Below are 57501 nucleotides of genomic sequence, written 5' to 3'. Positions count from 1 at the left end.
ATATTCTTTGTATACTCTATTAATTGCAACCCCTTTATCTTATGCTTTAACTGTGTATACTCTATTTTAAACATGATTCAAAGTTGAGCTTCATATATGTTTGTACTCGTAAAAACGTTTTTGCAATATCTTCTGTTTTTCATTTTGAGTGCAGTTCTGCTGTGGCTTCTGACGGCTGCTTGCATCAAAACCGGGCGTCCACAGATTGCAAGGAGAGCTATTGAGCTTGCTGAGAGCCGCTTACTAAAGGATGGCTGGCCAGAATATTATGACGGGAAGCTTGGTAGATATGTTGGTAAACAAGCGAGGAAACACCAAACATGGTCAATTGCTGGATATTTGGTGGCAAAGATGATGTTAGAGGATCCTTCTCACTTGGGGATGATCTCCTTAGAAGAGGACAAGCAGATGAAGCCTCTTATTAAGCGATCAAATTCTTGGAGTTTCTGAAAAACTCGAGGAAAGTTGAACAAATGGGGAAAAATGGAAGGTGAGCAATGTTTTTTTTCAATACAAAAAAGAGACTATTCTTTTGTGGCTTGTTCTTGTAGTAGATTTGGGATTTTGGTTTTGTGTACAACATCTGCTCAGACTACGTTTTTGCTCTAAAAATAAAAAGATACATTTGAGATACAACTTTCTTTACCCCCTGTTTAAAACTGTGGCTACAATCTGCAAGTGGGCATATTTTGCCTAATAAGTAATGGTTTTAGTCGAGCTTGTTTTGCTTGCTTTTGATACCAAAGACACTGATTTTATTTAATGATTTTTCGTACCAACTTTTCAATTACTCTACCTCAAATTCTTCTTTCAGCTTCTCATTTTTAACACTTTTTATATGACTCGATAATCATTTTTTGGTATGGTAATATTCAATTATTGATAAAAGGCTAATTAGTAATTTTTTTTCCCGAACTTTGACATGTACTTAATTATGTTCCCTGAACTTTTTTGGCCGTCAGAAAAACTAATCAGAAAAACTAATAATTAACAATTTTTAAAAAGCATTATTATTATGAGTTCTGTAATACATCCTTATGTGGGGTCGTTAACTTTTTTTTTCTCCTTTCAATAATAATTTTTATTGTAGTTATAGGGAATTCTTACAAATTCCCAATTTTAATAACAGATTATCGTGTCAAAAATAAAACTCAAAATTTATTTTTACGTGCATATAGAAATTAAGCCAAGAACAAGCTATTTAAACTCTATTTTCGATTTTATAAATTATTTAAAAGTTTTAAAAACCTTACCATCATCATTTCCTTTTTAAACGCCCCACGTTCAATCTATTTATCTATACATCAAAAAAAAATTATTATTATTAGGATGAATGGTGGGCAAGATAGGGGATTGGTTTTCAACTTATTAACTCATTATTTTTCCCTTAATTTTTAAGAATGGTATAATGCATATGTACATCATGTAAAAATGTTATACCTGTGTTGATGTCCTATTGATGTTCTACTGGTACCTCACGCCACTTTTATGCGCAGAAATATTATGGTGATCGTTTTTTGTAGCGCTTAATATAGTTATAGCAAACATTTTATACGATTTGGAAATGAATACTTTATAGCGTAAAAGATAGTCTTAAACAATTTGTTAGACGAAGTAGTTGTTTTAACACTAAATTATTTAGAATTTTTTAAAATATATATAGTTATATATGTTATAACTATAATAAATATCGTTATCAGAAAGAAAAAAACTATGTTATGTGATTTAAGCGCTCTTATAATCATTTTGTTGGTTTCTTTTAATTATTGAACATTTATATAGCCTACTTTTTATCCTTCTTTCTTTAACGTTTAAATTTTCAAAGCAAAAAATGTATTTATTTCTGTTTACTTTGTATGTGAATATATTTTCAATACTTTTGCAATCTCATTAATGTTAATTTTCGTAGAATACTATTTTTATTTCTGTTAACTTTGACGTATTTTGATGTATATTTAACAAGTTTTGACGTATTTTGACATATATTTAACAAGTTTTGACGTATTTTAGCCATTTGAGATGGGATACAGTGTCAACGACTGACTAAAATAGGGTAACTTTTGACGTAATTTTTGACTTAAAAACCGTCGAGATAGGGTAATTCATTATGTATGCTTAACTAATCTTGACATTTTAACTCCTGAGATAACTTATACTTAGTGGTTAATTACGACGACGCGCTTAAGCAAGAGAAATAATAATATATATATATTTTAATTTTACTTTAAATATGCTTGTATTTACGGTATTTACAAATACAAATTACAATGTAATATTATCTAATAAAATCCTATTAATTAAACAAAAGCTCATAATATATTATGTTAGAAAATAGTTGAAGTATGACAAACATTATATTTTCCAGCAAACAAAAAAACAAAAATATCCTAAGATTATATTGGCATATACTCAGTTAAGTAGTTGATTTATTATTCACGCACAATATTAACCTCATTTATTATATTTTCAATCTTACAATGACATTTACAATATCAAAATTAATATCAAATTTTATGTTAGTTTTTTGGTTATTCAAAATTGATCCAATTCGAATGCACAATAATAGGTTAAGTACTCACATATTTCAGAAGATATTTTTTGTAGTTTTCTGCCATAATTAAGTCTCTCATTAGCTCCCTTATGAAAAATCTCACAGGATGCTATCAAGTTGCCTAGCACCTTTCATATACATATATTAAATATCAATCTTTAATCTATAAAAGAAATGTTGAAATAAAATAATTTTCAATTTCAGCCTTATTACCTTAATTGGAAACAAAAGTTATGCTCTATACCTTTTCTCTCATACTATTCAAAGTATTATGTATGCCAAAATGCACTTAACAACAAAATGAGTTTTCAATTAAAAATTTTAATTCATGATTTATTAACTTTATAAGGTTTGTATATTAGATAAAGTTAAAATAAAATTAAGGCTAATTAGTAATTTTTTCCCCTGAACTTTGACATGTAGTAAATCGTGCCCCTTAAACTTTTTTGGCCGTTAAAAATTCTCCCGAACTATTGAGATGGTCTCCTCTCAGCCACCACCATTACAGGATCAGTTTCCGACCCACTACACCGCCCAGCACAAAGGCAGGGGAAGTAGTTGTTGGACAATAAATCCAACCCCCGCGTCAACACTAGCACCGGAGTCTCAAGCTAGATTGAGTCGATATACCTAACAACCTTTCCTGAGTTAGTCATCGTAACCACATCAGGTCGTAGCTTCTTTGCCAGGCCCAAACACCTCTTGCATCTCGTCATGTCTGTGTAGTTATGTCCAGTGGACGGCGAGGAGCACGATCTTAAGGATACCAATGGCCGGTCATCTTGCCAAGGAGTTGGCTAGCTAGATTTGGGTTTTAGGGGTGAGCGTTTCTAGGCTGCGTACGTTCATCTTTTGCACTTTCTTTGAGCGCCTAAGGATGTAGACCCTTGATCTGAACAATATCTCAGGCCAAGACCCTCTTGACTTTTGGCCAGACCCTATCAAGCAGTCAGGTGGCCTTCCTTCTTCTTTCTTCACATGGACTCTTCCTTTTACAGGGTTGCGCCGGCAGTCAGCATGCATGTTTTTTTTCCTTAGCTCTCAATGAAAGTACCAAAATGTTTTATCGAGTTTTTCGGCAACCAAATAATTTTAGAGCTTAAGAAAGTAGTTATAGAGTAAATAACAAAATAACAAATAAGAGATTTTTACGTGATTCATGCGTTAACTATCCTTAGTCCATGAGTCCATTTTATTAGGCTCATCGGCCGATAACTGTTTATACAAATAGAGATACAATGGACTAGAACTCATTTCCACTGTGTTCCTCTTGAAGAAGAGGAAGCTTAGTAGATATATTTTGGAGTTGATTGTAGGGTTACAAAATGTGTTTGCTTTTGATCATGAAGAATCGGTCTTCTCTCCCCAAAGAAGGTCCTCCTCTCTTGTGCTTTGTTTGGGGTATTTATAGGCCGGCTCTTTTGCATGGGATGCCTTGGACGGATCATCGTTGGGGAAAATTCCCACCGTCAGATTGGTAGGTGGCGTATTTCCCATATGGCATTTAAGGGTGTCAGACCGTACGAGTTGGGCCCTAGATGCGTGTCATCTTAGGGCTACTCCCTTTTAAATTTCCCTTATCCCTAGCCATTGGATCATTTGGGTCAGGTACATAAGGACACACATGCTCTGTATGATAGCGTGTCATGGGAGACAACCATTAACACCGTACCTACGAAAGCCTAGCTAGTCCAACGGGTCCATAGTTTGACACATATGGGTGAAACTTCCGCAGGTAAAGAGCATAACCCGGTTCACCGTGTTTCAGAATGCCTAGGGCCCTCTGAACAATCCATGCTCCTCGTGGGGGTTGATAACTTTAGCTCCTAGAATGGATGGAGACTTTATTTCACGGATGCTCTTCGCATGGCCAGCAGTCAGGGAACTTCCCTTCACGGAAACTCTTGCCGCGAAGTTGGTGTCTTTGTCTTCCCAAAACATCATTCGCGGAGATAGGGCAGTTGATGACTTCTTAACTTTTCTTGAATAAAATCCATGTCGCATGCTTACAAAAACGCATATAACACTGATGTTATCGAGTTCAAAATTGGCTCACAATGCAAACTTGTATATTATACTAGAGAATTGAGAAATGTAGTTAAGTGTGGGATGTTGGAGAACAATGCTACAACCCTTGTGGCATTATGTGCGAGTAATGGCATCCCAAAATACATGTTTTCAACACTTCTCATTAATATCATAAATTCTAAGCCGAGAGGTGACATCCGTTGTCACTCCATTTCAAATTGCTGCATCTTTAGCCGAAAATAACCATTTTCACAATGTTTGCGGGATTTTATCCTACAAACAAGGGGAATTATGTAGATATTTATATATTTGTAATTTTTTATTTATTATTCAAGATGATATACAGGATTTGTTAGTGAGACACCCCGACATGTGGGGGATCACTAACAAATCTTATTGCCTATATAATGAAAGTAAGAGGCTGAAGTAAAGAGGACCTTCTTTTTAACTTACTTGACAACTGCAAAGAACACCATATCCTTTCCTTCACCTTTTACTTGAGTCTTCCATAATTTGTCGACACCAAGTCTCCTTGACCCAAACACCATCGCTCTACACAGTTATCAAGAACCTATACCATTCTCTTAATTTTCTCACTATTATTGGTTTAATTTTCCTAGAACCTTACAACCACCAACTTTGGTCAAATTTATGAATATTGAGTCTCCCATGAGTCTTGTGTTCACGGGTCTCAATTGAGATTTTACCAAGAAATCTATTGTTGTATTATTGTCCACACACTCTTGAGAATATAACTCTAGTGTGTCGGATCAAATTAATAAAAATAAAAGTAGACATAGCCCCATTACCATCGTGACATCGAGGATGAACTACTATAAATCTCTAGTGTCCATTTTATTTATTGCGATTTTATTTAGTTAAATTAATTTATCACATTCCTCTTTATTTTTAAGATCTTCTTATATCAGTTGACGACAAACTGCGTCAACAATAGCTAAAATTACTTTGTACAAAACAACCTAAACATTATAGCTCAACATTATATGGTTGCGGTGGTGCAATGGTGGCAGTGCATGGTGGTGGTGCAGTAGTGGTGGTGCACTAGCTTGAATATGTATATTTTAGATTTAAATGGTTGTTTAAATTTGTGTATATGTGAATTGGACAATTTATTGTAGTGTGGTGGTGGTGGTGGTGGTGGTACAGTGGTTTAGATTTTTTTTTGCTTCGGTTACAAAAAACCTATTAGCGTCTGTTCAAAACTGAAGCAAAAAATATATCACTATTTGCGTCTGTGACTATGGCGTCGGTTATACCAATCGAAGCAAATTCTTTTTATCACTTGAAAATCAAAGCAAAAAGCTCTTTTTGTAGTAGTGATATAAAATGTCTAACAATAGGGCCATGGCAAATGCAGCATGTGAATTTGTATGGCTATTATCAGCTCTTAAAGAGCTCAACATTGAACACAAAGGTCCTACCTTGCTGTATTGTGATAACAAAGCTGCTCAACACATAGCAACAAATTATATCTTTCATGAAAGAACTAAACATATCAAGATAGATTGTCATTTGGTTCGAGAAAAAGTTCAGCAAGGTGTGATCAAAACCAGTCATGCCTCATCAATGGATCGGGTAGCTAATATTTTTACTAAGGTTCTCTTATTTCCTACTCAATTCAATAATTTTAAAGACAAGATAGATTTGATGAGTATTAGTTTTTCATCTTGAGAGGGAGTGTGGTGAATTAGTTAGTTGTTAGTTTAAACAGTTAGATGAGAGTTGAGTTAGTTACATTGGCAAGTGTTGATCTGTTGTAATTACTTTATAGCTTGTTTTCATCAATTGCTTGTATCCTGAGCTTGAGCTACATAAGACTCACTCCTTGTAACTCTAATTCATTCAATACAAATTCACTTTGATTGATTCATATTCTCTCCGTTTTGTAATAGTACTACACTAAACACTATTTTTAGTAAATATTTTCTAACTTTTGTTCGTACTTGATGATCAACCTCGTCAATGATTTTTGAGCGTGAACAAAAAATTATAGCACACTAAGGTTTGAGATTTTAAATTTACACCTCCACCAGCTTATCTCTTTTACACATATTTCACTCACTAGTTTTAATAATAGAAAAAAAAAATTAATCACGAGCATGCATAATTATTAAACAATTAATAAAAGGAAATTTAATCTTACGTATCCCACTCACATAAATATATTAATAACTTCATAACATAAACGTATATTACACATCGTTATCATTAATGTGAGCGACTCCTCTCATTATCAATTGATTTTGAGATGGAACCATTCAACTTATCCCAAATTCTAACCAAATGTAAGTTATTGTAGAGAGATCGATATAGCTGATAAATTAAACACAACAATATATATATATATATAGTTGTGCTTTAATAATTTATTATTTATATAAATATGATCATCAAGATCTGGCTTATAGAAGGTAGGTAGTGAGAGAAATTAAATAAGAATAATTTTAATAATTATTAGATATAATTAATTAAGGGCACTTGAGCTTGTTTCCATGGGTTCGGAGGCGAGCATAACATGGACAGAGGTTCTTATGGCCATAAGTGCCCGGAGGAACGCAGTGGCATCTCACGCAACAAGTTTTGCAAGCTCTCTTGCATCTCTTCCTCTTTGAAGCCTTCTTGCATCTATTCCCACATGCATCATTGCAATCTATTTATATAACATGTATTAATTAAACACTATTACACTCACAATTTTATAAAAAAAATTAAGCAAACCAAAGGAAATATATATATCATTAATTCTTTAAATACTCATATATAAATAACTACATATATATATATATATTTTATACTTATATGCACACCCAATTAATCAAGGACAACAACATACTGATTTTTGGAAGATGTTTTCTGTGATAAGCTACCACACTGCTTCCTTCATCAACCTGAAACCAACATAGTAAGAATATATCCATATTATATATAAATGGGACACTTTTCAATCGCAATGACTTAGTATATAGCAGGTTGTTAATAATAATAATATAAATATATATATATTTATATATTTTGTAAGTGGCTAATAATATTTTTTAAAAATTATATTATTTTTTTATACACTTGGGAACAATAATTTCAACTAATAATATTTGAAAAATTAGAAGTTATTTTTAAAAACCAACTTATTTTGGTGAAATTACTACTTTATCTTTACACATATTTATTAAATTATCAAGTCATTATCATCTTTTACTGTTAATTAGGATGGAATTAAAGAATTAATAGGTCCTAAAAAAATATGTAATTAGTTTATATATAGTTGAAGAGAAAGGCTTTAAATTTAGATTTTCACTCATGTTCATATTTTATATTACTTTAAAATTGGCATCATCAATTATATGCCATATACTTTAATGTCAGCTACATTTCTTTATTTTTATTTTTTTGAAGATTTCTTCTGTAATTTTAATAAACATTGATTAAGATTATATGAACTTTTCGAGTGAAATTGGATCTTTTTTATTTGGGATTTTTTTTTTTTGGTTTTTATCTTTTGCTCAATAATACGACAATGAAATTCTTTGAGCAAATTTCATAAAATTAGAATTGTACATTTTTTTTTTCTTCTTTTAATCTTTTAAAAGGTTTTTAAAAAACTGTTTTTTAGATACTATATGGTTTTTTTAATTTATAACACTTTCATACATAAAATAATTTTTTTCTCTAATAATTTTATTTATTTTAGGAATGAGAAAGGAATAGAAAGAATGAAAGAAAAAAGGAAAAAAAAAATTAATTGCTATGTCATCAAGTAATAGCTTAAAACAAACAAACATTAATTTTTAAATTTACTTAATAAGCACAAATATCATTTAGATTTAATCTAATGGTCAATAATAAAATCCCATGAACAGTGACGGACGCAGAATTTTTACTTTGTGGGGGCTTATTTATCATTAAAAAATATTTATACTTATATTATAATTACTCTTACTAGATTTATTTAATTTTGTGGGGGCTTTTTTATTATTTTGGTCTATAATTATCAAATTAAAAAAATTACATTTAATTTTTTAAATGACAATATTTTTATTAGTGGGGGCTATAACCCCACATTGATAAGAGTAGGTCTGTCCCTGCCCATGAATAATATCAATTAAGAGCGTGTTCATATATATAAAAATATTGTTATTATGTACTAGTGGTGCCCAACATTTTTTATAGGTGTCGTTCCACAATTGGTTAGTAATATTTTTTAAAAGTAATTCTTTTAAATTTATATTGAACTCGATATTTAATTACACTAATATATAGACACTAGTAATACTTTTATAGAATTTTCTATATAAAATATACTAGGAGATGTATGTGTGCCTATATATGGCACCCATCTTTATTGTTCTAAAGAAAATATTTCCTACTTATTCTTGTTTTTAATGTAAATTGTTAATTTCTTCCTTAATCTAATACACTTCTTTCTAATAATAATAATAATAAAAAAAAGAAAGTGTAATATTTACGAGAAATATTTGAGAATTGTATGCATGGTTTTTGGAAGCACTTAACACACTTTAAACTACAAACATATATACATTATGTATATATATATGTCCTTAGCTAGTTAATAATTCAACAATTTAAATAAATATCGATATCAGTAACTTACAGTACGACTAATAGAATTTCCAGCACTAATATTGATCGACGAAGCCTCTGCTAAAGCCTGTCAAAGAAAAGTTCATTTCAAAGTAGTGAGCATATATATATATATATATATTCATATATCAAATCTGGATAAAAATTTGCTTATGCAGTACCTGAGTCAAAAGAATGGTGGCTAAAATAAAAACCAAGAAGAGCTTCTTCATCTTAATTACTTTATTATACTCGTATACTCGGATATAAGGTTGAAGTATATATATATAGTTCTTGCTGTAATAATATATATATAATTATATATTGAAGCCAAATATGTAGTTTTTATATATTTTTACTTTGGGATCATGACATTGACACGTACGTACTCACATTTACATATTTAACCATATATAATAATTACTCTGTTTTTATCTTTCTTCACATGCATGCAATGCAAAAAGATAAGAGAGAGAGAAATAAGAGATCACATGCAAAGAGAGATCGATTAAGATTTGAGCACAGGCATCGAGTTGAGTGTTGTGGTCTGTTATAGGAAAAAGTTAGGAGCAAATTGGGAAGGAGGGACAAGTTCACTTTTGGAAGCTACGTATATATATATTTATATAATTATTTTCTTATTATCTTTACAGGTTTTGCTCGTGCATGGGAAACTAATTACAGCTATGCATTGTTTGGCTTGTTTGAAAAGTATTAAGAGAGTTATGGTCCTGTACTGTATCATATATATCCACATCCACTACTGATGACATTTTAATATGTATATAATAAAGATATATTGTCTTTTGGCCTAAGTATGAGGAAACAAATATATAGTTGACTCTATCTGAGTATTAATTAAGTTGTCCACAGCTCAGCTGGCTTGGTTGTTGGCATATATTCATTTATTGCATATATATATATATATATATATGTGCTATAGCTACGTACAATATTTCCCATTAATTCAATCTCCTAACCTCCATTTTATTGATGACTGACTGTTACGGCTAACCGATTCGAAACAAGTGATGAAATTATGATTGGATTAGAATGTTAATTATTTTAGAGGTATGTAATTGGTGGAAATAAACTTTTCTAGAGTTTTTAAACATGGTTTTGGTATAAAATGGATATGGAAAAAATTAATCCAAAACAACAATATCAAAAAACTAAATAAAAAAGCTGACAAAGCAACTTTTAATATTTTTCTTTAACAATATATTCTTAAAACCGTCTCTATTTGATGGCCTAAAATTTGACCTAAATTTTACTCAAAATAAGTAATAATATATTTAGCTTAACTTTTATACTTTGCTCTAATACTATATGTTGCAAATTAACTATAAACTCAACAAAAATATTTTATTTCACGCTATATATACGTATTTTTAACTTTCTTTTTTATTTTTATAATATCTCTTTTCTTGTTTTTATTTACTTATATATTTTTTTTTAATAATTCTTTACTTATATTTAAATCTAAGTTATTATTCATTTTTACAGGTTCTCTCTCTCCCTTTCAAAAAGTTTCTTCTCCTAATCTATTGATCACGCTTTCGGCCAACGATACTAAATCTTAAAAATGATATAAAATCAATTCGTATTAAGTTAAAATATATTTAATATCATGCATAAACTAAAAACACAAGATTTTATAAAAATTTAGCTCCATTTTTTAGTAATAGCTTACTCCCCTTCTAGTTGTATTTAACTTGGTAGTAGAACAGTAAGAAGAACTTGTTCTCTCTCGAAAGTTTTTACAAGAATTTGAGCAGCATAATAGCCTTCATGAAAATATGATTTAGATCCCTTCATAATTGAATTGCTCCACTATTTATAGGGGATAATTACAATAAAAATTAGTTTTTCAAAAGCTGTAGAACCATAAAAATAAGAAATAAATGACTTTCTTAAACTGTGAGAAATATATAAGAAAATCCTCTAAAATTGGGATTCGATTACATGTATAAAAGGAAATTATCTTTAATGAATCTACCTCATGTGTTTTTCCTTGGTCTTGTCGCATGATGTGCTGACTACATCTCTCCGAGCAAGTCAACTTCGTCCATCTTGTACGACGAGCTTTACCTTATTTATTATTGCATCTGAAAAGTTGAATGTCTTGGGCAGACACTCGAAAGAACGTTTCCCCCTCCCAGGTCTCAGTGACATGACACATGTCACCCAAAGAAACATGCCACGTCACTTGGACAAGATTCGGGATAATATTTGCCCCCAAGTCCGCGTGAGAACTTTGGTTGGTGTGTGGACTTTCCTGGCCCACGTACTACGTGAATGTGGTGACACGTGTTGTATGGGTAATCATGGCAAACAAGGTTGTCGCTTTAAATTTTTTAAAGCATCTTTTCAAATATTTGATGCATTTGATGCTCTGATATGGATTATCGTGTCTTAGGGGCATGCACAGACGATTGTACTTATGTAGAGTACTCATTACAAATTGTTTTGGGGGAAACAATCATTTTGTTTGGGCGCCCAAATTACGGTTATATCCCCTGAAACTTTTATATAAAAAAAGGCTCATTTGGCACTTTTACATCTTTTAAATCTCTTAAGAACTAGAGAGCATTCCCATTCCCTTAGATTTTCAAGAGTACATTTGGACATTTCAACCAGCATCTCTAACAGTGAGTATGTTAATTTATGTACATTTTTACTTTATTTTCTTGCATTTGATATTATACATTTTTCTGCAAAAAATCTGGATTTATGCCATTGTTGTTCTTCACTACTGTTTGAATTTATTTTGATTATTGTTGCTGAATATGCTTGTGTGGGGCTTAATTGTTGAATTATTGAACATATACATGTTTTTCTTAAGAAAATTCATTGAAATGAGGCTCATCCAGTACTTTGGCAATTTTTGGATGTTTACCCAATCTTTGAATCAAGTTCTTCGTCATTTGGATGGAGTTCTTCCATCGATCTAGGCATTTGTCTGGTCAGAATAAACAAGTTGTTTCCATTTGAACTCTTCATTTCTGTTCAGTACTTACCTTCCCTTCTTCTTTTGTAGATTAATTCAGGCGAATATTGGGGAGGTAATAATTGTATTGATAAAGACCATTTACAATTACTTTTTGAGGACTAACCAAAAGCATATGCAAAGTCTATTATTTCAAACGATAATTCTTCCTCTTGCTTCAAAAAGTGGGAAGTATTAAGTGACGATTCTATGCCTACGATACCTCTCGTCCAACATCATTTTTATCCAGACCAGATTGGAGGCAGTGTGTACGGGAGGTATGTTTGAGAGTACAATAGAGGCTTAAGGAGGTTTTTACCCTCTATAACTAGACGTACGTTGTTCACGTAAGCCTCCCAAATACTTTGCTAGAGGCGGATACTAAACCTTCACTCTGATCCAGGGTCAAGGCAGAAACTGCCAGTACTGTCGTAGAGCATCCTTCATCGAGCTATCCATTCTGCTCAAGAAAAGTGACTCGTACCAAGAAAATTGTCCAAAAAATTAGCACAAGAGACTTGGAGTACATCCAGCTAATGGCCAGGCAACATAAACTGGGTGTTGAAAACTCTGAAAGAGAAGACGCCTTGCTCGTAGGGGACCCAGAGGTTCAAGAAGTTGAAGAGTAGGTTGAAAATGATAGGTTTGCCTTCATGCCTTTTGAAGGTGCCGGTTGGGGGTTGGAGGATGAGTGACCTTTTGACTTTTGAGGTTGTCTGTTTACCATAGACAATGACTATACAAATGAAGAGTTTGACGAGGCCGAACCATCCAAACATCAGGAGGCTGAAGCCCCAATGTGGGTTTCCTCGCCATCTGAATTGACTAAGAGGCACCTTCAAAACTTGGACAAGAAGGGCCTTCTTGGTGACGTACATGTCTTCCTTCCCTTTGAGGGACAACTCCTCAATGATCCGGGCAAAGGGATGTGCACATGGTCCTACACGCATGCCAAGCATGGTGTCCTCCTGCCACTTCACTCATACTTTGTGAAGTTTGTTGACTACTAAAAAATCTCCCAACGCAGTTCATGCTGAAGAGAATAAATATTTAGCTATAATGTTTGTCCTCTATGCGCAACGAGAATGGGGAGAACCTTTTGTGCACGACATAAATTGGTTCTTTGAAATTAAGCCCTCCCCACATCATGAGCGCTTAGGATCTTCTACTTTTCACAGCTGGAGTGTTCATGGCTGATCGGCATAAATGAGAAATGTGTCAATAAAATTAGTGGTTTCATTTGAAACTACTATATAATCACCAAGATGATGATCAAATTTTTAGCTTTTTTAGCAGACAAAAACATACATCCGATTCGCTTTCACACTTGGCCTTTGGGACAGGGCCCAAGCCATTTTAAATTTATCTAATTCTACTTGGCATATTGTATTATTGACATCCCCCAAGAATTTATCCAAGAATGGACTCTATCCGAGCCCAGACAATTTGTTCTTCGAGAAGCCATCTGTGTTGGTCAAGCCATCCTCTCCCAAGAAGAAAAAGACCAAAGCCAACAGGGTTAAGGCTTTGCCTGTGGAATAACCCATTCGCCTCAGGGATCTTGAGGAAGAACCTATTCGCAGGGTTGTGCAAAATGTTGAAGGGAAAGGAAAGGCCATCCTCGAAGAAATTGAAGAAGAATCCTCACATGATGATGCTCCTTCAATTCTTGTCCGGGAGAGTACTCCTGCAGAAGTTCAGGGTATATATTATTAACAAGTTGTGCCATTTTATTATCCTGACCATCATTCTGATAGTTTTTTCTATTTTTATGTAGAATATCGAGAAAACTAAAGTCCTCGTTCAAAAGGAAGTTGGGCGGTACCTCAAGCAAGGAAAACCCACGAAAAGTGCAGAAAATTGATCCTAAGGTCTCTTCTAGAGATGGGGTGGTCGTCATCAACATTGATCAGGAGATGGCCAAAACCAAATCCTTAGCAACCAAGAACTTAAAGGGCTCGCCCTTAGCTCTTGCCCCACTGACTCAAAAACCAAAGGACAAAGCTATAGCCACTGTGTCTGCAGAGCTAAAGCATGTCGAGGACATCTACAATAACTACCAGGAAATGTTCCGTGTGATGGCCGAGGAGCTACTAAGAGGAACAGACATTCTTCCGACTGACTTCCCAATGGGGAATCTACTTAAGGATTGCACGAAGGTATTGCCTTCTACTGTTCATATTTTATGTCTGCCCAATCCATTTCATGTATTTTAACTTGGCTTTGTTTACTTCTAGCTAAACTTACAGGCGGGCTATATCTATTCTCGGACAAAAGCCATGGCCAAGGAGTCCGTGACTATAAAGTAGAAATTGGGAAGGTTCAAAAGGAATTGGCTAAGAAGGAGAAGGCCCTGAAGCAAGCCAACCAAGATTTGACTGAGCAAAAGAAGAAGGTCAAGGAGCTGACCCAACAGATAGCCAACACTCTGTCAACTGCCTAGTTGGAGAAAGACCTCGAGGAGCTTAATCGGGACAACAATGGGTTGAAGACTGAAAAGGAAGGGTTCTAGACTCTGCTCAAAAAGAATAAAGAGTGAATCTCTGAGCTAGAGACTGCTCAAGCTAAAGCTGACAAAGAAATCAAGACCCTTATGAACATCAGCACAGAGATCTTCTATGAGTTTTGGATAGTTAATCATGCGGCCAGCTTTGACTATTTAAAGGATGACAAGGCCTTCATGTTTGCTTGAGCAGAGGAGATAAAGGCCAAACACATCAAAGAGGCAGCCAAGTTGAAACTTCTACCATGCCAGCGATTTCATATCCTAACTTATCGGTGGCCGACCAAGATGATACCCATAACTCTCTCAACCCGGCAACTCCAATGGATTTTTAAACTATTTTACTTTTGAATAGTTGTACAGCCTTCAAGCCTTTATTTTTAGAAAAATTTCGGCCAAATTACATTTATCCTTGGTTTCTCTTTTTAAGACAAATGGATAACCAGACAGCTTTCAAACTCAAACTTAATTCGTGCTTTTTTTCCTTGGTTTTTAATTTGAACTTATTAATTTTTCTTCAAATTTTTATTGTTTGTTATTTACTTATTTCAATTTTGTATGGATATAGGTGCCCTCAAAGTGATCAAGCAAACTTTTGACTCTCGGTCACTTACAATTCATTCTTCCTTTTTTTTATTTATCTGATCCCTTTACTTTGGGCGGACCTTCCTGTGCATATTAAGTAATTTTTTATTTGTTGAAATTCATCAAAATACATGTGTTAAGTAAAACAGACACAATTTGAACGATAAAAATTGTTTTATTTGATTTACTGGTCGATATGTGTGGTTACTTAAAAGTAACTTACATTTATTAAAGTTGTTACATGATTTGAACGGATCTTTAGCTTTAATTAAAAATGAACATAAAAATAAAAGGTACTTTGAAATTAGTCAACAGACCTTAGTACAGAAATTTCAATCAACCTTTGCACGGTAACTGCACACAAGGCCATCACTTAGAAGTGATGTTTCATTGGTAGTATTTTCTTAAATATTCACCGTTCCAGTACCTTGGTACCAAAATTATTGTATCGACCAATCTTATGGGTCTTGACTCTGTGACTTCGGTTACCTGATATGGACCTTTCCAATTGGGCCCAAGCACGCCAGCCGCATTGTCTTTGGAGTTTAAGAATACTCGCCTGAGCAGCATATATCCTACAAAGAATTTCCTCTCTCTCACTTGTTTGTTGAAGTACCAAACTACATTTTTTTGATTGACTTTTAACTTCAAGTTTGTCAGGTCTCTTCATTCTTCAATTTTATCAAGTGCTTCTGTTAAAAGAGCATGGTTCATTTCTTGGTCGTATGTCAACCTTCTGTGGGACGAAGGATCCAACTCCACGAGCAACAATGCCTCATAGTCTTAGGCCATGGAAAATGGGGTTTTCCCGGTAGCAGTTTTTTCTATGGTTCTATACAACAAAAGTACTTCAGGTAATTCTTCAAACTAATTACCCTTAGCTTCTTTAGCCTTTTCTTTAAGGTGTCCTTCCGAGTTTTATTATCTACTTCGAACTGACCATTAGCTTGAGGGTGTGTGACTGGCAAGAAGCTTTAGATGATTCCCTACTTGAGGTAGAAGTCTGTGAACATTTGGATATCTAACTGCTTTCCATCGTCTGAAACAATTTTTTAAAGAAGTCTGAACCGCCATATTATATTTTTCACTGCAAAATCTAACACTTTTCTGGAAGTGAATTGTTTTCAATGGTTCGTCCTTCGCCCACTTTTTAAAGTAATCAACAACCACTACTGCATACTACACTCCACCTTTTCCTTTAGGTAGTTGCCTGATCAGATCTATTCCCTAAACTACAAATGGCCATGGACTTTGCATCTGTCATCTCAATTTTTGTCCTCGTGACGTGGCATACCTACGTGGACAGAACTAGTGCCACATGGTAGTAAAACTCACTAAAAGGAAAGCCAAATCAGCATCCAAGCAAACAAAGACCCCGGTACCCAAACGGAGATCAAGTTACAGACCAGCTCCCTCTTAAGAGCTAGCCAGCCCTATGGCCGGCCAGCTTAGGGACAACACCATGGCTAGCCAGCCTTGCCACCACAGGGTCCTGGCCGACCAAGGAGTGCTCTGTAGGCCTTGATGGACACTTCTACACGTAGACAACATAATGGGTTGTGAATTGGGCCCTAAAAGCCCAGTTGAATGGCTGAATAATATCTGGAATCAAGGGCACTTTGGTCTTTTATAAATATCTAACTAACTAAACAATTGCTAAGGGATTTGAGTTGTAAACCTAGGGTTTAAGGCCTCCTATATAAGGGCATTAACCTTTAACTGAAAACCTAAGTTACCTCTAAGTTGGAAACCTGATCTCAAACCCTAAGTGTCTGACAAACTCTCTCTTTCTCCCTCATCCTCTCTCTCACACGCCTACCTTAGGCTGTCCAACACTTTTCTTCCAAGCATTAATTCATACATTGTAATCCTAAGGGTACTATAGCAGATCTCACCTATAGCGATATGGATAGTAATTCCCTCAGTATAATACAACTAAAGGGGAAGTATGTCATTCTTATTTGTACACACACGTGGCAAGCATCAAATCTACACGACCCTAGTGTCTGTTGATCATTTTTTGAGGTCAACAGTTTGGTGCTTTCATTGAGAGCATGAATATCGTGATCTAATCAAATGCCATGGTGAACACAAGAAGAACTCCTATTGCACCATCTGCATCTTCGGGTCTCCCTCAAGACCCACAGATCGTAGATTTAGATACCCAAGTTCTAGTCACAAATTGAATCCCCATGAATACTGTAGATGTGGTGAATCCAGTCACCACAACATGCGCAACAAGTCTGGCCAACCCGATGTGAGCATCTCGGTGGATCCAAGTAGCAGGCCCACGCCTCCAAGAGTAGATCCACCATTGGCGCCTCCCACTAAATGAAGGACCCAGGAGCGGCAGCCCCTTGGGACAACAACTGGACCTCAACTGTAGATTTAACTGTAAAACCACGTAAAAATATCTGGAATTATTTAATCATTTATTATTATTTTTGTGATATATCTATTACGTAAAGGCTCATTATTTTTAGTTAACGAAAATTTGCGTTAACAAATACTATATAAGGATACCATCTTTATAAGTCTACTGCAAAAAAAAGTTTAAAATAATTAAAACAAAAACATTATTAATTAATAAAATATATCAAAACATATAAAAATAAATACACAAAACAATCAAGTGTTACAGATTAAACAACAAAAAAAACTACTAAAAATATAATTAAAATATATCTTATTTATTTTTTTAATATTTTTTATTATATTTAAATAAAAATAAATAATTTTTTAGTATATATAAATATAATTAAATTTGATCGATTTTTAATTTGATTTTGAGATTAACATCCAATAACTGATCCAATTTAATTAAAAGCCAACTTTTAACATCCAATTCAATACAATTGTAATTAAATATCTAATTTTTTATAATTAGATTAAATTGAATCGATTCAATTTAATTGGATTGAATTTTACCTACTCTAAACCATACATGGGTTAAAATTGAAAATTTAGCACTTAACATTTATTGACATATATTAATCAGATATTTAATTTGCACAGGGAGGAAAGTCAGGTTCGAGGAGACCAATTCACAATGTTTAGTAAACATGGTAAAGGAAAGTATTGAAAACTGGCAATAATATTTTTTAACGCATTAAATTGTTTGAGTGGCAATTACAAAGCAATTCAACTTGTATTATGGTGGAACCATTAAAATACAATGTTGAATAGAATAAATCGGTATAAATATATTAATCCATATACCAGCTAAGTAGGATTTGAACATGTGAGTCACTTTTACATAAATATACATATGTTGATGCTTTATTATTGGTTGCAAAAACTTCCCTCAACAAAAGAGATTTAGATTTAGCTTAAAAACGAGCCCAGCATCGCGTGCATTGTGCTGCACAATCTCCCTTGCAGTCAATGTTGTAACCCAATAGTCTTGGATTTCGAAGAAGAAGGTTTCGAAGAGTTTTTCCTTTGATTTCCCATTCCTTCTCCAAAACCTGCACATTGACTTTTACCTCATCTTCTAGATCACATCCAAGAACTTCAGGAAACTTTTTAAGCACCTTCGCGAGATCATCTTCTGATAGGTTCAAATTTCTTAAGTAGTCCAAAATTTCATTCACAAGTTCAAGTTTCGGAACAACCTTTTTGCGTTCTTCACCCCAGTAAGGCGAGTGTATCTGGCCAAAAGCTTTTCCAAGAATTTTATCTGCTTCCTCATTGCTGAATTTATATGTACACAGAGCTTCCCTGCATGCTTCCCACTGCTTTTTATCTTCTTCAGTTACGATCATATTCTCAATTTGTGCAGTTGACTTTAATACCCATTTCTTTGAAGAACACGATGTCCAAGAGACTTTGACTCCATTCTGACAATGACTATTTACATTGAGCAATGCAATATTTCCTGTGGTTGTGCCTGTTACAACATCAGTCTGCAAAAAGATCTTAAAAAACAATGCCAGATTTCACCAAGACCAAGTAGATGTAAAGATACAGAAAATATGTGTAAAATATCCTAAATAGTGCAACTAAGAATGGCTGAAGCAGATAAGGATACATTAGATCAAGCTGGAAGTTTATACAATAAACGTAATAATCATCGAAGATACTATGAGATAAGTAGCAACATAAGAAGTTCCCCAGAGTATGCTTTAAGACTACATATATAGTTCAAAGTCTTCCACCAGATTCTTCAGTTTGTTTATTCATCCTTTCAGGAGGGTCTTAACATAATTTAGGTGTGTTATATACGAAACAGTTATCATACTAACCATACAATTATATCAAAGTAACATATTAAAGCTTGCAATCGAAGTTCTTATAGTTTTGAAAATCAACGACACATTCGAAAATCTCAAGTTTGATACAATGGCCAAATAATGTACAGACAAAAAAAATTGGTACTTACTGTCGAAAAGACTGTCCGTGGTGCATACTTGTAGGTCAGTAAAGGAGAAGCAAGTGACTTTCCTAGCATCCCTGCACTGTTATAATGTAAATACTCGTGAATCGAACAAAAGGGCAATGACATGAAAACAATGGCATATCTCATGAAAGAGTATAATATTTGAATACAGAATTAGAAAATAAAAATGTGCACATTGGCACTCATGACTCGATTATTGTAACTATCTGGAAACTGAACGCGAATACACAATTGGTAGAGCATAAGTAATTGACATTCCACATGCTAGACCATACATAATTGAATATTTAAAACCCTGTCTATAAAATACCCATACTTTATATTTTAACAAGAACTCTTTGGTCCACAACACATTAAATGAAGAAGAAACAGATTGTGTTTTTCTTGTTAGATATGAAATGTAGTTGTCATTTTGCTAAGAAGTAAGAAATAGCCAGATCATTGAAGTAAAAGAATTAGCTGCAGTTACTCAGTAGGAGAAAGTAAGAAAAATTAATTAAGCTTCTCTCTGGGATTCTGTCGAAAAGTAAAAATATTACAAGTTCTAGGCAAAGCTTTCTTTTTGTTCTTTTGGTGATTTTATTATTTTTTCCTCCTTTCTTTAATTGCCCTTCTCAATTAATAAAGGCAAGAAAAAAAGTTCTTCACTGTTACTATTTGGATTCGTTGTGCCACTTTCTTTTCAATATTTAAGGGAAATAGTGTAAAGTGTCAAACAAACCCACAAGTAACAACTCTTAACCCGCATATGCATTATAAACATAAGAACTTAAAGTTAAAAGAATTATGTGAGCAATCCAATACAGAAATAGAGTTAAACTAGTGGACAGTACAGTCTTAATGATGCTCCTTTTATGCTCAAAGATCTCTATGCTATTAAGCCTGCGAAAAACATTACCAAGAAAAAAACCCTGCAATTTTCATTCTTATAAAAGAACTACGCATCATAATTTAGCTTTGTTGAAGTTAATGAAGTTATATAGCCAAAAATTTAAAACCCTTTTACAGGATTTCGAACACCTTTCTCCAATGTTCCAACCCCATTTTGTGGTCGAAAATTGGAAATTTCAATTGTAGATTTTGTGGGTCTTAAAATTACAAGATTTGCAACACCTTAGACATTAAAGAAAATCCCACAAGAAAAGAAATCACACAAATATAACTATACATATATATAACTAAACCTTTCACAGACAACGAGCATCCTTATATTGTGCTTATTCATTCATGAAATAACAGAAAGAAAAAACCAAAACAAAAATATTAAAATTGGTGACCACAACAACAACTGCAGGTGAGGCAGGATTCAGGAAAGAGCTTCAAAATTTCTACTTTTACAGATAAATACATAGCTTAGGTTAAGTAGAGGCCAAAACAAGTGAAGATGAGTACCTAAAGGAGGTGCATAGACCCAGGAAGGAGCTAACTGAGAAAAGAGATTTGAGAATCCAGAGATTTTGGTTGGTGTGGATATGTAGCCTCTCCGATGATTCCAAATACTCTTCAGTGGTTAAAAAAATTCTAATTAATCAATTTATTTATGGGGTATTTAAATGAAAGATTATTTTTTTTCAAATTTTATATTTATATATATTTTTTTAATAAATTTTAGGAATTTTTTCATTTTTACACTTTATTTATTTATTTATTTATTTTTTTTGTATTTTTACAGAATTTTACATAAAATCTCTTATTGCAACTTAAATTGCAACAAAAAATCGTATAAAAACCCTATTGCAACTAGCGTCAACCACTTTAGAAACCCAAACCCTAAATTTAAAAAAAAAAGATTAAAAAAACAACATATGGGGTAATTTCTCTAAATATTATATTTATATTTTAATATACTTTCTCTACTTGATTTTTGTTTTTTTTTTTTTGAATAATTTACGGCATAAATATTTAAGTTTAATTTTTAGCTCTAAATAAGTAATCAAGTTTAGTTTTTTGCGGTAATAATACATAAGTTATATTTCCAAAACTCGGTGGGTATCTAGTCATTAAATGTCAAGTCATTATCCACATGTCATTTTCTTATTGGTATATTTAAATTAATTTTCTTTTAAAAAATAAAAATTCATGACCTAAACCAATCATGAATTGTCGTGACAATTTACTTAATACTTAACAGCTAAGTATTTAAAGAAGTTTCATAATTATAACTTAAGTATTATTACCTCAAAAAAATAAACTTAAATATTTATTTATAACGGAGAGTTAAACTTAAGTATTTATGTCACAAATTATTCTTTCTTTTTACTGTTTTTTACTTATTAAAACTTTAAAAAAAAAATTCTTTTCGTTATATCGTGTTCTAGTTTTGGCCGACTTTTTCTTTTTTTTTTTCCAAGTCACTTTTTTTTTTCTCGTCTCTCTCTATTTCTCTTTTTCATTTTTTTTCAATTCTCTCTCTCTTTTTTACTTTTTTCTCAAATTATTATTTTTTATTTTTATATATACAAATATATAATACGTGTACACTTTTATATTCGTTTTTTAACACTTTTGCACTCTCTTACAAATTTTATTTTATTAATTTTCTAAAAAAATAAAATACAAACACTTATTTTATTTTTTTTCTTTCTTTTTTATTTTGTTACTATTCTCACTCTAACTATTTCAAAGTTCAAACTATTTTTCTTTATTAATCACATTTTATATAAAAAAAAATCTTAATCAATTTTCTTTTAACCTTTACTAAAATATATTTCTTTTACTTTCATCATTTTCTCATATTTATTTTAACACTCTTTTTCTTTCTTACAAAAAAATTAAGAGCACTCCTATTTTTTTTTTTTCTCTTTTATATGATTAATAAAAGTAGTACATTTTTTTTGGATATTTTGTAGTTTATTTAGAGTTGATTTATAAATGGTTTGCATATTTAAACAAGATTGAAGTCTTGTTAATTTTCTATTGATTTATAATTGTATTTTTATTATTTTATTATTATTTTTATGTTGTTGTTTAGGTGTTTTATATTTGTTTGGTAGTTGTTTTTTTATTTTATTTTTTGCAGAATTGTTATTGTTTAGTTTATATACATTTTTAATCATGTATATTTTCAATTTATTCTAGAAAATATTTTTATTGTATATATGTGCATTTGTTTTGTTATTTTTATGTCTTTTTTAATTATTCTTTTTTTTTTTGAAAGAAAACAGAACAATTCCATTAAAAGGAGCAAAGCCTTGAAAGTTTCAAGATACAAAAGAGTCTCAAGAATTAGACAACTAGATCCATAGGGAGATCCCACCACCAAACACGTGACTCATCTAAATCCAGAGCATGTTTTGCTAAAGTATGAGCAACTGTGTTCTTAGACCTTTTACAATGAGTCAAGGATATACAATTAAAGGATTTCAAAACATAAGCAATATCATTAAGAACAATACCAAACTCATTAAGATGAGGATCCTTACTATTTATTGCAAGAACTAACCGCTGGCAATCAGAGAAAGCAGTAATAGATGTATACCCCAATTGCAGGCAAAGGGAGAGTCCTTGAAGCAAAACTTTGTCTTTAGCAACACGAGGCTCAAAAGATCCCACGCTCGGAAACGCACTAGAGAAGAAGACATGACCATTAAGATTGGACGCCATATCCCCCATCCCCATTTTGCGGTCTTCATTACAAACCCCAGAATCCACAAACAAGTTGACCTTGCCTAAAGCTAGATTGGATTTTGTAGAAGACACTTCATTCAGCCCCTGACGAGAAGGCTGACCAATAAGTGAAGACCCCCAACATTAGCATCTTGGTACCTCCAAAGATAATTAATGGCCCAAGAACTAACCATACTATCGGGGAGAAGCTTACAATCATGAAGAAAAGTATTACACCTATGCCAAATGCGCCAACTAAGGGCAATTAACTCCTCCAGTCCCTCCCTGTTTACTCAAAATATCCACACAACCCAAAAATAATGCATAAAAGTAAGAGGCATCCTTTAAAGAATCGAGCCCTTTCAGGATCCAATCAAAATAGATAGACTTAAGCGAAGGAAAAAGCCAAAGAACATGAATAGTAGTCTCATTATTCTAGAGATAAATAGGACAAACCTTTTACGCTTTCATACCTTGACAAGTCAAATTGGCATATGCCGGTCGAAAATTTAGACTTGCCTTGCTAGCATTAACCCATTCAAATAGCCAAAAAAAAATATATAGTATAATAATTTCCTCCTATTATTTAACTCTTCCTCCAAACCCAAACCAAAAACCCTTCTTAAAATTATATTATAAACTATTAATAATTATTTAATTAAAAATGAGAATAGAATAGATAAATCGGAAAAAGCAAAACTGAGAAAAATATTTGTGTTGTGATCTGAGTTTGGTGGTGGAAGAAACAATGCTACAATGGCCCCATACAGGCAGTCGGGAGCGGAGAGGTTCGGCTCACGTGTCCACGATCTCCACCACCACCACAACCACCACTCCAATGGCGTCTCGGATCACGTGACCGTCGGGGTCCGCTCCGCCTCGCACAAACAGGCTCGAATTCGCCGACCGGGTCGATCCAGTAGAGGACTACTTGGGGTCTCGATCGGCTGGGTCATCGTTGTTCTTTCGCTGGTTCTCGTTCTCACTGTCTTCTTCTACTACTTCATTTCCAAAGAAAATGAAGGTATTGCTTCGGTTTCCAGTTCAGATTTCTTTTGTGTATTTTGATTACAAAGGTTGATACTGAAGGGAAAGGTTTATCTCGGTTGTGATTCTTGTGCATTTCGTGTTTCTGATGACATTATTTGGTTGCTGAGAGAAATCGTTTCGTTATCTTATCTGTGCTTTCTTTTGTGTTGGGAATGTTTGATCTCTGTCGCTTATGTTGTTTTTGCTTAGAATTGGAGAAGTTATGAGGTTAATAGTTATAAATAGAAACCAATATTTGCTTTATCTGGTATTAGAGACGAGCTAGTATGTTTATTCACAAATAGTATAGTTGTGAATTTAGCTAGAAGTCAACTGATTTGAATTGTTGCTTATTTATTTACTTATTTTGCTGATGCAGAAGTAAATACTTTTCATGGTGAGGATGATGATTTAAGGACTGACCTTGATTTTTTAGCCAACGTGACACGGACGAAGACTTATAAAGTCCTCAAGTTTGGTAAGGGGTCAGTAGTTCATGGCCGAGATTCCAGGTATTGGGACAGGGATGACAGGAGAAGAGACAGCGATTACAATGAGGATACTGTGGAGAACAGTAGAGTAGGTGCTAGAGATGAAATTATAGATAGTAGTGATGCGTCGCTGAAATTAAAGAACCTTGAAAAGAAGTCTGTTATTCTTGGTTCTCTTAAGGATTCAGATGGGAAAGGGGTTGGATTGTACAACGAAGCTGGGCGTAATGAGTTGAAAATGTATGAAGCTGAATATGAGGCCTCCTTAAAAAATTCACGAAAATCAGTGAAAAACGTCAGTCAACATGAGCAGCTGGATGACAAACATTCAGAAAAGCAAAATGATCTAATTGATTCTTTTGATGAATATGATGATGGGATAGATTATCATGAGGCTCATGGAGATGAGTATGATGATACTAGACATGACAAGGGGGATCCTTTTGACATAGAAAAAACACATAATGAGAATAACGGCCATAAGACTGAGAACACTTTTGGCAAATCACTTGGGCAGGATTCTTCTGAGCACTCTCAGAATACAGTTGAAGCTAATAAGAAGTCCAGAGGTTTCAGTGTCAGTGATGGTCAATCTTCAAAAAGGTCACGGTCAGATTTAAAAAGGAAAGGAAAGCGACGAAAGTTTTCCGGTAATATTATGCTCAATTAATTTATAAATATTGTTTCAACTTCCAAACAAACATTACCTTGTAAATAGAATGATTATGTAATTTTTATTATCAAACATCATCATCAACTTGGCTCACTAAATTAGTAGCTTGGACCTATCAATTGGTAATTCATTCGAACATCTTACTTCTTTGCTGAGTCACTACCTTCAAACAAAACTTCATCAAGATAATTAGTGATGTGTACATTAATGTGATCAGTAGTTTGGTACTGTAACAGTCAATGTAGCCATCTAATGGTTTGTTAATTTACCTATTATGCTTCTCTATGTTTTTTTAATTCTTTGTGCAGTGATATATGTTTCTTCTATCATTTTTGTCTTTATTTTACTTCTCGGGCACCTTAATATTGGATTAAGGTCCTGAAGCTATTAGAAAAAGCTTGTCAGCAGTACTCATGAAAGCAGAGCTGATATTAGATGTTATGTCAACTGACAATTCACAATCTTTCCGATCTGAGAAATTAATATGAAGCTGTATTATATATAATTTTAGAATGACCAAAATGAAAGTATTTTTTTGAATGACTCGACTTTTTTAATACGTCTTTCATATTCTTATTCATGTTGCAAACCATTTCTTTGATACATTCACTATGTAGAGGGTTAAGTTCTTGCGAAATTACAAAAATAAAATTAACATTTTTTGTGTTGTTTTTGTGGATGTTGAAAACATTAGAATTGATTTGAAAATTACAGCCTGGTTTATATCAATCTAGAAGTATTCAGAGGAATAAATACCCTTGATGTGAGAATAAATGTTATCAGTCCAATGTTGATTGTGCTTGTTACTGATCTGGCTGGAATGTGAAAAATGGCTGTCTCATGACCAGTACTTTGGACATGCCTTGTTGGAAAGGATGTTTATTTGGGCTTTTGCTGGTGATTTTAATATTATCTCCAATTCTTATTCTTTGTAATATTCCTAACTTCTTATAATCAAATATTCAGGTTCATCTTGTGAGATTAAATTTGCAAACTCTACTGCACATCTTATAGAGCCTCTAGAAAGTCGAAAATTCGCTAGGTTTAGCTTGCATTATACTGAATTTGAGGACAAACCTGATGGGTTGGAGCACTGGGAACCAAAATTTGCAGGGCATCAGAGTTTGCAAGAAAGGGAAGATTCATTCTTGGCACGTGATCAAAAAATAAATTGTGGCTTTGTTAAAGGTCCTAAAGGGTCCTCAAGTACTGGATTTGATTTGGCTGAAGATGATGCAAATTATATGAGCAGATGCCATATTGCTGTCAGCTCTTGTATTTTTGGCAACTCAGATCGCTTGAGAACGCCTACTGGTAAAGCGGTATGGATGTCATTTACAGTTTATTAAGTTAAAGATGGTTTCACTGTTTTTGTTTCGTTGTGCTATCTAGTTTCTCCGGTGTATTTGCACAACATTTTTCAAATATGTGCTCTAAGGAAAATTATAATCCCATAGAATGTAATGTATTATTTTGAAATTCACGTACTAGGTGAAGTTTCAGTTAGAAAACCTTTGATGGTGAGTGCCTACAAATGAAATTTTACATAGGCACATAATTCAATGTTATAACTTAAACATGTTGTTATTTTAATGAGACCTGGCTACTTATGGTGTATTTTCTGCATATGATGAAAAAAAAGAGGCAGCGATATAAACTTGTAGATAATAAATTAACTTCACATGATCTGAGAAATTTTCTTCTTTTTTTTTTTCTTGAAAAGAAAATTTTTCTTAGTTTTAAATATTATAGCAAGTTTTGAATTCTGATTTTTTTGTCAGCAATAAGGCAATCTTCTATGTAGTAGTCTAGTAAACTCTTTTGGTAAGATTTGACTTTTATAAAGTAATTCTGTACTGATGGTTAGTGTTAATATATATTATTTAGTTTCTAATATATTTCTAGTTTCGTATTTAGTCTCCCTAGTTTTGTAAATAAATACTAGCTATTATATTGAATAAAATACAATTGAATTCACCATATTTTACATGGTATCAGAGCCACTTTAGATTAGGGATTCGAAATTCGAAATTTGGGCTGTCACAAAATTAGGATTTATAGTTGGAGTTTTTATTTTTCTTTTCTTAAGGGGTTATTTCTCGGAAAACTCCTTTGGAGTGTTTTTCTATTCTCACCCCCACTCAGAAAACTTACCCAGTCGTCGATCTCAAAACCCTCGAAGTCCGGTCATCGGAATCCCTGCGCGTGGGTCTCACGTGCCGCCTGAAGTTTCTGCACACATCCCTAAGTGCCGACGCGTGGGGGCATGTGTGATGACGTTTTCTTTCCGGTTCTATTTTCAGTTCTTCTAAGCCTACTTGCATCTATCTCAGGTTGTAGTTTGGTATTTCTCCCTTCTTCATATTTGAGTGTTCATTACTTGTTCTTTGTTGTTCGATTCTTTCTTTTCTCTTTCGATATTTGTTTTTGAGGTTATGGCAGAGACGGAATTAGATCCGAAACTACTACTTTTTTCTAATGTGGTTCTCGTGATGTTTAAAATTACGAACCATAAATTGACTGGTTTGAATTATTTGGAGTGGAATAAGACGATTCGACTTTATCTAAGGAGTATTGACAAAGATGTAGATAGACGATCCACTTAAGGTTATTGTGTATTTGTTGGGGGCAATCTCATCTCTTGGAGAGTAAGAAGCAAAATGTTGTGTCTAGATCTAGTGCAAAATCAGAATATAGAGCTATGACACAATTTGTGTGTGAGATAGTATGGATTTATCAGCTTTTGATTGAATTCGGGTTTAAAACTTCAGTTCTAGCAAAATTGTGGTGTGATAATTAATTTGCTTTTCATATTGCCTCAAATCCTGTGTTCCACGAGCGGAGTAAGCACATTGAGATTGATTGTTATTTTGTTCGTTAGAAAATTCAACAAGGCTTAATCTGCATAGGATATATGAAGACTGGAAAACAATTAGGAGATATTTTCACAAAGGTTTTGAATGGAGTGCGGGTTGATGATCTTTGTAACAGGCTGGGTATTATACTCCAACTTGAGGGGGAGTGTTAGAATATATATATATATATTACTTAGTTTCCAATTTCTTCATAGTTTCCTATTTAGTCTCCCTAGTCTTTCTAGTCTTGTATATAAATACTAGCTATTTTATTGAATAAAATACGATTGAATTCACCATATTTTACACTTGGAAAATTTTATTGTGCTCAAATCTAGTTTATGATTTCTTAAGATTTACTTTCATCATTGGCCTTTGCATTAACAAATTCTTCTTGTCTTAAGATTTTCAATTTTATTGATATCTCTTTCTCCATATATGGTTTATGTGTTTATATATTCAGATTCAAACTTTACCTAAACGTAATGCAACTCACCATCAATCTGCACTTGTGGAAACTGCTCATAGTGACAACCCAAAATTTTAAATTTCTTTCCAACTTTAGTTTCATATCATCTTTTGTCTAATTGTGTATCACTGTTATGTGTTTTTGCACTTTCTTCCCATCTCAATTAATGGTTGTCAAAATTCTAAATAATGCTATCAACAGAAAAATTCTGAAAGATTTCATTTTTATTTACTTTTCCTTCTTTTCTTTGGAAACTAAGAGGTCTTAGGCTTTACGAAATCTACTTCAGAAATTATATGCCTTCAGAAATAACTGTGGAGAACTCTTTATTGAAGAAAAACTCTATTATATCATACTACTTGATTTGATTGTGGGAATATTTGTGGTGATATCTTTTTTAATTTCTAGCTAAACTAATTTGTTTAATCTGTTATTTGAACATTAAATGTGGCTCATTGTCAGTTAATTAATTTCAGGTCACTCGTTTGTCAAGGAAAAATGTCTGTTTTGTTATGTTCATTGATGAGATTACTCTAGAAACACTTTCTTCAGAAGGTCAGACACCAGACAGAATGGGTTTTATTGGATTATGGAGGATTGTGGTGGTGAAAAACTTGCCATATGCTGATATGCGGAGAGTTGGAAAAATACCTAAACTTCTACCTCACCGGCTTTTTCCATCTGCAAGGTGGGAATAATACTATGTGAAAGTTTCTTGATGCGTAATAATATTTCATATAGCTGCTAATGACTGCATTTATTTCTAATTGAAAAAAAAGTAAAGATGCATACTTGTTCGTCCCTTATTGTCATGTATGCATCACTGCTTTGCATATGAAATATGTTGTCATATTTTGAACATGAAATTGACGCACAATCAGATTTATGTTCCGTGCAGTGCCTATTAGAGACCATAGAATCAGATATAGCTAATTTTATATCTTACCCAGCCATATATTAAAGCAAAACTGGAAAACCTGTTTGTCTCTAAAAAGCAGTATGAAAATGGAACATTTTGTCAGTACATCTTTGTTGATCGAATTCCATTCTCATTAATTTCTGATCTCTTTTGAACCTTTGACACAATTTTCCAGATCCCCCTGCTGGTAAATTCTAACTTTGTACCACCTAGTACTGAATTCAAATGGGTTTTCCGTGCTGTATAGAGAATTAATCTGATGGAAGATTAATAAAGTGAATACCTTTAGGGTTGTCATTGTATGATATGATTCCCTTTGTGGTACCATATCAAAAGGCAGTTGCCTTGGTAATAGACCCATGACAAATACAAACAACAGGATTTTATGTTTCATTTTGCTGATGTTCTTTGTCTTTGGTGTATTTCAATATTGCTGCGCTAAATAGCAACTCACTTCCTAGTATTTTTGTTTTCCTTCTTCCTTATAAAAAATTGTTCATCTGTAATGTTGAGAATCTCTATTTTAAACTTTTCAAATCATTGCAGGTATTCTATTTGGTTAGACAGCAAATTACGTCTCCAACTTGACCCTCTACTAATATTGGAATACTTCCTGTGGCGAAAGGATAAGGAGTACGCAATCTCCAATCACTATGACAGACATTGTGTTTGGGAGGAGGTTATGCAAAATAAGAAATTGAACAAGTACAACCATACCATCATAGATGAACAATTCGAATTTTATCAAGCTGATGGCTTGACTAGATTTAATGCCTCAGATCCAGAAAAGCTTCTCCCCAGCAGTAATGATCTTCCTCAGTAGTCTTCTTTTTCTTTTTTGTCAGGTCCTCAATGATCATTAGTTGAGTGTAATTTTCTTCATAATTTTCATTACATTTGTTTTTTCTCTTGTTATTCACAGATGTACCTGAAGGGTCATTCATCATTCGAGCTCACACCCCAATGTCAAATTTGTTCTCTTGTCTATGGTTTAATGAGGTTGAACGATTTACTCCTCGTGATCAGCTAAGTTTTGCCTATACATTCCAGAAGTTAAAAAGGATGAATCCTGGAAAACCGTTTCATCTTAATATGTTCAAGGTGGGTAATTCATAATCAACATCAACCGATGACATCCAACCACAAATTAATTGTTCAGAAGAATATTAAATTGAAAAGGACAATTTCTTATGCACACGTATTAAATTAAACCGATTTATCTGGTTTTCAATATTTTGCAGGACTGTGAGAGAAGAGCCATTGCCAAACTGTATCATCACAGGTCAGACGAGAAGCGAAACATTCGTCGGAAGGAAACTGAGTAAATAAATACATCCTAAATTAGCCATTTTTTTCTTTCTGGGAATCTGGTTTCTGTGGCTGGAATTCAATCAAACTGTTCTTCAGTGAGTGCTCCTTGAAGCTCAGTTGTAGAATGTTGGGATTTTTTAGCAACTCTTTTGTGCAAACCGAATTGTTTTGAAGGCACTGAAGTTTTATGGAGTGAGCTGTTTTGGGGGATGAACATCATTACCATGAGGTGTTTTATCTGAAGAGTAAATCTACTTTATCATACTCACTCTTGTATTCATTTTCTTTCTTTTCTTTGTTTTGTATGGAGGCGACCGAAGCAAACATATACCTCTGTTGTACCGATATTACTGCCGCTGCAAATTATAGTCTTGTGCACTTCATGTTTTGTATTGCTAATGTAACAAATTTTGATGGGATATTGAGCTGTGTATTCATTAGATTTGAAAATTTTATTGATTTCTTGGAATTCATATCATTTTTTTTTAACAAAAGGAAACTTTTTATTCAAAAGAACTAACCAAGTACAAAACACTGGCCGGAGGCAACAATCAACCACCACAAAAAAGAAAAAGAGCAGCTACCAATTATTCACTACGCTCAATACATAACGGTCTTTCCTCTTTTGATTGGTACAAAGAAATTCAAAAACTCTAGCCTTAACCATACACTTTATCTCCTTGGTAAGAGAAGAAGTTGAATTACAAACAACATTAAAAAGACAATCATTCCTATTTCCCCACAACTGGTAGAGAGTGGTTGAGAAGACAGCGTTCAAGATCAACGAAGCAAGTCAGGTTTGGCTGGCAAAATCCTCTTTTGCAGATCACTAATGTTCTTCGGCCATCTCAAGTTACCTGACCTTAATCCAAAAAATACAACTTGAGCTCACACCAATGTCTTCTAAATCGTTCCACCACACACAAAGAATAGTGTGGGCTATTAGGATAAATTGTATACTGTGTTCTTGTTAATTTCTCAACACATGAGCAAGAACACTTTGAGAGAGAAAACTTTTTTCTTTTTCTCTCTTAATTTCAAAATTACAGTGTAGAATGATGTTTAGATTTCTTAAATCAGACTTCTATTTATACTAGTTAAAATCCATGATTTAAATTATATTTAATTACTTAAAAAATAAATATCTATTACTAAATTCAAAAATTGATATTTATGAGGAAATCTCTCAACTACTTGAGAGAATATCTCAACAACCTTAAAATATCTATAACCACTTTTTAAATTAGATATTTACCTAATTAAATTAATTAAATAATTAATTAACCAAACAAAGACAAACCTATAGGGATAGGCGCCTACCCTTGTTGTTTAGGACAAGTGTCCTGACAACTTTTGTCTCAACAAATCTTATCTTGAAAAATTTTATCTTAACAATTTTTTGTCTTTTCTCCTATTTAATTAATTTTAAAAAATTATTTATTTATTACAAAAAATAAATAATTACTATTTTGCCAATTCAAACTAGATTTTTCCGAATGACATTATACTACTCTTTATCTCAACCCTTGACAGTGTTTCAAGGTGGCGATTCAGGGACCATGAACCTATTATTCTAAGCTCTAATAAACTAGATTATTTATTGAGTCTCATTAACCAAATAATCTTTGTTTATTAATTTCATGATTACTCCACTAAAAATATAGAATTAAACTCTTAGTAATTATAGAATTATATTTACTAAGTTTTAGTACAGTGTCTATTGATATAATCAATTTCAGTGATTAGCCCTCCACGTATTGGTTCGTAATTAGTTTTGGTCAAATTACCTTTTTATCCTTCAAATTTCTTGCTTATCCTTTAGTACCATTAATTCATTAGTAGAAGTATAATTTAGATCTCATCTAAATTTGTGCACAACATTCCAGTTCTAAAATTAACATTTAAAGGGAACCAATATTTGATTCGTTAGGAAAGTTAGGTATCTATAATTGCAAATCATGTTCCCAGCCATCCACATTTTAGATTCCAAAAAACAGAAGTTGTGAGAATCATCTTCTCTGAGAAATTTTTACGATTGAATCAAAAAAACTAATAACATAAATAGGAGTTCACGATAACTCAGGATTTAGGCCGATCTACTATTAATCATCGTTATGATATGAATCAGGTCTTTACAGTAAACAATATGTTAATAAAGACTATATTCATATCAGTCCTTGTCCTATATAATCTCTATTATATATAATACTTTTACTTTGATGTCATACTACATCCGTAATTCGAACCGAGATTACTTGCACCGAAGAGCAGATATCAAAGAACCGTACTATCAACTATTAATTAAAAATTTCATAACTTTAATATGTTGTTGACTGTTTTATTCATAGCTAAGTGGTCTTAGTTCTCTGTATAGCTATAAGTCACAGCCTCATATATGAATAAAGATTTTTTTGATATTTAATATAAATTATTCAATAATAAATTTTAATAACTTAACATTCATACATATTTTAAATGTTTAATTCTTTATTTAATAGTGAGAAAATATTTTTACAGGCTTTTCAGGGTACAAATCCTAACACTATCCTAGTTTGAGGAGGGTCATGCGCTGATTGCATATATATGTTTCGTAAATTCATGGGTGATTCTAATCACTATGTCAAAAAAGAATGTATGTTATTTTGTAATTATGTTTTTCACTTCATATGTTTTGAAATAAATTCACCTTCATTAAATGAAATAATTCCTCAATAAAATAGACAACAATTCATAAGAAGCTCAAATTTTCGTAACAATACAATATTTTTTCTATTATATTAATTTTACTTGTACATAGATAATGTTATTCTAAAAATTTACACGAGTGACGTGGCATTGATCTGAGTGACGCGTGACACAAAAGCAACCTAGGCGGTACATAAGAGGATGGATGAACCAAAAATTAGAAGAATGTTGTTGACACGAATCAAGCAAAGGATCGACCATGCAAAACAGGCCTTCTGCTACCGAGGAGTGGCTTAGAGTGATGGCTGCTCCTTTCTGCAGACTAAATAAGGAGGTCTGTTGTAGATCCACAGAATCTGATTATAATTTTGTATGACCAGCTCTTTATTGCTCCCTTGGGCCTCAGGATTTAGGAGAATATTCAAAATTAATTAATATTCTTTCATTAATAATATTTGTATATTTTACTTATAAATATATGAACCTATAACTCGAGAAATGGGATTCAAATTCAGTCAGTAAAAGCAAAAACTTTGATGAAATACTATTGTAATCGTGAGAGAATTCTTAAGAAGCTCAACTTGTCAAGTTTCATTTGATTTTGAGTGTTCTAAGTGAAATACAACTAATAAGGGAGTAGATTATTATTAAATACTGCGACCGAACCTCTATAATTTTTTGTGTTGTTTACTTAAAGTTCTCAGTTCTTTATTATCTCATAAACAATATTATCGTATTTTTGACTAGGCATCATTGATACTCGAACAACTTTTTTGGAATGTATTATATAAATTTAACCATAATTTCTTTTTGTTAGAGAAAATTATAATTTTTTTTTGCATAGAAATAAAGATGAGTGCTAATTACAATCTCCTATTATGACTTCTTTCTTAATATTTTTGTTTAAAATACATGCCAAAATATTTTTTTAATTGTTTTTTTGTGTAATAGTGTTCGTTATAGTTACAATATCATCCCTGTAAATTTTTGAAAAACTTTGAATAGTTACAGTATCGAAAATAAAGTTCATAATATTCTAGTTTACCATTCTTATTCAAAAACTTCAAACCTATTTTCGATATCATAATTATTTAGAATTATTAAAAAAATTAAAAAAAATAATATTATATTGTAACTATAACGAATACTATCAGGAAGAAAAACTAAAAAAACATATCCAACCATATATGGGTAAATACTATTTTGGGTCATGTGTTTTACAAAAGTTAACAATTAGACTCTCTATTTTGTTAAATGACAAAGTGAACTTTGTATTTTTTAAAATTATAAAAATAAGACCCAGAACTGATTTTTTGTCAAAATAAAACTTAATAATAATTCGATCTAGAGATGTTATGACAAAACTGGTTACATTTTTTTTATCTGTATTAAAAATTATCTTAAAGTTAATTATATTAAAAAATAAAATCATTAAAAATTAAGCTCATAATTTTTTTTTTTACTATTTTAAAAGTCTATTTTTTATTTAATAAAATAAAAATCTAATTAAATTTTTTTACAAAAACACGTACAAAACATATATTTACAACGTGAAGGTTGAGAAAAAAAAAAAAAAATTATAATAGGTAACGGTAATTAGTGGACATATACGTATACGAGGATCTGTATGTCTATTATGGGAGCATATTTATTAGATTTCTACGCCAAAGTTACAAGGGTCAAAATTGTCAAGTCAACGTCAATCTACTGCGGAGAAAAACCCATACGAATAGAGCGAGCGAGTCCAAAACCAAAACAATGTATGGAGCTTTTGTCTTCAATTTTTAGAGGACACAAACTTTGATTGGAAGCCAGGGAGGTCTGTAAACTCAATGATTCCCATCAATTAACCATTCTAATCCACAATCTACACTCTTCTCTCAAAGTAAGTTTTCACTTTTCCTAATGCTCTTGAACTACTCACTTTATTAATATTTGTATTTTGATCATATATTTACTGAGAAAGGTTTCACTGCTTATTTGGGATTTCTCACTTTTACCAATCCAGTTTGAATTTGTCACATGTTCAAATTGGTATGGGTATTGTGTTATTAATGTTGATTTGAGTCATGAATTCGTTGATGGGAATTATATTAGTTCGACTCTGCTTTTCATATTATTAATTTTTTTTTTAGTTTTTGTTTATGTAAAATGCTCAGCTTATTGTAAAGTACATCTATAGATCAAGTGGAAATACGAGTCATGAGAGAATAGTTGATTCTTTGAAGAAATATAGATTGCTTCTGTCATTGAGATCTTTATTTTGTTTGATTGTTTGTATTTGTTTTTCGCCTTTGCTTTTTATTTTTTCTTAAGTTTTTATTTATTTATTTTTTAAGGGAAAAAACAGGCATCTGTAACTTACTGGGTATATTATAATTTTCTATTCTTAATGGAAGATCTCGAATTTCGATTCTTCCTGGTATAATATTATGTTCTGTAATTCTGTTCATGTATGTTTGGGCGTGTGGGAATTTTTAATGTTGTGGCCACTTTATATTATTAAAATGATATTTATCAAATTAAAAAAGAATTATTTAATTTGATAATATAAAGATTTAGAATATTATTATTTATCAATCAAATATTGAGAATGTGTAAGTTTCCATGGGAGGTATGTAAATGACTGTTTCAGGAAACTGGTCATCTCTACTTATAAATTTGTGCTTCTTCCATTACAATTCACAATACACGTACACAAATTGTAGAGATTGTTAGTGTATGATTTATTCAAGATTTTGTTATGATCTTTATTTATTAATCATCTTGCATAATTGCGTGTTTTTTTTTTCTTTTACTACATAATGTTGAGTTACTCTAGAGGTTTTGCTAGCCTAGCAGTAATGAAAGTAGTAACCAGATAATTTGACAATGTCTTTTGTCTTGTGATTTATCATTAGGGCTTTTTCCATGCATTTTTTAACAATTAATCCATGGCACTTTAGCGTCCATCTGACATGCTTGATAAATTGTTATGGGATTCTATGGTGATTTTGATTACATATCCTTTCTTCTGATGGATTGTTGTGACATGAGTTATGTAGTCTGAGACTGTGAATCGTGTGTTAAGCATCACAACTTGGCCAATTGTCAAGCTTGTGTGTTCTATTTATATCCAAATGATACATATGTACATATACTCAATCTGAGTGGATTTTGGATCATTTGACAGAGCTAAAATGGAAGACACAAGAACTAGTATGGCCTGAATGATACTGGTTTGTCAGTTTCGCTGACATTTTTTTTCCCTTCAAGTAAATAGGTCTCGCTCTCTATTGTTGGGTCAAAGAATTTAGCAGTCAACATTTTCCAGAGTAGAATATATATGAACTTGTGGCACTGGCCGTTTCTCTCTGTCTAATCGTTCAAAAGTTTTCATACTCCATTTATTTCAATTTTCTGCAATCTTCAAATGGTTTGATTGAATGTTTTGTTTCTTTGCTCCAACTTCCCCACTTTTTTGTTTGTTTGTTTGTTTTTTCCAATAATATACATCTATCAGAGGAATTGCTGAGCCGTTGTTTTTTCTATAGGTTTAAAACACTTAAAACTTAGAGGACATGGCAAGGTTACTAAGATTAGTGGAGAAAAGAGCATACATTAAAAAGATAGAAGAAGGAAAACGAAAGCAACAAGAGACTGACCTAGTTCCTTACCTTCATGATGATTGTGTGTCAAATATCCTTGTACGTCTTCCTCTTGACTCTATTCAAAGGTCAAGGTTTGTCTGTAAGGCTTGGTTTAATATAATTCATAATGCCAAATTCATTGCTGCCCATCTTCGCCGAGCTGAATCTGTTTTGATTTTCGTTTCCTCACCTCGAACAGAAACAACCATGGTTCCCATACTTCCAGAGAAGCCTAATGTTGTTTCAGTAGAAGCAAGACTTAATCAGTCTAACTCTGCCTTTTTTTTGGAGCAACCATTGGTTAGTGCATCTTCAAAGTTTTCTGTTCAGTTCATAGAATTTAAAGATGGGAAGAGTCTGATAAGAGAATACAATATAAGTTGTTTAGGCAAGATTAGAGCTTCCTGCAATGGTCTAATTTTGCTTGATAATAAAATGAAGAAGGGAGGACTGATACTCATGAATCCAGTGACTAGAAAGTTGGTGCCTCTTCCTCTTGGCACTCTTTTTCCTCAACATAATGAATCTTATGGTTTTGCCTTAAGCAGTGTTACTGGTAACTACAAAGTTGTGCACTTGTTTATAGATAACCTGGGATACATCAATTGTGAGATTCTGATCATTGGAAAGAAATCATGGAGAGAGGTTGATGGTCCTTCTTTTGGACTCATTCGTTGGTTTGGCTATTGTCCTGTATCTGCAATTGGAGCTCTACATTGGATTCCTCAAATCGATCATAATGACTACATAGTGTCCTTGGAATTGGAGGAGGAAAAGTTTCGCCAGATAACTCTACCAAAAAGTTGCAGAACTTATGATCGTATTGTCGAGGTGAGTGGCCTCTTAGGTTTTGTAACTCATGATGAAGTTAATCAAATAGATGTGTGGATCTTGAAAGGCTTATACGGTGATGTGTGGATAAAGCAACATAGTATAACTGTGGGTTGCATTTTAGACATGGTTCCCCTTTTCAGCTTAAGAATCAAAGGCGAAATGGTTTTCAAGAGAGATGAAGATGGCTCATTTTATGTTTATAACTTCCAACTCAAAGAGATGACTAAGGTTGAAATGTTAAACGGACGTGTCCCTTTCTCTGCTTCCTGCCTAACTCATGTGAACAGTCTTGTCTCTTGGTGTAGCACTAATGGAGCACAAGACATGTGAGATTTGGTGTCATGCTTTCTAGCGTGGTAAGAAAATGTTATGATATGTAAATAGTCTATATGCACAGCTGGGATTTCTCTCTTTCTCTATTTTCCTTGTATGCTTTTCTTTATCTTGGTTTTGTGTGTATGTACATATTTAATATATGAAACAAATGTATGTCACTGCTCAGTTGGGAACTAGCGTGGTTGATACTTATTATAGTTTTGTTTCAAGTGTTGAAAGAGAAAACGTCCTTAAATTAGAGAAAACTAGGTTCAAGGAGGGAGGATTGTGGAATGGTAAGTAACCATCATCTGTGTCTTAGGTGCATTGTGTCAACCTACTCAAAAGCCATGTTAAGGCAATGTGGATTAAAAGTCAGGGAAACTGCAGCCTCACCTAAACATTTACCACTTTTGAACTAATCGACAACCACCAATTAAAAAATATTGAACATATTCCTGTCACTTATATATGGACTTGATAAACAAACTCATGAAGTTATATCTATATTTAGTGTTAAAAAGAGAAGATACTCATAAAATCCATTGAACATCGCTCAATAATCATCCCATTTACCCAAAGCAAACAAAGCATCGTATTAACTATTAAGTATTATAATCCGAAGTACGGTGCTTCATCATTTGGATTCAAGATATCATAACTTAACCTCAGCATGGATTTCATAGGAAGTTGAAGAAGAAAGGCCAGGTCGCCGCGGTCCACGAAAGGAATTCACATGCAATGTTTGTTGCGCGCTGAAGGAATTCACATGCACTGTTTGTTGTGCGTGGAAGGAATTCACATGCAAAGTTTGTTGCGCGCAGAAGGAATTCACATGCACTATGTTGCGCGTGAAAGGAATTCACATGCAATGTTTGTTGCCCGGAAGTAATTCACGTGCAAAAAACCATCCAAAAAACTTTAAGGTTGGATGGTTTGTTGCAAGTAAATTGATAGTTGAGGAGAGGGGGGGGGGGGGGGGGAGTTTGCCGCAAATTACTCTTAAATTTTTTATTTTTATTTTGTAAAATATGGACACGTAGGATAATTTTTTAATGACCTGTCATTGCCACGTGGGCAAAATTAGGATTTAACGAGGCTGAACAGACGACACCTTAAAAATGTAAACGAAACAGTACTTTGGAGGGTTTTCCCACCAAAATATGAGGTTGGATGGTTTCTTGCAAGTAAATTGATAGTTGAGGGGGTTTTGCCGCAAATTACTCTTCTTTAATTGGGTGTAGATTAGTTTTTCCTTCGATACAATACTTGAACATGAAGCGCTTAAGTTCTATTGAGAGCATAAATATCTTATCGGTAAAAAAAATTAATAAAGACTAGTGAATATGTAATTAGAGAGACATTTAAGCTCTAATTATGAATAAGTAGTTAAGGTCATATTAGGAACAGTTGGTTACTTTGTTAGTTATGTTGGTTGTTAGGTTCAGTTAGCTTCTAATTGTCACTAGTTGGTTAGATTGGTTTAAGTATTTGTTACTGCTACTTGTATGTATGATCATGTAACTTTTACTTAATCAATCAAAACATTTCTTTTTCTCTTTCTTTTCTGTTTGTCTTAGCTTCTCTTTCTCTTTTTGTTCTTTCTTCTTCTTCTTCTGTTCTTCATTGCCAAAGAGATCCAACATCTCCAACATGGTATCAGAGCTCTGATCTTGGTATTGATGACGAATATGGCAACCACTGATCCTGGTAGCTCAAATTTCAATCAACACAATAAGGAGCTCTGTTTGCAGCTTCAAGAAATCGAATCAGGGACCAAGAAGATGCTACTGTCTACTTCAATCATACAATCCCGATCAAACTTAATGATCACAACTATCTTCTTTGGAAGCAACGAATTCTTGTTGGATACGTCGAAAAGATATTTCTCCACCTCCTTAGTACCTTAGTGATGCAGATCGTGTTGCACAATGTAATATTTCAGAAATCTAATTATGAATAATTAAGATTTATTATATATTATGGATTAATTAGGTAGTAATGAGTAGGATCATGATCCCACTAACCTAATTTATCTACAAGTGAATAAATAAGCGTAATTTATTAATTACAGAGATTTATTTAGAATATGTGGATATAATGTAAGTTATTTATGAAATAAAAATATTTTCAGATTCGGCGATCCTGGAAACCCTATTAAAGGTCAAAAATATAACAACCATTTTAGTTAGTCATGTTGATGAGATTATTGAGATAAGTTGATTTTAAAAATGTCGAGATATTTTATAATTTACCAACACTCAGCTCAGCTTTTTTCTACAGTTCTACTGCATCTGTTTTTTCTCACAGCACAACTACAATTACTTTTCTCCACAGTACAATTGTGCCAAACTGGTTCTTAAAGTGTCATTTTGTGGCCTCACCTAACAGGAACACACTACAACATTATTAGAGTTGCCCTAATAGCAATGATTTTATTTTGATAGAGATATATATATTTATAAAATAATCTGATTACGAATTAACTCAATTTTATTTTATAAATTAACATTATGCTATATCTAATGCTAAATATAAATATTGTTCTAAATTTAACATTAAAAATAAACAAATATTATATTTATTATTATGCTCCAATACACTAGGAATATTTTATGTTGCATTATATAACAAAAAGTAAAATATTATTAATCCTCATCAATAAATTAAATATTTAAAAAACAATTGATGAGAATATTGTAATTAAAAAATATATATTAAAGATGATCATTAATATTAATGATAAAACCATCATTATTATATATATTGTGTACTAAATTTAGTATATCTTGTGTTAAATTTAGTACAACTTTTAAAATAGGTCTAATTTAACACAAGATTTAACATAAGAGCTAATTTTTTTAAAAAAATATTAAAATATAGCATTATACCACTATTTTAGCACTCCACCGGATACACTGCTAGGCTAACTGAAATGGCAGTAGGGGAGAGTGTGGTACAGGTACAATAAGGTAAATTTAACTATTCAGTTTGATACATGTGATATAGAAGTACATTATAGTTTCTAAAGTAGTTGCAGCGCTAGTTGCAATAGGAGTTTCTATATGATTTTTTATTGCAATTTAAGTTGCAGCGCTAGTTGCAGTAGGGGTTTTACGTAGAATTTCGGAAAAATGCAAAAAAAAACTATTTTGAATTGTAAAAATGAAAAAAAAAAAAAAATCCCTTTTTTGTATTAGGCAACGGTTTTGACAGGTTAGATTTAGTCCTGAAGCAATAAAGCCTCTTAAATCATTGAGTAAATTTGTCTTCCTCTTATAATTTGCTGGACTACATTGCTTGGCTTTTAACTCTTTATAACGTGCGTGGCTTCGTTTTGATGTCAATTTGTATTTTTAGTGTCAAAAATGAGTATTGACATCCAAATGAACTTCTAGCGATTAAATCAATGTGATCTAGCACTATTTTTCAATAAAAACATATATATTCACGTTGAATCTTTCAATCCTGTTCATACTTACATTGGAATGTTTAATTTACTTTCTTCAAACAATTACAAAGTACAATGACAGAAAAGGGTATAATTTTTATGTTTTACCTCTTCTATTATAAACGTAGGAGTTAGCAAAATGCAAGTAGAAAGCAAACCCAATTGTACTAAGTCCAAAAAGTAACCAATAAAACCAATCTAGATGAGCCTTGTTCAAGTTATTAGGAAACCAGCTATCTCTGCCTTCTCCACCTGTTGTTTTCTCAATAACAGAAATAAAAAAGCTGCTTAAGAAGTTTCCAATACCAAATACACTAAAGTAAAGTGCAAGGCCTATGCTCCTCAACTCTGTTGGGACTTGATCATAGAAGAACTCTTGCATACCAACCAGAGTGAAAACATCAGCTAATCCAAAGAGAAAGTACTGAGGTAACAGCCACCACACACCCATAGGAATCATCACGTCCGGCCTATCAACTAGCCCATATTCTTCAGCAGTTTTGAGCCTTTTGATCTCAACGAGGGCTGCAACTACCATAGACAAAACATGGAAGAAAAATCCAACTCCTATTCTCTGCAGCATTGTGATTCCAGATGGTACTGTTCTAGTGAAAGCTCTAGTCGTCGGAATGAAAATGCAATCATAGATTGGTAAGAGGATAATAAGGGTAAGATAGATGAAGCATTGAAGTGAGGCAGCTGGTATTTTGGAGCCTGATACAATTGCTCTGTCCATGGTGGCACCTTGCTTTGTAAAGAAAGTTGATGATTGTGCAAACACCATACCATATATGCAGCATGTCACCCATATTGGAACAAGTCTAAGTACAGCCTTTGCTTCTTCAACATCAGCAATGGAGCAAGCACAATCATCAGCATCACCTTCCTTCCAGTTAGTTGGTGTAATCAAGGCTTTGTTGAGAAATCTACAAAGAAAGATTATAGAAACCAAAGCAGCAAGACTTTCAATCAGTGTTAGAATTTGGGACAAGGTGAATGAGGTTCCATCTCAAAATCAATTGACAATAGAAAGAGTAGCACATTCGTCTTATATATTCTATTATCTTTCCACATATTAACAATTTGGGACTCTCTGATACTCCCCTTAAGATGGAAGCTATTTTATTTGCTCACCATCTTGGACAACTCGATGGCTTTTTTTGGCTTACTATTCCTAATCACAAGTGGCTTTTTTTGCTTTATGTTTTGGATCGGTATTTTTGGTGGCTCTTTTTATTTAGCTCTACTTTGATTTGTATATTTTTTGTTGGGGTTGGATAGTCATTAGAAGTTTTTTTTTTTTTTTTTTTTTTTTTGACTCTGATACCATGTTAGAATTTAGAATAAGGTGAATGGGGTTCCATTTCAAAATCAATTGGCAATGAGAGGAGTAGCTCATTCCTCTTATATATTCTATTATTTTTCCAGACATTATATGCTAAATACAAAAAGAATTTATATACACATTCTACACACAATGGTAGGTAAGTAATTTTAACTATATAATATTTGAAAATTTTGTTATAACCAATAATCCAAATGTACCGGACTGAAGTTTCTTTTATCATTTTTGTTTAATAAATCTACTCATAAAGTCAAGTCCCTTACCTGAATTGTTCAGAACTTGGGTGAGGCAAGAATCCTCTAGCTTCAACGTCAATGACTACACTTGAGGGGCTTCTCCGCCAGTTTCTGAATGCTGCAACAAAAACGCTACCGATCCTCTGAAAGGGACCTTTCTCATCCTTGTCTACAATGCTATGCCTATAAGTTGTACTTCCAAGCATGAAAACACCCAATGCAATAACCATTGCAATGCAAGGAATACCAAACCCAAGTGCCCAGCTCAGATTGTCTTGTATATAGCTTACGAGTATAACTGCCACTGTAACACCTGCAGAGGCACCAAAATACCACCAGTTGAAGAATGAGCTCTTGGCCTTGCACTCCTCCGGATCTTCACCATCGAACTGATCAGCTCCAAAAGCTTGAGTGCATGGCTTGTGGCCACCTACGGCCACTGCCACTAGATATAAGGCAAAGAAGAACAATATTACTTGTAGCTGTGGAGGAGAACAAGCAGAAATGTTGTTGTTTTCGGAGTCAAAACAACTCTGAGAAGGCAGAGTAGCCGATAGAGTCAACAGACCAAGTGCCTGTCATCCATAATATCAATTTGGGCCAATTAAGGTTTGCCATAATAAGTTCAATAAGCGCATCTTGAAGCATATCTGCAGTTAGTGACTTGACCAACTAATGAAAATCGATGCTAATTCATATCCTAGATAAATATTAAAACAATGTTTTGGAGAAAATACCTAATATTTTTTTCTATACCATCTTTCTACAAAAAATAAGTTCGTATACAACTTGAAAAATTATCATGTGTCCTTCCAGTCATTAAATATTTAAAATTAGAAAACTAGCCCAAATAATAAAAATACAAAAAAATAAAACTTGCTAATTATCTCTTTCCTATGTCACAACAACTTAATTAATAATAGTGAATTGTCAATTGAATTTTCTGAGCCCCATGTATATATTTGGAGAAAAATTTTAATATATTTAGGGGTATATTTTTAGAGCTACCAAAATATAGAGCAGGGAAGCGAGGACGATGGTGCGGTAACGCCCTATAAAAGAATCGGCCATGAATGCTCCTAACAGAGGCATCAAGGCAGCGGTTCCTCCCCAAGCATTGACGTTTGCCGCCGCCGCCGCCGTCGACTGCCCGAGTGGCCCAGTCAGATACATGACCAGATTTGAACTGATCCCATAATAGGCGAATCTCTCCGCCACCTCCACACCTGTTCTTCCATTACAATTTTCATTCATTCAACAATATTTAATATAAAAATTAATAAAAACAATCTAGTTTACCAATAATAAAAGCCGCCGATGTCCAACCACCGGAGGTTGACCTCGAAACCTTATGGGCTTTATAGTCAACGGTGCCGTCGACAGCGTTGACTAGAGTCAAAGTTTCGGCTTCTTCGGCCATGAACTACAATCTAATTGGACACTGGGAACCACGAGCCGAGTGTGCAGTATGAAAGCTAATAATTCTGATTCCACAAAATATCTTGATATATTGATTGTGCTAGCAAGCCATCCCATCAAGATGATTATAAAATAGTTTTCAGTTTGATGAGTTCCAAAGCAACTAGAGCTCACCACTCTGTAGGGGTCCATGTTTAGTTAATTACTAAATTGAGAGTATAGTTTTTTTCTTTCTTTTTGTTTATGTATTGATGACGAAGGCAATAGGACAAGTTTGTATGATTTTTTATAAACTAAAAAAGAAAATATCTGTTGTTATAAGAGTGAGGGGAAGTCAAGTCAATTCAGCAAGTCATTGGGCACACGCACCAAGTACCAATATGGAGTTTGGTTCAGAAGAAAGAAAGGGAGGTTATTATCGCCACCCAACTCCAAACTCCAATATCTATTGACCGCATCCAATTATATATAGCTGTCCAAACAAAATAATAAATATAAAAGTGGCAAATGACAACCACATTTCCAATTATTTAGTTTTTTTTTTTTTTTTTTTGACGGTTGTAACTACAAATATAACAATCAACCCAAGTTACAAAATTCAATTTGGAAAGAAGTGTCGCCAGATTAGCTTCCTCTCAAGTCCTATTGCTGCTTTAGCCATACCATGAGCATGAACATTAAAATGTTTGGGTATAAACTTCAGATCAATAGTAGGGATTATAGACAAGGAGCGCCTTATATCTTGCAAAATATCAGAAAGAGCTGAGAGATCCATCTTCTTGGACTTCACCTTGCCCACCAACAGTTGAGAATTTTGGCAAGAGGAAGATGAATATTCTGGTACCATTGCAAACCTGCTTTAAGAGCCAAAGCTTCTGCCTTTAATGAATTCACCTTTGCTGGCATAGGAATTGAAAGCCCAGCAAGTACAACTCCTTTCCAATCTTTAATTACAGCTCCTAGACTGAGTTTTCCATCGGTAGAGTTAATGGCAACATCTGTATAGAGCTGATAAAACCCTTTATTAACCTGCTGGTCTTGATGGAGGACCTGTTTTTTTTGTCATTTGCAATCTTTCAACCTTCTTGAGTTGAGCTCCCTTGTAGTCCATCAAGTACCTAACACTCTAATTGACTAAATAATCAACAGTAGACAGGTGAGATTTGCCAAAGATCTTTTTATTTCTGTTTTCCCATATGGCCCATAAAAGACATAATAGCAACATAAATTCATCCTTAGTTAAATCAAAAAAACCAGATAAAATAAAATCTCTAATATCTTTATGTTTATTTTGAAAGTAAAACTACTTAAAAGAAGAAGATTTCTAAACCTGTCTCGCTCTAGAACAGTCTAGAAGTGCATGAGAAACTGTTTCACTTAAGTTATTACAAAAAGAACAAGAAGGAGCAGAAAGAGCTTTTTTGGAAAAGAGGTTAGAAGCTGTTGGTAGGATGTGATAAAAGGCTCTACAACCAAAGATTTTAACCTTTGGTGGGAGACTTAAATTTCAGAACTTCTTCGACCAATGAGTCATGATATTAATATTAGAAGTTGAAGGAGGGAAGGAACCTGCATTAGCTAAATGATAAGCTGATTTTACAATGAACATACTTGAAGAGTTCCCAATCCAAATAAGTCTGTCAGATCTCTCAAAACCCCCTATAGGAACTTGAAGAATACTATCAACAATATCTTTGTCAAAATACTGAGATAGTTTATTAAGGTCCCAATGAGAATTTTGAGTAATAAAGAAATTGACCCTGTCAGAAGAAGGTGCATGATCATCCTTATATCTAAGATATCTAACATTTGGGATTCATTGATCATTGAGAGTACGAATGGTACTACCATCCCTGACTTTCTAAATAAGCCCTTTCATAAGAAGATCTCTACCCCAAAGAAGAGTACTAGTCCAAGTAAAGGAAGAAGAATGCCCTTTTTTAGCTTCTAGGAATGAATTATGTCTGAAGTATTTAGCTTTGAGAATTCGAGATAAGAGAGAGTTAGGGTGCAGAAAGACTCGCTAGGTTTGCTTAGCCAAAAGAGCTTGATTGTGATGTATCAAAGATCGAAAATCCAACCCTCCAAAGAATTTAGAATTACAAAGATAAGACCAAGCCTTCCAATGAATTTTTATAGATTTTCCCATAGATCCCCATCAAAACTGAGCCATGAGCTTTTCAATTTTTTGACTAATAAAAAAAGGAAGTTTAAAACAAGACATGACGTAGGAGGGAATATCCTGAATAACCGCTTTCAAAAGAACTTCCTTGCTAGCCTTCCAAACATTCAAGTGAGAACTGACTCTGTCAAGGATGAAATTAAAACTGGTTTTCTTAGAGCGACCAAAACATTGAGGGACACCCAGATATTTGCTAACAAAAGGCTTATTATTTAACCCTAAATTAGTATAAAAATAATTAGAGACCTGTGAGGGAGTATTAGGGGAAAATAAAATAGAAGACTTGCCAAAGTTAACTTTCTGACCAGTGGCGAGGTGGTCAAGCTGAAGAGCCTCTTTGAGAGCATCACATGAAGTTAAGGAAGCATCAGTTAATAAAAGAGTGTCGTCAGCAAAGAGCAAGTGGGAAATAGAAGGGGCAGAACGAGTAATGGATATGCCCTTGAAATTACCAAGGCTTTATTGAATCTTGAGGGCAGAGGAAAGGCCTTCAGCACAAAGAAAGAAAAGATAGGGAGAGAGAGGAATCTCCCTGTCTTAAGTCTCTAGAGGGAAAAAATATTAAACCTGATGGAAACCGAGGAAAGGCAATTACTAATGAGCTTAATGAATTTGTCAAGGAAGTTAAGTTTATTAAGAATGGCCAGGACGAAGGTCCATTCCACACGGTCAAAGACTTTTTCCATGTCCAATTTAAGACCAACCCATCCAAGTTTCCCTTATTTTCTATGAATGATGGCATGAATCATCTCGTTAGCAATGAAAATATTAGCTAAGATGAGCCTATCAAACAAGAAAGCACTTTGGGTTGGGGATATAATATCACTCAAAACTGCCTTTAACCTATTAGCAATAGTTTTGGCAACAATCTTGTACAAAGTAGTACATAAACTAATAGGTCTAAAGTCTTTAAGAGAGATAACATTAGTTTTCTTTAGGAATGAGGACAATGAGAGTATATTTAATAGGGGACATATTAGCATTATTGTTCAAAATGTTACGAATGGTTGTGGTAAGGTCCTCCCCTAGAATATCCCAGTTCTTTTGATAAAAGTAGGCATTAAGACCATTTAAACCGGGAGATTTGTCCCCAAAGATCTGAAACAAAGCCTCTTTAACTTCAACACCACTGAATGGGGCATTTAATAAAAGGTAATGCTGATCACTAAGTCTGTTATCCACAACAGAGAGAGTCATGTCAATAGCTTCTTTATTAGGACCTTGAGAACAAAAAAGAGTGGAAAAGAAATGGCAAAAATAATTAAAATATCACAAATACAATAAAGCTTGAGTAACGCTTGTCAAAAATACAATAAGCCTTGAAAATAAATATGAAAAAAAAGTTTCAAGTTTACACAATACAATAATTAGTGGGCTCAGGTTGGACCTTCACATATTGGACCTAAATAAATATAAAAATTAGTATTTTTATAGTATGCAGTGCGGTGCGGTTTGAACCGCATATTAATAATTCAAAACCGCAATCTGCATCGCACCGCACCACGCAGTTTAAGAAAAATTCAAACTGCGACCGCACCGCAAAGAATTTCAAACTGTATTTTTTTTGCAGTGTGGTGCGGTGCGGGCGATTTGAGCGGTTTGATGAACACCCCTACTTAATATATACACTTTATATACTATTTTCATTTTTATTCAATTTTTTCAAAAAGAAAAAAGAAAAAAGTTAGACGTGTATGACTATTGTTAATGTCACTCTATCACGTCGATCATGTTACCAACTGTTGCTATGGTATACTGTTCACGCGCTCATTTTTTTGCAGCTTTATTTCAAATTTTAAGTTGATTTTCAGTATTAGAAATAGTTTACATTTCTTTTTTTTTTTTTTTTGACTAAGGAGAAGAATTCGTTAATCAAAGACAAAACCTATACATAAACTCACGGCCACAAACAACTGGTCCCAGCACACACACCTGCCAACAACAATACTGAGTTAGGCGCAAAAATAAGCCTCTCTCAACATGATTTAACCTCATTTTCCTTAGTCTAAACAATTTAATCTTGAATATATCTTTGATGTCATGTACAATTCTATTAATAGAAAAACAACAACTATTATGTACACAATTGTTACTATTTTTTCAAATCAAATACACCGCGGCAGCAAAAACCAGCAGCAACATTGCAGCAATATTCTTGATCTTACCTTAATCATTCAAAGTCAGCCAACAAAGCCAACTCCTGTAGGTTTTAGGCCAAGCTTCAAACCCAATCCAGTCAAAGATTCCTCCTACAATAGCTTTAGAAGCAACACAGTCAAAGAAGAGGTGTTCATGACTCTCTTTCTCACCCCAACACACAGGACAACTGTCAAAATCAAGCTCAATTTGAAACATAGTAAACATGTCTCTCGTGAGCAACTGGTTATGAACCGATTGCCACAATATAAACCTATGCTTAGGGAAGGAAAGATTGTTCTAGACAACTCTATAATATTTATCAGGCTCCAACTGAATAAGGCTCTTATACAATAAGCAAGCAGAAAAATTACTTCTACAAGTCGCAACTATTGGAATATGTTTTACTAGGATCTAGATTTACTAACAAGTATGTTTTTAACACCCTAAATATAAATTTCTAAAACGATGAAAATAAACACATAAAAGGTATGAGAAACCTTACATTGGTTGCAGCGGAGGAGGGTGGCTGTGAATGGATGTTGGTCGGCTGAGCTGGGGGTGGGGTGTGGCCGAAGATGGAGAAGACGAAGATATCGATGGTGGGATCTCATTGAACCGGAGATGATGGGGGAGGTGTTGCGACAGAGGGGCTCACGACCTGCCATCTTTCTCTTCTCTTTTACTTTTCTTTTATTTCTTTTATTTTTTTAGTAATAAGATTGTTTTATAATTTATTTAGTTTTTATAATTTTTAATTTATTTATTTAAAAAAATTAAAAATAATGATCTAAGCTAATAATATTTCAACACGTGGTGGTTCTCATTTAGTAAACGGAGCAGTTTAAAAAAGGACTAACAGACTTACAAAAAACGTGACGTTGGGGACTATTACCGCTATTTCTCGAAGTTGGAGACTAATCTGCATCAAAGTAAATATTTTGGAGACTTTTACCGCAAATTTTCTTTTTTTTTTTAATTGCTTCCATAAAATTAATTTAAGCATATTAGCTAGCCATGAAATTAATTTAAATTAATTAATATTTAATTTAAATAAATTAAATTTGTGAATTATATTAAGTTTTAAAACTGAAAAAATAAATTGATTTTTATACCCTATGGCATCAGTTATTGTACCTATGACGTCGGTTATTATACCCTATGGTGTCAGTTATTTAATATTAAATGACGCCATAGGGTACACTATGGCGTCAGTTATTTAATAATAATTGACGCCATAGGGCTCATCTATGGCGTCGTTGTGTTTGACCCAACAGCGTCTCCTAAATCAGTGTCGTTAGTGAATTTTGCCAAAAGCGACGTTAAAAGGATTTAAAATTGCCTTTAAAGCCTAAGATTGAAGTAGTGAGCAGTAGTCACATATATAGAATCTATAGCTTCTATAAGTACTTAGAAGTGAAACAATAGTTTTCTTAGAGCTTGGCTAAATGAGTTTAAATGATTGAGGCCTCATTTTGATAATTATATTAGTTTCTCGAATTATGATTTACAAGTAGCTAAGTATTTTAAGGATAAATTGAAGGATAAAACGATAATTTAGTCCCTATTCAATATAGACCATCTATAGATGATCAATGATTATTTAGATTGAAATAATAGATAACTAATAGCATATCTATTCTTTGAGAATAGAGCGTTCGACGTAATCAGGAGTGCAATTTTGAATCTATAGTAGAATCAAGAGGAATTAATAAGATAGAAAATTTACTTGATAAATTTTGAATCTACTTATTAGGAGTTTGGTTACATAGGCCCATGGTACCACATTGTATGAGATAATATCATCTTGTAGACTCAACTAATTTATTTAATAAGTCAATTAGAATTCAAAAATAGACCATATCTTATTTGAGAATTTTCACCAAATTTGGACAATTTTGAGAAGAAAAGAGAATTAGTAGAGATTTATTTGTTACTTAGTACCCTTTATGGGTATAATTAATGGATATATTTAAATTATATTTTAAAATTTATTTTAATAATTAGATGAGATAAGTGGTAAAATATGAAAACACACTTTATGATCATTAGTTAAAATAAAGTGGCAAAAATCTAACTCTAAAGCCCATAATATATGTGGCCTTAATATGAGCCAAAGTCCTTATTTTAGTCATATTCATCTAAACCTAGCCCTATGTGAATGCGTATATAAAGAAAGAAAAGAGAATTGAAAAAAGTTAATGTCACTTCTTCTTCTTCTTTCTCTTTATTTTTTGAAATTCACAAGAAATAACTCTCTCAAATTTCTTCCAATGGTGTTTGAGTATGAGCCCACACTATTCAAGGTGATACTCAAACCTTTATGGAAGATTATGATAAATACTTATGAAAGAGGAAAAATCCAAGTTTTGTTCATGATTACAGTCTGCGGCATAAAGGAAACAAGAGTGAGAGAACATATAATAGAAGAAGACATTTAATTTTGCTGCAATCACTATAAAGTTTTCTTAAACTTTTATGTGATTAAGTTAAATTGTTTTAAGAATCTATGTTTAGTATGTTAGATTAGTTAACATACTTATTTAGTAAAAGTAAGATCCTAGTTAAATATACTCTGTAACACACTTAACATGCCTAACAAAAAAAACTGTAAGTGACTCTCTCCCTCAATCTTAACTCTCACTTTTTTTTTAATTACTAAGATTGTTGAATTTATGAGTATTCACTTAATTATAATAATTTTACTAATAAACGTTTAAAGTGGTAGTTGTTCATATATTGAATCGTGTCTTCTAAATTGTAACATGTATTAAATTATTATGTTTTGTAAACTTTAATCTATGTTAAGTACATATTAATAAGATAAAATGAAATTAAATATTTTTTTTAATCTAGTAACCTTAATTATTCAAAATAAATAAATAAATAAGTAAAAATTAGAAGCAAAAGTAAATATGAAAGATTGAAAATTTTAATCAGCTGCTAAGTAAACATTTGCAATATTGATATTCAGTTATAATAATATTATTTCTCTTTTGTAGCAAAGAAAAATATATTAATCTCTCTTTGTTATTATCGTGATGAATGGGGAAATATTTTATTACCCCAGTGGGGTCCGCCCAGTGGTGCAGACTCAGTAATTATGGATAACAATGAACCATGCAAACGATTAAGAAAAGGAAAAGAGTATTGCTATTGATACGGGTATAATCTAGAGGTGGCAAGAATTTTTGTTTTATATGATTGGTTATCAATATAAAAATTATTAAAAATTTTCATACTTAATTATACTAATTTAGTAATTGTAATATGATAGTGAACAAAATACTTTATCAATAGAGAAATGCTCAAAAAAGGAGAATGAGTTCTCTACTTATCCCTTCGGGGTCAAATATGGAATTGGAGCATTGGGTGAAACCAGTTATGGGGAAGATTAAGATAACTGTCGATGGTGCAATCTTTGCAAGAGACGGAAAATTTGGAGCGGCTGGGGTGGCTCGGGATTATCAGGGCCGGTTCGTGGAAGGGTTCACAGTCTTGTGGGTTGGACAAGTGGATTCGGCTTTGGCTGAATTGATAGGTGTTAAGGAGGCCTTGAGTTGGATAAAGCGTAAGCAATGGGGTCCGGTTGAGGTTGAAACTGATTCTTTGGTTGTTGTTCAAGCAATTCAAAGTACGGTTACTATTCCTTCGCCTTTTGGTCTTCAGGTGGCGGCTTGTTATTCTCTTCTGGCCGATCTACCGTTAGTCACAATTACTTTTGTTAAACGTTCTGTAAACAAAGCTGGACATTAGCTTGCTCGTAGCTCTTGTTTGTATCCAGATCGTCTTTTTAATGAGGATAATGTTCCCGCTGATTTTATTGTAATGGCTGATTCTTCTTATTAATAAAGTTTTTATTTTTTTCAAAAAAAAAAAAAATTACTTTAACACTAATAATATATTTTAATCTTTATCAAAGGAAAAAAAAATTAATATTAAAGAGGAAGTAACCCTTTATAATTAGTTCATAATATTTCTTAAAAATAATTAGATTAAATTATTAAATTATATAGATCTGAATGGTAGCTATAGTTGCTCATCTCTGACACGTGTCACGGAATGTTAACATGCAGATTGAAGTGGTGTCATCTGGGTTTAGTACCGTGTCATGCTACGTGTCAAGTTCCAACCTCTCTCGCTTTGCCACCGTTTAACCCTCACACTATTAATATAAATTAAAAAGAAAAATTAAAGGATTATAGTACTATTACTTGACCATCCTTAGCTGATAAACGAAATCGAGATCAACTTAGAAAACCAAGAAGAAGGAAGGAAGGAAGGATGATAAACTGGGTTGCCCTTTCCCTTGTTCTAACTTCACTTGCCACGGCCGCTCTTTGGTCTCCGGCCCCACCAAAAAATAACCACAAAAGCAATGATCACGACCAAGTAATTGTCAAAGAAGGCCACCGTGTTGTGGTCGTAGAGTACGACGAAGAAATGAAACCAAAAACAAGGGTTTCAATCTCACCTGAAGACGACGCCACTCGCTACGACTTCCCCGAGCAAACCGTAACGACGTCGTTTCTCGGAAACGCAAAGGATAAGCTTAAAGAAGTTTCTTCAAGCTTTATCCCAAACCTAGGCCAACAAGGAGGTGAACATCATCCTCGAACTTCAAGAGAACTCTTTTGCGACGCTTACGGGAAATGCAAGCACAAAATCGCAGTGGCTATTGACAAGACCATGGGGTTAGCCCACGATGACATCGATATGAAGATTCGAGCGGCCCATACAGTTGAAAAGGCTGCTGTGAAAGGCAAAGAGGCCGTAGTAAATAAGGCCCGTAAAGTCGAAGAGGCTGCCGAAGAAGCATACGATAAGACTAAAGAGAGCGTACGACATGTGGCCCATGAAGTGGAAGAACATGCAAAAGAATCGGCCCAAGTGACGAAGGCAGCTATAAAGGGCACAAAGAATTTGGCAAAAACGATCGGCATCGACGTGGCGAAGAACGTTACTGGGTTTTTGGGGTATGCGGGGAAACACGTGGCCAAAAAAGCTGCTTTCTTTAGTGGCCTTGCGTCTACCAAGGCTTTGAGTCCTGTTCCAGGAATGATGTATTTAATTGGATACGGTATCGCGTACGGGACTAGCGTGTGGGTGACGTTCGTATCTAGCCACGTGTTGGCTGGAAGCTTGCCTATGCAACAGTTCGGCTTGGTTCAGAGTAAGCTTTACCCAGTTTATTTTAGGACTATGGCGTCGAGTATTGGGACAGCGTTGGTTGGTTTCGTGGTTAGCCATAGAGGGCGGGCCTTAACCCGCGACTTCCACAAAATTCAATTTTATAACCTTTTGGCTTCCTTATCTCTCGTTTTGATTAATATGCTCTACTTCGAACCCAAAGCTACTAAGGTAACTCTTTATAATAACTTTATTTGTTTTCATAGTTTTTGTTAAAAAGTAAATAACATGTATATTTAAGAAAATAAATTTTAATTATTTATGGGTTTTGCTCTTTTTTTTTTGTTCTATTGACCTCATTTTAATTATTTTTCTTTACCTATATGTGTTTGTGTGTGATATGAAGTCATATGTAGAAACCTATAAATATAAATATATCCACATGTATGTCAATTCTTAAAACAATTTTCTCTCTTAACTTTATGAAAACTCGTATACACGTACGAGTCTTGTCTTAACTTGATAATTCATAAGATCTTTGTACTAAATAATCATTAATTTAATATGCTTATGATGATGAAGTAATGAGTAAAAAGTCAATGCATATACATCGATCATTGACCATATAATGTTGCTTACAATATTAATATTGTTTGAAGGTAATGTTTGAGAGGATGAAGTTGGAGAAAGATGAAGGAAGAGGAAGCAGGGAAGAAGAGCTAATAACCACCACTGACCATTCGCCAATGTCATCAACTATTAGCCCTACACTGAGGAAGAAAACCGCTGCCACCACGGCTTCGGTGGCAATCGAAACTCCAGAGCAGGAGGCCGATATTCGGAATCGACTTAAGGCATTGAATACGACGTTAAAGAACCTAAACATGGCTTCATCATCGGTTAACATCCTATGCCTAATGTCGCTCTCTTGGCATGTCTATTACCTTGCTCAACGACTTGACCTGACCTGACCTGATTATTCATGAAAGTAAAAGCGACAGTAGTAGTGATTTTGGTGCATTTTGGCTGTGTTTCTTTTCTGGGTGCATGCTTCGGGTGTTATTTCTAGCTAGTATTAAGAGTAGTAATTATGTATGTTTTGGTTTTGTTAGAATTATTAAGTGATATACATGCTTGGAAGTTTCCTTTTAGTATTAATAATATTAGTAAGTAAATATATTTCCTCGAGTTTATATAAAAAAAAAATGTATAGTGTTGTGATTCGGTTGGTAGTGTATTTGTTTCCTCCTGTTTCTAGTTTTATTTAGTAAATATTATTTTAGATTTATGTTTTCAAAAAATTACTAATTAGATTTTATGTTTTATTGAACTTTATATTTTTTAAAATAATTAAAATAATATTTAAACTTGTTATAATAATTAAGTAAGAAGAAAAGAAGAAGGAGATGAAGAGTGATAGGAAAATTGAATGATAATTTCTTAGTTGTTTATTTTAATGGGGTGAATTTTTATTTATATAAATATAAGAGTTAAATATTAAGAAATTAAGAAAAAGAGAATGTTCATTACAATTAATGGTAATAAATAAAAGATTTGGACATCCACATAATTATTAATATTTATAATACTTTCTTTAATTTGAATGTAAATTAATTTTTCCTCATTTAGGTATTCGTGGAGATCTTCTAATCGACGAATTTCGATCTTGTCTGCTATCTTCTCAAATATTGATGTTGAAAATAACTTTGTGAATAAATTTGCAAGATTGACACTTGATTGAATTTGTTGAACGCCAATATGCATTTTCTTGAAATGTATAAAGAATAATTTAGTGAAATGTATGTTCTAATTCTATCTCCTTCAATTTACCTTCCTTTTAGTTGAGCGATGCAAGCAGTATTATCTTCATAGAGAAATGCTTGTGTTGTGTTGATACTTCTTTATAGAGTGCAATCCATATGTTTCTCAAATATACTATGTCAATGATCTCACTCCCACACATTCTCTACTTGTTTCATAAAATGCAAGTATGTTAACATGATTTGAAGTTGACTCGTTAAAAATATTATCAAGAAATCCAGTGGGACAAAACCTGAGCAAAAGAAAAAGAGCACAATATATATTTCATATTCATAACTATTTGCAAATTGCTTCGTTAAAAATTTTGCCAAAAAAACTCAGTGGGACAAAACTTAAACTAAGGGAGAAAGAGTGCAATATGAATATGTCTCCCCCTCATGCACATATGATCCATAATTCTTTTGGTGATAATATATTTCATAAGACTATTGTTATCACTTTTAAAATATCACCATATACTATCTATGATCATATATTTTCTATAACTCTTCCAAAGTATGTGTGGACTTCTAAATTATAGATGAGGTGTTCGTGAAACATTAATTTTTATCCAACTAATTGTATCATTTATGTGTGTATACAACTTTGTTCATACTAAAATTTAAAATTTAAGTAAATATGAACATAACACATTAATGAAAATATAAATTTTCATTTGTGACAATGATGGTACTCCAAGACTATATTTTTGTTCCATTATTATTGTATGATCTTAATTTTCATATCAAATGATCATATATATTTATAATTCTCTATGCATATGAAGTACTTCAGGAATTCGCTACTAATGAACAAACTTTATACATTTAATATTTCTCGATATATAAAAGAAATAAAAGTTTGTTCTTCAATTAATAAAACTCTTAAAGAGTATATCACAACGTATAATTTACGAATTTATACTGGACAACCATATGTATTTTTCAAACAATAATTTACTTCCATGTCTTTATTTCATACAAAGATCTTTGTCATTGTTGCGATATTTAGCACACGCAAGTGTACGTATCGTTATAAGTAGTAAACTCACCAGGAGTGAGGTCGATCCCACAGGGAGTGTAGTTAAGTACGTTAAAATTAAACTTTTACTTCTATTTGGTTAAATAAAAATAAAGAAAGAATTAAAAATAAGAAACTAGTAAGAAACAATTATTCAAGAGAATTGAAAGTTAATAAAAACTAGGGCTTCGATTTCAATTGTTTCTATTGAATATGGCCTAATATGATTATTTTCCTAATATTAATCTCTGTGCAATAGCAGGTTTACTAAGGTAATTTATAGTCTTCTCAGATATATAAATCTCAATTACA

The 57501-nt window shown here is 33.1% G+C and overlaps 7 protein-coding genes across 9 annotated transcripts in view; 4 read left to right on the top strand and 3 right to left on the bottom strand.

Moving 5' to 3' along the window:
• LOC115702345 (probable alkaline/neutral invertase D) overlaps positions 1-787 on the top strand; it is a 5057-nt gene extending 4270 nt beyond the window's left edge. Inside the window, exon 5 of the mRNA XM_030629808.2 lies at positions 155-787. Within this exon, the coding sequence (XP_030485668.1) occupies positions 155-450 (296 nt within the window). The 3' untranslated portion in view covers positions 451-787. The remainder of the gene's footprint in view (positions 1-154) is intronic.
• Positions 788-6746: 5959 nt separating this feature from the next.
• On the bottom strand, positions 6747-9694 carry LOC115703246 (gibberellin-regulated protein 9). The gene is made up of 4 exons (XM_030630764.2): positions 9361-9694; positions 9210-9266; positions 7434-7488; positions 6747-7250 (listed from the first exon to the last, which is right to left on the bottom strand). Exons 1-4 carry the CDS (start codon positions 9409-9411, stop codon positions 7069-7071), a joined length of 345 nt encoding a protein of 114 aa, XP_030486624.1. The 5' UTR covers positions 9412-9694; the 3' UTR covers positions 6747-7068.
• Positions 9695-18331: 8637 nt separating this feature from the next.
• LOC115702344 (uncharacterized) lies at positions 18332-21207 on the bottom strand. Of its 2 annotated transcripts, none has more exons than XM_030629806.2 (3): positions 21047-21207; positions 19637-19712; positions 18332-19160 (listed from the first exon to the last, which is right to left on the bottom strand). In XM_030629806.2, exons 2-3 carry the CDS (start codon positions 19703-19705, stop codon positions 18585-18587), a joined length of 645 nt encoding a protein of 214 aa, XP_030485666.1. In that variant the 5' UTR covers positions 19706-19712; positions 21047-21207; the 3' UTR covers positions 18332-18584. The 2 variants fall into 2 exon arrangements, with proteins under 2 accessions (XP_030485666.1, XP_030485667.1); XM_030629807.2 differs by having other exon boundaries at positions 19637-19707; positions 21047-21184.
• A 2547-nt stretch (positions 21208-23754) lies between these two features.
• Positions 23755-31428, top strand: LOC115702342 (uncharacterized). The gene is made up of 7 exons (XM_030629805.2): positions 23755-24284; positions 24669-25430; positions 26420-26775; positions 29254-29465; positions 30243-30499; positions 30619-30797; positions 30938-31428. Exons 1-7 carry the CDS (start codon positions 24017-24019, stop codon positions 31019-31021), a joined length of 2118 nt encoding a protein of 705 aa, XP_030485665.2. The 5' UTR covers positions 23755-24016; the 3' UTR covers positions 31022-31428.
• A 3926-nt stretch (positions 31429-35354) lies between these two features.
• On the top strand, positions 35355-38686 carry LOC115702341 (F-box/kelch-repeat protein At3g23880). Of its 2 annotated transcripts, none has more exons than XM_061105269.1 (2): positions 35355-35577; positions 36865-38686. In XM_061105269.1, exon 2 carries the CDS (start codon positions 37253-37255, stop codon positions 38483-38485), a length of 1233 nt encoding a protein of 410 aa, XP_060961252.1. In that variant the 5' UTR covers positions 35355-35577; positions 36865-37252; the 3' UTR covers positions 38486-38686. The 2 variants fall into 2 exon arrangements, with proteins under 2 accessions (XP_060961252.1, XP_030485662.2); XM_030629802.2 differs by having other exon boundaries at positions 35356-35577; positions 37226-38686.
• Positions 38687-41923: 3237 nt separating this feature from the next.
• Positions 41924-45192, bottom strand: LOC115702340 (protein NRT1/ PTR FAMILY 5.10). Its single transcript, XM_030629800.2, has 4 exons — positions 44802-45192; positions 44511-44728; positions 43530-44077; positions 41924-42847 (listed from the first exon to the last, which is right to left on the bottom strand). The coding sequence occupies exons 1-4, from the start codon at positions 44920-44922 to the stop codon at positions 42019-42021; spliced, it is 1716 nt and encodes a 571-aa protein (XP_030485660.2). The 5' UTR covers positions 44923-45192; the 3' UTR covers positions 41924-42018.
• An 8241-nt stretch (positions 45193-53433) lies between these two features.
• Positions 53434-55655, top strand: LOC115703245 (uncharacterized). The gene is made up of 2 exons (XM_030630762.2): positions 53434-54600; positions 55029-55655. The coding sequence occupies exons 1-2, from the start codon at positions 53524-53526 to the stop codon at positions 55338-55340; spliced, it is 1389 nt and encodes a 462-aa protein (XP_030486622.2). The 5' UTR covers positions 53434-53523; the 3' UTR covers positions 55341-55655.
• The last annotated feature ends 1846 nt before the right edge of the window (positions 55656-57501 follow it).

The sequence above is a fragment of the Cannabis sativa genome, chromosome X, assembly GCF_029168945.1.
Source record: "Cannabis sativa cultivar Pink pepper isolate KNU-18-1 chromosome X, ASM2916894v1, whole genome shotgun sequence".
Taxonomy (NCBI): domain Eukaryota; kingdom Viridiplantae; phylum Streptophyta; class Magnoliopsida; order Rosales; family Cannabaceae; genus Cannabis; species Cannabis sativa.
Note: the sequence above shows the minus strand (reverse complement) of the source record. Positions and strands in the feature narration are given on the sequence as shown.

Excerpts from the sequence above, each read along its gene's own strand:
- LOC115703245 (XM_030630762.2), top strand. The coding sequence starts at position 53,524 with ATGATAAACTGGGTTGCCCTTTCCCTTGTTCTAACTTCACTTGCCACG. Across the intron at positions 54,601-55,028 it reads TCGAACCCAAAGCTACTAAG|GTAATGTTTGAGAGGATGAA; the intron begins GTAACTCTTTAT and ends TATTGTTTGAAG.
- LOC115702344 (XM_030629806.2), bottom strand. The coding sequence starts at position 19,705 with ATGCTAGGAAAGTCACTTGCTTCTCCTTTACTGACCTACAAGTATGCA. Across the intron at positions 19,161-19,636 it reads CACGGACAGTCTTTTCGACA|ACTGATGTTGTAACAGGCAC; the intron begins GTAAGTACCAAT and ends ATCTTTTTGCAG.
- LOC115702342 (XM_030629805.2), top strand. The coding sequence starts at position 24,017 with ATGGCCCCATACAGGCAGTCGGGAGCGGAGAGGTTCGGCTCACGTGTC. Across the intron at positions 24,285-24,668 it reads CATTTCCAAAGAAAATGAAG|AAGTAAATACTTTTCATGGT; the intron begins GTATTGCTTCGG and ends TTGCTGATGCAG. Across the intron at positions 30,500-30,618 it reads AGAAAAGCTTCTCCCCAGCA|ATGTACCTGAAGGGTCATTC; the intron begins GTAATGATCTTC and ends TGTTATTCACAG.
- LOC115703246 (XM_030630764.2), bottom strand. The coding sequence starts at position 9,411 with ATGAAGAAGCTCTTCTTGGTTTTTATTTTAGCCACCATTCTTTTGACT. Across the intron at positions 7,489-9,209 it reads GAAATTCTATTAGTCGTACT|GTTGATGAAGGAAGCAGTGT; the intron begins GTAAGTTACTGA and ends TGTTGGTTTCAG. Across the intron at positions 7,251-7,433 it reads AAAACATCTTCCAAAAATCA|ATTGCAATGATGCATGTGGG; the intron begins GTATGTTGTTGT and ends TTATATAAATAG.
- LOC115702340 (XM_030629800.2), bottom strand. The coding sequence starts at position 44,922 with ATGGCCGAAGAAGCCGAAACTTTGACTCTAGTCAACGCTGTCGACGGC. Across the intron at positions 44,078-44,510 it reads CTTCCCTGCTCTATATTTTG|GCACTTGGTCTGTTGACTCT; the intron begins GTAGCTCTAAAA and ends TATGGATGACAG. Across the intron at positions 42,848-43,529 it reads CCAAGTTCTGAACAATTCAG|ATTTCTCAACAAAGCCTTGA; the intron begins GTAAGGGACTTG and ends CTTTCTTTGTAG.
- LOC115702341 (XM_061105269.1), top strand. The coding sequence starts at position 37,253 with ATGGCAAGGTTACTAAGATTAGTGGAGAAAAGAGCATACATTAAAAAG.